The following is a 69,973-nucleotide window of genomic DNA, read 5'->3' as shown; positions in this document are numbered from 1 at the left end:
AAAGTAAGGACTTAAGGAAGGCGGGGTGAAATGTTAAATTGAAAACAGCAGGACTACGCGATTGTCTGCGACGAAATAATGAGGGGTGTGACCGCAGTTCAATGGTTAGGGTATCATCACGCAACCTCAAGGCCGCGGATTCGTTTTACTCGTTTGATGGCTGCGTGTCCGACTTCTCTATAAACAAAAGTTGAACATGTTATAAACATACTCGCTCTACAGCTAAAGGCCGTAACACCTTAAAAACTTAAGGGTATAACATGTCGTGTACGTAATTCATTGACCGAAATAGTGATTGTCAGCTTCAATTTCCAAAATTGATAGGAATTTTTTTTTAGTTTTGTTGTTTTTAATTTTGTTAATATAATTTTCCTCTAGAGACAGTAAATTGCTCTTCCTCCTCTTTTTTTTGTCAAGGTACATGAGTGGGTTACGTATTCAGAACAACCCGATTATGTAATATTTTCTAACTGCATCCTTGCCCGACTTCACCCCATCTCAACCAAACTAAAATTAATAAATCTTGTGAAGCTTAACATATTGGCGTAAGTATAGCTTTGCCGAACCATTGCTCCACAAGATGCTATCAAATAATAGTTTATACAGATAATGGGTCATAAAAAATTAAAGGCGATGCTGAAGACAAGCGTACTAAATATTAGTAATGCTAAAACCCTCATTTTTTGTTTAAGGCGTGTTAGTTTAATCATGACTGGCACTATTTTTAATCAAGCTTCCCAAGTGCGCTGTTTGCGGGAAGGTACAACTATTGGTTTTTTCTGGTGGAAAACGCGTTTGTTCGTATAGCACACCACTTAGATGTATTTTTTAACGATTCTGGTTGTACGATGCTATGATAAATTTTAAAAAGTGAAAAAGATTATATTACTAGTATCAACAATTTTATAAAAAAATCTGCAAACTGAAGAGTGGATGCTTTAATATTCGCCTTCAGAGAAAAAGAAGAATTATCTTTTTAAGTTAATTTTTAACTCAAAGGCCCCCTTTTTTATTTTTTAGGAACAATAAACATTCAAAACATTGTGGGTGTACCTTTACTTGCGGTAATCTATCCAACTTTGTCTGTGTACTTAGACAGCACGGTCTTTACTTGTCTAATTATATATTAGTAAAGCTGTAAAAAAACTGTTTTACTCTCGAAATAGCAAAGGCGTTGACTAGTTTTTTTTATTTAGCACTGGCACTAATAAATCAGCTACTAAAGCTAAATGATCTGAAGGAAAGACTTCATTCGGTAAACCCTGAATACCGTTCTGGGTGAAGTCTTCTACCGTTGGGAGTTGTAAAATCTGCGTTGTCTTCACATCCGTAGTCGTGAATATATAATCTATAGTGTCTGTAAAAGCGGGAGTAAACGTGGTAAATGTATCGCTTTCTGAGCCTGTAAAAGTAGAAGCTCCAAAAGGATATACTGAATTAAAAACGGAGGGAAGAGTGATCTTTTCAAAGAGATAAGAAAGCTCCGCCGTGGGTAGGCTTTTAAGAAAAACATCGTGAGGTTCGAAGCAACCTTTAGTCAGGAAATTGACTACGTCGCTATTAAACTTGGAGTTCGCGTCAATGCAAACTATTATCGGTATACCACCATGTTCTCGGCTAAGTTGTAGAAGATTTTTAAATAGGTACCAAGCCTGTTGCTCCAATTAAAATTATAAATATAGACACGTCCAGTAAAAATGTCGTACCTGCAAAAGTTTAATTTCGCTAAATAAAGGATCCCAGTATAAATGAGCTGAAGAAAACACAAACTTCATTTCTGGAATAGCTAAACTATTTATAACCTGGGTATACAATACTTTATAAAAACAGACGATCAAGAACAAACAATTTGTGCTTACTGCAACTGCGGCTACGCAATCTTTTAAAATAGTTTCTTTTTTAATTGATTTGTGTAAAAAATTCGTATATATATCTTCTAAGAGAAGGTCATTAAATTCTATATGTGCTTCTTGAAAGCATTCAAACTTGTGAGCGTTCCATGCTATTAAACTTCAAACTCTAACTTAAGATTCACAGGTTTAACATTTTGTTTTAAACCTTCCGTCAAGTTTTTTTTTCGTAACTTGAGTTCTTAGCTTAAAGCTAGTTTTAAAATTTCTATTTTCAAAAAACTTTGTAGATATGGGTAATCATCAACTTCCTAAGCAAATACGGGTAAGATAAAGTTACACGCAAAAAGTCGACTTACCGTAAACAGACCTGAAGCCCGAAAAGGTCGGCTTCGTAGCTTTCAAGTTCTTTAACCAAATTTAAAATTCGAAATTTATTTCTTAAAACCTTTTTTTCGCTTTTGGGAAAAAGGGAGCTTCTTACATAACACTGAGCGAGAATGTTGTAAGAAACGACCCTTACTAATCTAGTGTTTCTACCACCTGTATTGTTTACAGCTGAAATCTAAAGTGAAAAGTAGGGTAAACGAAACAACACCTAAATGTAAGAGAGGTCACTCACACTTACTTTTAAAAAGCTTCGCATGAAAATAGAATCACCAAACACCATGGACTGGCGAAAATCACAGCATTCTTAATGTTTAGCAAGGGGCACCTTACATACGCTGACGTAATTAAGCCTACCAATTGCGATAGGGGAATTAATATGGAGTAGAACTGTAATATTGTAAACAACACTATAGATACTTCAGTAACATAAAAAAATAATAACTTAATGGTATATATAGGGCTGCAGTATACAAAGTAGCTAATGCATTAAAGTATTTTTTCAATCTAGACAAGGACGTCTCTTAACAGAGGAGTATTAACTAATCTAGGACATCATAACCAATTATTTATCTTTTCTGTTTAAAACTGTTTGATCCGCTTAGACAATGGACAAAGGGTTAAGTACCGCACTCTAAGGCCTGTGTCTAGTTACTTGTGGGGAGGGTCTCGCTCCTAAATTATTTCTGTAAATTTAAATTTTGGTTTAAATGAAGACCTTTCTCGAAAAGGCGTAATATCGTAGGCAAAGTAATAAATTTCAATATCCTGACAAAGAACTTAACGACTTTGTAACCAGCGATAAGCTCGTTTATGTAGAATAACTGGTACGAATTTGCGCACAAACCCCCACCTTCCCCCAACCATTTTCAATTCTATTAAGGATATTTAAAGGAGGCCAGCATTTCCCTAGTAATTCGAGGTCACAGAAAGCCATGTATACGTTGGAATTAGGGGCTTAAAGAAGCATATTGCAGCTACGGAGTATATACAAAAGGCACTATTACATAAAACAATTAAGATGACCACCATTAAATGCCAAGGGAATATAAGGAAACGTGGTAAACGCCTTAAAAACTAATAAAACCTAATTTTCGCAAGGTTGACTATTAAGATTAAGGCTTATCACTGCACAACGACCTTTGCGTTCCGCTTGGTTCCATTGCTAAGTTATTTATGCCCAACCTTATGAGAGCAAGATATTAGTTAGAAAGCTCTTGAGCTTTTACTCACCCTCTTACCCTTTTAATTGACTCTTTCACCCATCATTTGCTTCCTTTAAGAAATAAATTATATTAACGAGGATAGCTGGATTGGAACCAAAGCAATAAAACTTTAAATCTGTTAAATTTTCCACCATTATAAAGAGTGACCTGATTATTAACTAATAATAGTACATCTTCGAACAAGGAAGTGGTTGATCGAAGTCGTTGTAAATTCCCTTATTGTTTTTTCTCTCACCTTATTTCAGGTTATCATCGGAAACAACTCTGGTAAATACGTGCTTACCACGTGGTACACTAGGTATGCGCCATCACACGTGTTATCGCGCCATGTTTCTCTCTAAAGCTTTAAATTACTCTTCGCGAAGGTATGAGTGTGCTTTTAAACGGAACACACCGCCAGTTAATAAAGCAATTCAAGCATAATTACCTTTGTCGAATGGACCTCTTTTAGAGGCATTGCAGAAGTGGCCATAAAAATCGCAAATAGCATTGGAAGCTCTCTTAAACATTTAAGTTGGCATATGCTAGTTTTCCCTAAAGAGCTAAGAGGCCAAAGTTCGTCAGCAGAAACGAAGGCCCTGCAGCCTCTTGGAGCAAAGACTGACCTTAAACGCTTTTCATGCAGCTCTTTTAAGCACATAGATTAAAGCTCAGCTTCTCTTGTTCTGTTTGTTATTTCATATTATAAAGCGCGCTTAGGCGAGGAGAGAGCTTGAAAACACACGTTTGAGTCATTTGGAGTGGGATAATTGCTATTGTGGCACTTGCTCTTTAAAGGGTCAGTTTTTCATACATACGAAGTTGGGTTCTCATAAGTTACACTAGAATGATGCTTTATTGGCTGCTATGCCCTTTACTAAATGTCTAGCTAATTATTACTATCATGCCCGGGAAGTCATGCTAGAAGGGGAAAAAATATGAGCGCAAAATTAGAAGCCAAAACTTTTTTGATAGATTAGTCCAACTAAACTTTGTCCACTGAAAATTAATGCTCCTTATGTGGGCCTAAACATCTACTGCTAAAAAAGTGGAAAAGGGGTGCTGATAGAACACGCTTAGTATATGGGTACAGTTCCTCATTTTTTCACTTTATTGGGTCAAACTAGAAACCTTTAACGAAATAAGTTGCAGTAGCACAGTGACCGAGGAGCGCAATCCCTTATGAGTCGACTTAACATATTTTTCAGCACACAACTTCCACTCGGTATATTCATTAGCCGATGCGCGCGGATCTGCGCATGAACAGTATTACTATATCTGCGCGCTCATTAAGAGAACTTGGGGAAGCGCATACCACGCTGAGACAAAATAACTAAGGCGAGACTGAAAGCATTTGATCGCATCTCGTCGCATTTGGTCCCCTTCACTATTTCCCAAATATATTTATCCAGGTTCATGCTATCGACTAGTATTGAATCTTGGGCAAAATAAATTGTCATTAGAAACTTTAGCTTGCTTAAAAGTAACGTAAGAAATACCATCGTATCGCGCAACGGCCTGTAAGGCAAGAAGAGCATCGTTTTTTAATACTTCAAATCTAGAATTCAACAACTCTATGACTAAAGCGACGGCTCCGTACTTTTTTAGCTCATTATAAGCTTAAAGAACAGTTTTAATTAATAATTAAATCGACACAAAGCTTTGATAATAACCGCTTTCCGATAAAGAGGTCCGCATGATAAAGGAAAAGATGCGTATGCTTTCAGACTTTATTTCTTCGTCGTCATGCTTAGCCCACTTTTCCAGTGTGGACAGTATTTGCGGTTTCTTAAGAACCTCTTTACATGTGGCTGGCATGGTAAAACTTTGTCTTAAACACCTCGCCACGCACTAAGGAACGCTTACGAGCATAGAGACATAGCGACTTAATGATTGATATGGACAATTGCAGGACAGCAGGAAACGCCGAGTCCGCTAAATACTTTCCAATTAATTCGAGCGTCCCCGCCTTCACTACGGCACTTTTGTTCTTTTCTGCCACGTGTGTGGGCAAAATGTTATTTAAATAGTAATGAGCTGCATATGAGAGTCACCGGGAATCGCCAGGTTTCTCAGTGCGCTTAAAATGGAGTGTTGCTCTTTAACGTAATTCGAAGTCAACATGGAAGTAAGCAGAGATATCACGCCGTCTTCCGCGAGGAGATAAGCGTTATGGTCTAAACAACTTAATATTGAGATAGCAGAAAAAATGTAGCCAACGGGTGCGCTATTAAAAGAAACACCTGAGCGGGCTAAGTTACCCAAGGCAAGAGCCCCAGCACATCTAACCTCCGAGTCCTCATCCCAGCACCAACCTTTCAGAAGTTGAACAACATTTCTATTCTCTTCTAAATAGGAGCTATTTATAAAGCAATCTATTCCAACGAAGTGCTTTAAAACCTCTTATTAAGATTATTAGGCAAAAGTACCCAAACTAAGCAGAGACGCTGCAAGCATAAATGTTCTACGCCTTTTGTCGCAAGCTGCATAGTCCTCGCCAAAAGAAATTAGTGCAGATATTCCGAACTCGTCGTTGATAATATTTAATAATGATTCGTTGTGGATAATTAAGTTCAACAGATGATTTAACTCAGTGTATAGGCTGCTTCCTTTACCAACTTCAAAGCAGTTCAATATCTTTTCCAAGTTTTCTTTCCGAGCAAATTCTCTAAGCATAAACTCTGAAAACGTTAACTAAAGTTAAAATTAGACAAGTGGTTATGCTTACCGTGATATGTAAGTATGTGCAAACATTTGGAAAAAGTCTCGTGGTCCGCCTTTGGATGAAATGGGAGTTTTAGGAGCTCTTTTAAAAAAGACTTGCGGAGCAACTCTTTAACTATTTTTTCTGAATAATATAATTTATTTTGAGCTTGTAAGTCCTGCTTATTAAATATTAACATTTTTAACAAAAAAAGTGCCGTACCGTTATCGGCGCATAAGTTGCATAATAATCCAGAGGCCACTGTGTGATAAAGAGATTCCAAGTTTGCCTTTTCGTTAACAAAAATTATGTAGTCAGTGACGACGTCTAACCCATTAAGAGATAATATGACCTCCCTATGCTTATCTTATAATTATATATAAAATTTAAAGTTACAATGATGGATATAACATATATAAACCGTTTTCGTAGCAAACATTAGCAATGGTCCGTAAAGCATTAAGAGCCACCTCAGAACAGAAGGTTTCTTTATTAATCACTTCAAACAAACTTTGAATGGTGCCTTTCCCCACAAGTAAACATCTTTTAAATTCTATTTAATGGATGGTTAACTTGTTTAAAACACCAGTACGGTATTAATTAATGAAAGACAAAGATTAACCATTTCTAGCTATGACTGCTAGTATGTCCGTAATAACCCTACATTCAACTTCAAGCCTAAGTTTCTCCAACAATATCTCTATGTGCTCCGATTGGATCAAAGAAGTAGTTTCTGCTATTTGTTTATATATATTATAAAAAGAAAATATAAGGATCATATAAGATACAATTTTCTTTTAGTAATTTTAAGAGAAGGTGAAAATCTCTAGCTTCAAAAACTTCATCCAAGATAGAGCACATTCGCTTCACAAGTGTTCCCGTGTAAATTACAAATCCAAAAATATGCAAGCGGAAAACCACACTTTTGAGCAGCTTTGCTACCTTTCTACGACGCCCTACCTAATCTTCGATTGACTGCTCTCCAGTGCTCGATCGAATCAACCACTTCGAAGTAGAGCTTTAGTCTCAATGCTCAAACGATAAGAACTACTAAAAGCCTATAGTATAAGGGCAGTGGTAGTGAGAGCCGCTTCATAGCTGGTAATTTAGTTGCTATAATGCGGTTATAGGCCAAGATAACTGTTCGTATGACACGCCGGCAAGCCAGAGGACGGCACATAACTGCTCTATCTAAAGATCTCAATGTAGTGTCGTTTCGAACAACCTATATGTTCCTGCTCGATCCCTAAAAAAAAGCCTTGAAAAAGTATTGCCTCTGCAGGGCGCGACGCGGTGTTTTCTGAAGTGTACCGACAGTCAGTGCCTGCTATTATTTGAAATAATCCTTTTTAACTACTAAACGACGCTTATGGTAAGCATCCAAAGAACCAAAGTTTTTGCTAATCGCAATGTTTTAAAATTATAAACAAAATTAACGATCTCCTTGCGGACAAAAACTATTTCCACTATTTGGCGACTACATATAAAAAAAAATTAATTATATATAAGCAAAATTCGGTTTGATTTTTTTTAGACTTTTTCAACTGGCGACGACTAAAACTTTTTTAGAAAACATTCAATTTCCTCAGCAAAACTTTTCTTTAATTGTATTATTTTAATTATTTATCTATTTTATTATTATTGCCATTGTTTTTACTAGCGTTATATTGTTTTATTTTTGGCACTCTTTTTTTATTCATTTATTAATTTTTTTTTTCTATTTATTTTTCTTCTCTCTTTTATTTCTTTCCTCCCATGGATCTCACTTCTACTTTTAGAGAACAATAAGAACTTAATGTCACTTTGTTGGCCGCAAAAAATGTTTTTTTTTTATTGTATTAATAATTGTGTATACTAAAACTTTCTCTTTTATTTTTGTTTATAGTGTATTATATTTAATAAATAACTTTATATATTATATTTATCGATCTGTAAATAATATATATATTATAATAAAAATATTTATATATTTATTATATTCGAAAAATAAATAGTTTGTATTTATACGTAAAACTAAAATATATATTATCAGTAAACTTTTTTTTAAGGAGCTGGAGGTTTTAAAAACAAAAGTATGGCAGTTTGAAAAAGAAAAAAAATAAAGAAAATTTTATTTAAAGACGAAAAGAACCTGTTGAGGTAAATAATTACATAGCTACTTCCAATTTTAACCCATATACCGCTCTTCAAACTTTGGAAAGCTCGGAAACGTATAAAGTAGATGTATTAAAGGATACCGAAAGGCGGGATATCGTCTTAGGCAATACTAATAATAATGCTAATTCTAACAAGATAAATAATCACATTTTTAGTAAAAAATTTTTGTACCAAATAGTAGTATTGGTAAAGAAACTAACATAAAATCTCATAACCACCGTAATTATAAAATTGCAATAATAGGGGAATAAGCAATAATCGTACTAATAATAATGATATAAATGAAACCGGTAATAGTAATACTATAAGCGATAACAATAGTAATAATAATTATGGTGATAATAGCATTACTTTTATTGGTACTGGTATTAAAAACTCAAATAATACTAGTAATACAAATAAAGTTGAGATTCCATGCTACCAGACGCAACTGGATCGACTGGAGCAAACTTTCTCATTTATTTAAGAATGATCCCTTCAAAATTTCTGAAAAAAAGCGAAGAACTGAGCATAGAATTAGAATTTATACGCTTAGTGAGCAAGGCTACAGGCGTTTAACCTCTCTTTTAGCTTCTGAAAAATAAGTATTACACTTATCGGCTCCCTTCCGATAGAGAACTTTAGGTTTTATTTGTGGTATATTTCTTGAAGTGAATGTAGAGGAAGTTTTAAAGAGAATTAGAAAAATCAAGGCTTCAATCCCACTAAAATTATCGGAATGAGAAAATATGATCAAAACAGAACCCCTGAGCCCCTCGTATTAGTAGAAGTAACTGCAAGTACTGTATTGGAAGTCAAAAAATTAGTTATATTTCCGTTTCAGTGGAAACTTTGAAACAAAATGGTAGAATTTTTTGGTTAATATATTCGATGCCAATTATATGGGGATACCTATAAATTCTGCACTTAATATAAAGGGGTTAAATGTGCAGAACACCACGGTTCCAGCTTCTGCCCTAAACCTATAGAAGACAAAACCAAGTGTGTAAACTGTTTAAGTGAGCACACTGCAAGCTATAGAGGTGGTTCGCATTACCCTAAAATGCGCAGTTTAGAAGGAACAATTATACTGAAAACCACTCTATTCTCAAACTCGGGAGAACATGGTACATATACGGAAAGCTACGCTAGTCTCGATGAACTTACTGTGAAACAAATAGTCAACTCTTTATCTGTAGCGATAAGTACTCATTTATCGAGATCAGTTAGTAATTTTTTTTTAAACTTATTAATCGCAGTGGACCCCCAAGTGATAAGCATTATCTTAAAATACTCTCCTGGACTGTTGATGGCATACGCCATCAAAAAAAGGAGCTCCGGAAGTTGTCTAATACTCCTATTAAGATCAAAATCCCATTTGAAAAACGACAACAAGTTTTATGTATCAAATGAATTATGATATATATTGGCAAGGTCGCGAAAACATGGGAGGTGGAGTCGTAGTTATACTCGTTACGAGAACATGTAAAGCTCTCCTTAAAAAATTTATTAAAATTTAAAAATCTAGAGGCTACAGGTGTACATATCACTTTAATAAAAAAAAAACTGGGTTCAACGAATATTATTTCTTGTTATAAATCGCCTGGAAAAGAATTACTAAAGGAGAACGTGGATAAGTTATTTAACAATACTAACCCAGCGTGCATTCTTCATGGAACAGTAGAAAGGGCAACCCAGATGACAAGACCCTAGAACATGGAGAAAATAATGGAATTTTTGTTTTAGCTCCTTTTGAACCCTAACATCGCTCAACTAGGGACACCGTAGTTGTGTTAGACATGGCTATATGAAAGAAAATTTCTTTTCCTGTGCACATTAGTAACCTTCATGAATTATTATCTGATCAAGACTCGACGCTTTTGCTTGGAAGTCGGACCCGTACAGAGGAGAGCTTAGAGGTAGCCAATCGGAATCTTTCAAAAACACAGTGCTTATTAACTTAGCACTCTATCTTATTCCTTCCTGTAATTCTGAAAAAATTGATGCTGCTATCTCTTCTTTTGAAAACACAATAAATTACTCGGTGACTCAATCAACAACTCAGAAAATTGTAAATGATTCTATATCCATTCCTCCACCTTTAAGAACTTATTCATTAAAGTAAATCAAAAAGGATATTTATGGAAAGACAAGCCCCATGTGATAAGTTAGCCTTTAAACAAAATAAGTAATTGGGTTAAACGCGAATTAAATGCTTTTTATAACCTTTGGGATATGAAGCTACGATCCTTAAATTCGTCCTTTGATTCTATATAAATATGACAAAATCTTTTAAAACTCAAAGAATGATTCATATACAACTTTTAAAAAAATAATATAGGAGAATTTGCTTATTTCAGTAAGAAAAACGCCAAAATATTCACAGAAAACTTGTCCTTTCAGCGCAAGCTACCCACTGTCTTTAATAATACAAATGGATATTTCGTGCATAACCGAATACTATCTTACTTCCGCTAAGACGCATCACCTATAGATTCTCAGGGGTTTGCGAATGAAAAGGAGGTCCAAACTGAAATTGATAAAATTAAAATTAATAAGAGTAGGGGCCCTAACGGTACATCAATCGAATGCTCTTCCCCCAGTGCCTGCTGTAAACCTTTCAAAACTAATTAATTCTATTTTTGTCCTACAAGATGGAAACAATCAAAAGCTATATTCATACCAAAAAGTAACCATACTAGCAATTATGCTAAGGATTATCGACCAGTTAGTTTACTTTCGTGTGTTGCAAAGTTGCTGAATCCATAGTACCCCAGATTAAAAAATTCTACAAATCTCGTCCCCCACACCAATTTGGCTTTCGAGGAGGACACTCCACAACACAGCAAATTTTAAGGATCGTAGAGAACAATAAAAAAGCCTTTAATTAAAAGAAATCAAATCAGTTATGGTATTCTTAGATATTGAAAAGGCTTTTGATCGAATTCTGGCATGAGGTACTTATTTATAAATTAATTATATAAAAAAAAAAATTGCCAAAATACCTTTTGTGCGTGCTATACTCATTTCTTCGCATTAGATCATTTGTCATACAAATAGGAGAACACTCTTCCGCCCCCAAACACCCTTTAAGCTGGAGTTCCTTAGGGTTCTCTACTCTCACCTTTATTAATCTCCCTATATACATGCGACATTCCTTAAGCTACCCACAAAGTTTTTCTAGCCCTGTACGCTGACGACACTGTCTTATATTATAGTCGAAATCAACTGCATTAGCTATTAAGTATGTGCAGGCTCTTCTTAGTACACTTGACGAATGGTTTGCACAATGTAAAATTACGATAAACCCCACCAAATGCTTTGCAAAGATCATTTCAAGAAAAAGAAAATAGAGAAAAATTCAAGTTCGAACTCTATCGCAAACATCTCTTCGTTGGTGCAATCAAGTAAAACTACCTTGGCGTTTTTGTTGACTCTAGACTTTACTGGAAGCCTCATATCAATTAGCTTGTTAAAAAATTAAGGAAATAACTTCTGCTTTATACCCTCTCATATCCAAAATAAGATATCATTTGAATCTTGAAAACAACCTCCTTATATATAAAGCTAATATCAGACCTATTACTAGTCACGCATCTTTCTCATGGCCTTACTGCTCGACTTTGCATATGCAGGCTTCAGATTCTTCAAAACAAATCTCCTTAGAATGTTTACAGGCGAACCTTGGTTTGTGTGAAATTCCCAATTAATTACATGATGAATGTGAAAGGGAACCTCTTTTGCTTTACCCTAAACGGTCGAAGATAAATTGTTTTACACAATGTGTAGAACACCCAACAATTTAATAACTAACGCCTTGAGCCATACTCCCGCAAATTTTTTAAAATATAAACGACCTAAATATTTTTTGGGTCTATCCTAGAAAACCGATTATTGAAACGTCTTTAGAACATTTTTTACATAAAATATTCTGAATTTTGGGGTTGGGGGGGGGGGGTGTGAGGGAATATGTTAAACGCTTAAATCGCAAAGACAGCGCTGTCGTAATGTTATGAGAGTTGACCCGAGAGGCCTTAATTTGTAAAGGAGGGTACCCCCTCAACCCTGTCCGTACAGAGGAGATTTAGATTAAGCAGTTTAAGTTATAACGGATATAACGACTAGTATGTCAAAACGATATGCAAATTTTTTTGCTGATGAAGTTAACCTGATAGAAACAAATTTTCCGATTATTTTACGAAAACTCTTTAAGGATTCTACTCTTAAAATCGGGAATTAGTCATGGTAGATTTCATGGCAGTCTTTATTCGCACTTCTTTTTTAAACCTACAATGTTTTATGCCGGACTTAGCTCCGATAGATCAAGTGCCCATGCCGCTTGTTTCACTACGCTCTGTGACGTTTCACCATATGACTTGACCTGTGCATATACCACGTAACTTAGGTCATGCGTTGTTTTCCCCACATTTCTGTTACGCTTTGACTCTCCCAAGGTATTAGTGATCTTCCTTTGGGACAATGAACTGAATACTTTTCCTCTTTTACTTCGTCAGTACATTAACCAAGGTAGCTATAATAAGAAAACTACAACGAATTAAGCAATTATCAACTATATATATTATTTTGTTTGAAATTTTATCATTTGATATAATATTAAAAAAATGAACATAAGGTTAACTTATGGAAAACTTATAAGTAATAAAAAAATTCGCAAAGCTTTAAAAATAATTTAGCTCCCAAAAAAACCCTAAAATGACATATATATTAAATAACTATTGCTCCTGTTTTGTTTTGTGACCATAAACCCCCCTGATCGGAACGCTAAAAACGTAAATTTAGCTACGAGGCCATAGTACTAAGCTTTACACAACGATGAATGTATACGTGTTTATAGTTTAAAAAACTACTATTGTCTTTTATTAAACAGTCAAAGTAATAAAACTATTAAGTAGAATGTACTAAAAGAAATAGCTCTTTGAAAATTTAGGAGGTTGTTGAAGTGTCCACTTTGAAGAGTTTAACAAATCCTAGGAAGATAGATATTGTACCTAAGATAGCGAGAGATTTATTATATTTCGGGTAGTGACGGAATCTTTGGATGTAAAAATAGGTGCCCACGCCAGTCATAGTCCAAAAAGCAACGAAACGGCATGTTAAACAGTCTTTTGTTATTTCCTTAACGTTTTCAGTCTCTTCATCTTCAGTATTCTTCTTATTAGTAAATTGGTGAAAAGACATTCCAAAACCAGGATTAAAAACTTTGAATTTTTCAGTGATATGAGAAATAAAAGAATTATAAAAAAATTCTCTGCAATTCTCAATTAAACTCATATTTAACAGAAAAGAATAGTTCAAAGCGAATTTTAGTTCCTTGCGCACTACAAAAACAAAATTTGAAAGTGAACAAGAAACTTTACTTAACCCTTACTGAGATTTTCTAATAAAATTTGTGGTGGCGAGGTTAAATACGCGACTATCAAATGCTGCTCACGGCCTTCAGTTTCTCGTCGTAGCTTTAAAACGCTGAGCTGCGGACAACAACCACAATGAGTAACTTATTTAACTTTTAAGATACAAGTTTTAATAATTAAAACATATTTTAGTATACCTTTTCATATGAATAAAAGGAAGTGAAAACAAATTAATAACTATGAGGTAAAGAAATCCTTTTTGGATGAATTTAAAAGAAGAAAATAACCAATAGAAATTACGTCTTTTGAAAAATGTGGTTTAACTTAAACCTTGGATCATTAAGGGATAGGTGAACTCATAGGTATAGGAGACAATGGAATGGCAATTAAAATTGTCAATAAAACTGAATAGTAGTAGTATATAAAACAATAATAAATACATTAAAGTAGAAATAATAATTATAGTTATAATAACAGAAAAAGTAAGAATATTATTAATAACAGTAATGCCATACCTATTAACAGAAGAACAACTGCAATAAAACTAACTACTCAATCCCACCTTCTTCGAGAACTACTGAAGACGGACTTGGACACAAATGGGATGAACTACGCTGCCAGTGCAAAAGCGAGCACCACCGAATTACCTTCCGCTACAGCAGCTAATCACTGTTAAAAAACGCTTTTTTGTAGAACCCATGCTAACAAATGGTGTGCAGGTTATGAAATTGGATAACACGTAGCAGTGGGTTAATATTGTATTAATATTTTGACGGGGAAAAAGAGGAGGAGACATCAATTTATTGTCCCGTAGAGGAACGGTATTTATACCTTCAGAGGAAAAAATACAAGGTTCAAAATGAGGGACAGACGCAGAAGCATGCGCTATTACGCGCGACACTGTCACGCGGTATGAAGCACATGATATAGCACGTGTGTACGTGGTACCTCATCAGGACGCGCGGTAGGGGCATATGGGATAAAAAACATGATATGATATATGTACCACGTATAAGAAGTGGTTTGTCAGAGTTAACACCAACATATTTCATAACCAAAATTGAAACAATTTACATAACTAATAATAGAGAAACAGCCCCTGAAATTTGTTATAAGTTTAATCTACTGTGTACTTGACGAGACCAACTTGCGTGCTCAAGATATTTAGGATGGAGCGCGCATTAAACGCCTTCTACCTTTCGTGTTGCTACATCTACCCAGAGATCGCCGACAAATTGAGGACAGTCTCTTAGTTGGGTAAATTTTAAATAACCTTAAATTTAACCTTTTTTTTCTGAGGGAAACAGCTTTCATAGAGATTTGCTCTTAACTGGAAATATATTTTATTTAGGGTTCGTGGCATCTAATACATCCAGCGTAGATCTTAGTGTCTCATTGCAGAACATCAATTTAAAAAAACAGTAAGCACCTGTTCTACTACTTAGTTTTCATCAAAAGGCTAGGTTTGTTAACATTTTTTACTAAATAACATTTAAAGTTTGCAAACTCAAAACGATCTTTTAAATATTCGTAACTAATACAGTAGAGGTTGCAGTGTAAATATACATGGAGTTCAAAGTATAAAATTTAGTGCATTATTCTTTAACTTAAACTTTTTTCTAGTAATCAAATTTTATCTTTATTATCTACTAACGTTTAGTTGATTTTATTCATAACAAAATCTTTTAACCACCAAATCAAATAATGTAGTTAGTTTCGTCTAGTTTTTTTAAAAGAACAAAGTTTTTTAAAAAGTAAGATAATATGGTCCCCTCCTTAAAAAAAATTAGTATAACCAGAAAAATAGAATAAAATCCTTTTATCCTTGTGTAATTATACATATTACTTATTAAATATTTTAAAAGAAATTTCGTATTATTAAAAGTAGGTAAGCTTTTGAGTCAGTCACCGATTTAGATTCTTCTGTAGTTTTAAAGTTAATTGTTTTATTATTACAAAAGTTTATTGTCTCGTAATTGAAAAGAGGAATTTAGACCTTAGAATACTACGCAAACTTAGCAAGATAAATTTGTTATTTTGTAATAGTGCTATACATAATTCTGAGTTTGTATTTGTAATTCTTTTAATATTATAGTTTTGTATATATAGCGATTAGAAGTTGAGTATTTACTTTAACTTTTGGTAGTAAAAGTGCATGTGGACCAGGCACCACAAATTTTTTCGATGCTGACCCCCTAATATTTAGCCTGGGAGCACTAGGGGCCACCATGTCCCGTACCGTCGAAAGATAGCGGCAGTGGAGTTGCCAATGCGTCAAGTGCTTTGCTCAGCGTGGCTAGATAGCACTACAACTGTCGGTGCAGAGGCGAACGACATGATGACAAATTTATAGCAGTATAATCTACACTTAATACTTTCGAAGTGACCTATGATGCGCTGCTGGTAAAGCAAGACTTGTGTCAAACTCGATCTTTTGTCACTGTCAAGCAATGCCACGATTGTAGCCTTCTTTAATTGAAAACCTGGTTCGTCCTTTCTGTTTAATGGAGATGCTGCTGCGGCGTAAAGTGTATTAATTTTATGGGGCAGGGTTAAGTAAGCTACCAACAGAGAGAGAAAAAGATAGTGAAATTGGTAAGTACGAAACTTAACTGCTTGACTACGACGACAACACTCAATCACGGTGTAATGGATTTGCATATTTAACCTAGTAGAGCGCCTTTGGCATAATATTAAGCGCACCTTTTTACTAGCATTTCTAGCACCGAAAAACATTTTCAAGTGGCGCTTAGAAGATTTTAGCTACCCTGCCGACCGCTTACAAGAGCCTGAAAAGACAATAGTTGTTCGGCGTAGAGGCTAAGTGCGGTCTCTTCTGCACAAATGAAACTGTTGCCTTCTTACATCGAGAAGTAAAGATGCCTATGGTTAGTGCTAAGTTTGAGGGTCAGCATTGACAATTAATTGCCAACAACGGCGTTTGCTCTAGCATCAAATTGGTAATGTTGTTGGGACCGGGTATCTTCCTTCTTGCAGAGATATAAAAGTCCCCTAATTTCTACCGCGGTAGCCAGCACAATCGGCTCACTGGTATTAACTGGGAAGCATTGCTCGAAGACCTTTAGCAACTTAAGGGACAAGTAACAGCCATGTAGTAAAACGATCCACTTAAAGTTTCGCCTACTCTATGTTGTCTTCCAACACTAGATCGCCATCGCATAGCTGAGGTTGAGGTCAACGCCTGCAAAATCTGTCTATTTTAATTAATTACTAAAGAGAAGTGCGGTCACCGTCAACTATCTCCGACGTGTCATACTAACTTGGCTTTCACCGGCCGGTTTTGGGAAGTAAGGTTGACTTAGCGCCACTCCTCAGTGCGCTGAGATACTATGTCACTCAAGTATGGCCTCGACACTGGCAGATTAGCGCCTGCTGGGAGTTTCTGCTAGTGTCGTGGTGATGTGGTAGGCCTAGAGTACAAAGCTTTAAATCCGGCAACGGTAGTGTCTGGCGAGGCGTATGTGGTTATAGTGCCATACTAGGGGGATTTGGTTCAAAACATAATTAGCTGAGTGAATAAACTTGGTCCTCTTTCCATCTTATAAAGCAATACTAGCAGGTGGTCCAAGGAGACCACAAGACAGTATGAACTGGTCATCTGGACGATATATCGTTGAACCTTTATCGACTTCTGATTTTTTTTTTTATTTTTAAGCCAAAAGAAAGTGGCGTAGCTTTATGCTCAACTTATTTTAATGTACATATTAAACGTATTTGTTGTATCAACTTGCTAATTTTAAATTTACGCGCAGGAAAGGAATTAAGAGCAAACTACCGCAACCTTTTCTCAATTTCTTGGCTGAGAATGGTGTTGACTGTTCTGTATACGAACTTGCTAAGGAGAATCCCCGTTATATAAGGTTAGTAAACTAGTCTTGAGAGTATTTCTCATTCAGAACTAAATTGAAATGCTTTTTAACACAGGTTGCGCGCTGGTGAAAATGTTTCACTAGATGATCTTGAAAAAGCTTTCAATGCTACCGTAATTCAAGTCCCTTGGTTACTTTCTTTTTATGAACTACCCAGCAATGTAAAAATAGCTAGCTCTCAACTATATAAGGAAGGCAAGATTTATGGAATCGATTTGAGTTCTGGTAAAAAACATATTTATAGCTTAGCACGCCCTTGTTATAAGCTTCTTATCTTAGAATTTGCGTACTTGCAAAGTAATTTTTTTTTAAAAAAGTAAAATAAAAATGTTTTTAAACGAAATTAATTCATAAGCACTATGCAAAGGTGCGGCTGTATACGCTTTAAATGTTCAGATTGGGCATCATTGTTTGGATCTTTGCTGTGCTCCCGGCGCTAAACTTTGCATGCTTTCGGACGCCGTTGGAAAACTAGGATCTGTCACTGGTGTAGATATCCATGCACAGCGTCTGTCAAGCTGTAGAGGAGGTTTCAACTATTTATAAACGAGCGCGCAGTTTCTTATATCGCATTCCCTTTAGTTCTAAATAAGTACAAACACTATAACGTAAGGCTTTACAACTGTGACGGGGCTAATTTTTCCATACCCGCTCCAAACCAACCCCCGAGATTCAGCTTCCCTCATGCTTTTCCCGAGAAAGCTCAACCGCTAACAATTTTTTATCTTCCCTCTGCTTGGGGCCCCACAGGCTTATCATCCGGCTTCTATGACAGAGTTTCTTTCTTTCCGGTTTTATTAATCAATTATCGACACTAACGGAAAAGGTTCTCGTTGATGCAGAGTGCACCCATGACGCGTCTATCAAGCACGTGATCAAGTACGAAAAGTGGGGGTGGGACTCCTTTGAACGGAGACTGTTTACCCCCGAAAGGCTTGCTTCTCTTTGCGCCCTTCAAAAGGTTCTTTAACTTCAAACCTGTTTTAAAAACTTGATGTTCAACGGTCCGCAGCGTCTTCTACAGCGCGGGTTTGACCTTTTGAAGACTGGCGGTTTTTTAGTGTACAGGTATGTCGGTTACTTCGTTGATCCTGAAGTTACTTAGATCTTTGCACAGTACCTGTAGTTTTTCAGTATGTCAAAATGAAGAGGTTGTCAAGGACCTACTCGTTAATAACAGGGACGCCTTCTTAGTAAAGATCGAAGTCCCTAACTTGCCGGTAGAACTTCTTAATCAAGGAAACACAAACGACGAAGAAATTAGAACTAAAACCATACGTTTTGACCCCGTGACCTCAAGAACCAGCGGGCTGTTTATAGCAAAAGTAAAGAAGCTACCAAGCCAAGTCAAACCTTAAAGCTGATGCTATGACGCTAATAACAAACACTATTTCTAGTTCTGTGCTAATTTTAACCGAGCCTTCATAACCATGTTTACGTTTTACGGGTCTGCAGATATAATTGGTGCCTTTTATTAAAAAACCCAAAAATCACTCAAAAAATACATGAAATTTAATTTATATTTATATTAAATTAACAATTTCAAGACGAAAGTAACTTGAATTAGAAATAATATAAGCTTACTTCGGGCGACTCAGATCCTCTTCTCCTATCTCTATCTGGTTTACTTGTAAGGCGAGGAGAGAACGGAGACGAGCTTGTTTCGGCTGCGTCGTCGGCGGAGAGCAGATGGAGTACTCTCAAGGAAAATTTAGATAACTGAGCGTTGTGGTGGACGGAAAGTTCAGTAAGAGTGGTCATTGCGCTTTCTTCGATGTCAATTCTAAGATTCTTTAAGCGTTCACATGAAGAACAGCCCTGGCAAAACTCACAGTCGCTGCAGAAATTGATAGAAACTCTAAGAGCTCTCTCCAATGCCGAAAGTGCAACTCTTAAGAAATCGATATCGAGCTCGCTCACCAGAACAGCGCACAGATCAGAGGTACAATTGAGGTTCAAAACTGCGACTGTTTGCTCCTGGGTGCCACCTAGACGCGTGCATATTGAGTCGTACTTCTGCGAAAGGAGAGGAATTGGTTACGTACAAGTAAGCAAGTTACACACAGCCCAGGCTGCTTCCTCTCTAATCCCCCTCGATTCGCTTTTCATAAGACAAGTCAACTGCTGAGGAATATTTGTTTTAATAACGAACTGGATTTGGTAACAACTTCCCTCGGAGAGAAGTGACACTACCCAGCAGGTATCCATCACCAGAGATTCGTTGTTATGCTTTAATAAATCTCTTATTGCGCTGAGAATTCCACAGTTTAAGACGATTTGTATATGCCATGGATTGTGGCAAATGAAGATACCCAGTGTCCTGAGAGCGGGCATTTTGATACTCATTTCTTCGGAGGACACCAAATCCACAAGGCGACCAAGGATCCCAGACTGGGAGAGCGAGTCGCTGCAACTACCACCACTAACGAAACACAAGTTTTGTAGAGACCAACATGTGTCGGTTAGAATTTCAATATCGTCACTGCTGTTTATGAGCCAGGAAAGGGCAGACCAGCAATGTTTTTCGGATTCACCTTCAAAAGAAGTGTCCCTCTGGCACAGGTTAGAAAGGGTCCAGACCGCTAGCTTCACAGTGCAGAGTCTCGATGCTCGGCGTATTAGTGAGTTAATAGCTGGAACGGCTCCCAGAGAAAGCACACGTTGGGCTAGCTCCAGGCAGTTACCAGCAAGATTTCCTAGGGTCCACACAGCTTGCTCACATATAAGTTCGTTGGACATATTCACCAGACCAACAAGATGCTTAACGACGTCTAAAAAAAGAGTAAGTCGACAAAATAAGCGAGCGCTGTATTTGCAGCAAAAAAAAAAAAACTAAAAAAGTCAAGTTTATATTTAAGATAGTAGCAACCTTTTGTAGCAAATTTTCGGAGGATATCACCAGAAAAACAAGAAAAAGTCGTCAAAAGACAAGCAGCTTCGTACTGTAAATCTTGGTAAGCGTCGTCAGCTAGCAGTAATAGCAGAGTCGGTACTAACTGGAGACCCTTTTCCTTTTTAACTTCTTCTATAAAGGGACTCGAAAATAATAACCTACAGTGATAAAAGTTTTTTAAACTAATGGAGGATAAAAGTATGCAGAAAAAACTACTAATACACAATCTAAAGTTTAAGGAGAAAAAAGTTCTGAAAAACTAAGATTTTTGCACGCGAGTAAGCTGCTGTTATTTCAGTTATTAATATGTAACGGTGCGCTATACTGTCAATATAAAGTTTTTATATACCAAAGAGTTAACTTTTACTAAAAATATATAGCTGCGATCGCTCCACCATAGACTTGGATGAATAAAACTTACTCGGTGCTATACATATCGGTAACTATTATCTTATATGATAGAAGCACTAGTTAAAAAAAACCATAAAACAAAGTTTAAAAGGTGACCGAAGATATCCACTGAATTTTTTGGAATAACGAAAACAAGGCTTCAAAGGTAAACACTTAAAATACAGGCTAATAGCGTTTTCTATAAACTATAATATTCTCTGGTAAGATTAGATAAAAATAACCTAAATTTTTCAAGAGCAATCTTCCGTGTACTAAGGTCAGAATCTTTTAAATCCTGGCTTAACTTATGGAATTCTTCGCAAAAAGAGCTTAGCAGGGTGTCCGAGGGAATTAACAACTGTTCTTCACCGAAAGATTTAACATTCCGCTTCTTCCATATATGTTCACTACGTTTAAATTTGCGTAACTCAACACTACGTAAGTAATGATGAGATTCCAAAGCTGAGTTTAATTAAACAAACTAATATATATCCATAACTTGTATAAACTTCTTCTCTTCTTTATTCCTGAAAAGGATATTTCATGTCTAGATGCAAACTTAGATATTCTCTCAAACGCTTTATTTTTAACCGCCATAGATTCGAAATGTTTTATAAAAATGTCTTATAACACAATTGTAATTTCACATGATATAGAAGGATTCATTGACGGGATAACATGCCAACGAGTTGGCTGTCAGTTAGTAAGTGCAAGCGTTAACGGGTCGTTATTACTATAAGGAAATCTTTACAAAAGTAGAAGTAATCGACCTTGTGCTACAGCTATGTTGCGTGGGGGACCCCGCTGCGCTGTAATTTAAAGAAGCAGCAGTTTTTCGGTCCAGCAAGATTGTCGAAAGATCTGCTGACGGCATCCATCCCACCTGTTTTTGTTAATACCTGATGCTGATAACATATTAGATGTACAGACCAAAATTTAAGACTATAAATAAAAGATAAATTTAAAAGGTTAACATTTATGCATTTTATTTTAACATAAAGCTGTGGTAGAAAAATATTAGTCAATTGTTTCTTTTTAAAATGTTCAATGATTTTTAATGGTGTGAGCGGCAAATATAAAAGTTTTGGATATTTTTGATAACATTTCTGTTTTATAGAAAACTTGAGTACTTTCAGAGGCAGAAAAAATAGGTTAACCTCGAGTTTAGCCTTAAGTAAAAGCCAAAAACGCTACAGAAGTTAACGCTCGTTTTTCTATTAGCAAATGCTGATTGAGGGCAAAGTTTCTAAAGTCTAAAGTTTAGTAGCGCTTCAAAAACGGTGCGGCCAAAATGAGCGGGCTCCAGTCGGAAGATGTCCTTGACCGTAAGAGCGCCATATGATAATTTTGAATAATTCTCTATCTCTCTATATGGTTGCTTTAAAAAATTCCTGTCTTTAGCTTTATAACAATTTTTTTAATTAAATGGCTAAAAATTTTTAAAATTTACTAGTATTGTACGAAATCTCCCAATTACTAAATACTGGCTTGGATAAAGAAACTCTTGCGATTTGTGTAAGCCTTTGCGAAAGCGGAGTCAACCCAGACGCTATCGCAGCAGTTATTAAACGCCTGAAGGAGACTATACCACCGGAAAATATAACTACTTAGTCAAACTGTAATTAGTGGATATGTGTGCAGTACTTAGTATACTGCTGTGGACACTAGATTTCAAGAATGTAGCAAATAAATATATAAACATCTTTGGGTTAAAGCGCGCTGATATATACTTCCCTGAGCTTAAGACTGTGAGCCAGTATGTTCTTTTACACAGATAAATAGCCCTAAATAAAGTTTTTATATATTTTTAATATCTATCTCGTATTTTATATAGCTAAAAGTGCGAGTCGCCTCTATTTTAAAGTTTTGTCTTTCTTTCTATTCGTACCTTGCACTTTTTCTCCTTAAAGTTTATAAATACGCTTTGCATAATTTGTGATAGGCAAGCTATGTATATAAATCTTTGTTGTTTTCATAGACAAGCAGCGGCATATAAACTGGTGTTATCTTCCTTAAAGATTTTCAGAAGAAAAGGTTTTCATTGCATTTAGAATACAAGGTGGTAAGTCTATGGTGGGCCCTACTCGTTAAGTGAATAGTGAAATTTGAATTTATAAAATTCCGTAGTAAGGCAGAAATAATTACGTAGTCTCGGTTGAAGTAAAAATAGTTGTTTTTATCTAATAACTTTTGCTAACAATAGACTACTAGTAAATATGTATGACTTTATTTTCTATAAGTTCACAATACTGTTATAGTTTTACTAACTATTAGGGTGCAAGTTTCAGCTTTATAAGCCTCTGAGGCACAAGTAAGGTTTTATTTGAAAACCACTGGAAGTGCTGTCTGCTTGTACATTATGTGAATATCTATCTAAAATATTTACTATATTTAAGGCGAGCGCTAGTGGTCAATTCGGGGTTATATATAAAGTTAGATACAAATAATTTGGTAGCACAAAGGGACAGCTAGACGTCTATGCTAGGTGAGCTATCTTTCTTTTGCTTCATGATGTAAAGCCGTTAACGTGCAATAAAAGGCAATTGCTTTATGATTTCACTCTGTTTGATATAACAGAATAACCACGTAGGGGCCATCTGATTAACATATTTCTCTAATTTTGCACATATTTAATAAAAAATAAAGCAGATTTAAGTTTTAAGTTATTGCAATAGTTACCCAAGGATGTTTTCCAGAGTCGTTTTAATAAGTCATAGCATGACCTTAATGAAGATAAAAAGAACTAAACGTTTTACATCTAATGCATTCCACTTAGGTCAATTCTCTGTATAAACTTTCTTTCCTTTCCAGCTTAAAGTACTCCTTTATCTATATACAGGCCTTGATAAACTGGGAATTGAAAATAAAAGCGCCCCTTGTTTTCAAAATTTATCTTATGATGAAATTGCTAGCCATGAAAGGAGTAACGGCGAGGGACTTTTTATTAAAAATGGCGCATTTGCAGTAGATACTGGTTTTACTCTTTAGTATTTTATTTTTCCTGTAGCTATGTAACTAAATTATAGGAAAGTTTACCGGGAGAAGTCCAATGGATAAGTATATTGTGGAACAGTCTCCTTCAAAAAATAATATCTGGTGGGGCCAAGTTAACCGGCCTATGAAACCTGAAACTTTTGATAAGCTTTATAAAAAGGTAGTTTCGAGTCGTAAATTTACCTTTTCTTTGTTTAGTTTTGTTTTTATAGCATTTTACCGTTATTTTTTTAGGTGACTACTCACTTTACTGCTGCGGGTGTTATCTATGTTTTTGACGGGTACTGCGGAGCCCATAAATCAACTCAAAAGAAAGTGCGCTTTATCACTGAATTGGCGTGGCAACACCACTTCGTAACAAACATGTTCATTCGCCCTACTAGAGATGAACTTCAAAATTTTCAGCCAGATTTCACCGTTATAAATGCTTGCAAAGGTACAAGTTAACTAAATATTTTCAATAATAGTACCTCTAGTTATTGTAAAATAATTAATGGGAAAACTAACTTATTTTAACTTTATGAAGTTACGAATCCAAGTTATAGAAATGAAAGATTAAACTCTGAAGTTTTCATCACATTTAACATTGAGAAAAATGTCGCACTTATTGGAGGAACTTATTATGGGGGAGAAATGAAAAAAGGGATCTTTAGTATGATGAATTACTGGTTGCCTTTAGAAGGTCAGCGTTCTAATTTTGAGTTTACTAGGCTGTCTAAATACTGCTTTTGTTCTTAGGCATCATGTCCATGCACTGTTCTGCTAACGTCGGACCACAAGGCGACTCAGCCTTATTTTTTGGCCTTTCTGGGACGGGCAAAACTACCTTATCCGCCGATCCCAAGCGCCTTCTTATAGGAGACGACGAGCATGGCTGGGATGACGAGGGCATCTTTAACTTTGAGGGTACTTACTATTCCTGTATTTTTTAATTACTACTAGACTTGCTTCACACCTTTAAGGGGGTTGTTACGCGAAAACCATTAATTTGACAGAAGAACACGAACCTGAGATTTTTCGAGCCATCCAGAGAGATGCTTTACTCGAAAACTGCTACATCGTGCCTGGATCTCACGAGCCTGACTACACCAATGTAACTGCTTGACTACTTTTCTATTCTGCTTGTAATGTTTTTATATTTGTAAGATAACAAAAACCGAGAACGGCCGAGTTTCTTATCCAATTTACCACATTAAAAATCACAAGAAGGACTCGAAAGCCGGCCATCCCACCAACTGTATATTTCTAACGTGTGACGCTTATGGTGTACTGCCGCCTGTCTCCAGGCTGTCTTCTGGTTTTCATCCGTACTAAGATTTTATCCGCAGCAGTAATCTTTTCGGGTAAACGAATTACAGGACAAGCGCAGTACCATTTCCTATCGGGCTACACTGCTAAAGTGGCCGGAACCGAGCGCGGTGTTACCGAGCCGCAGGCTACTTTTAGCGCTTGCTTTGGAGCTGCCTTTCTCCCGCTTCATCCAACTAAATATGCAGATCTGTTGCAAAAAAAACTTCAAAAATACGGTATTGACCATTGCCTTGAGCACGCGTTCTGCTATATAAAAATTTTTGCGTCAGGCACGAAAGTGTTTTTGGTTAACACCGGCTGGAGTGGCGGCTCTTATGGTTCTGGGAAAAGACTTAGCCTTAAAGTCACGCGGCAGTGCATTGACGCCATTCTTGATGGGAGTATCAATAAGGCTCACTTTTACAAGGATCCCGTGTTTGGCTTTGACGTGCCTAAAAAGCTGGGCTCCCTCTCAGCTGAAGTACTTTGCCCGCGTGCTGGTTGGCAAGACAAGACCAAGTACGACGAAACCGCTAGAAAACTTGCAGATAGTTTCAAGGAAAACTTTAAACAATTTGTTCGATCCGGCTTTACTGACTACTCATCTTACGGCCCCAATTGATTTAAATAAAAACTCTTTTAGGCTTTTAGCTAATTTATTCGGTTAAATATAGGGTGGGGGCAAGTTAAGGGACTAGAAAACTTTTTTTTGTCTATTAACTTTACTTATAAAATAATTAAGACTTTCCACAGTTTTTATATCAAAAAGATGAAATCCGCTACGTGCCTTCGCTAAATTTTTATTGTAAATAATAACTGAGACTTTTGTCTCTGGAATGTGAAGTGTCCAGCCGTTAACATGGGTGCTTTGCGTTACGCACTCGTTTTTAGTTTCTCCTATAATTTAATTATTTCATATTAATAATTTCAATGTGGCCACGAATTTTTCATACTAAAAACTTTTTAAGATTTCTAGTAAAGAGGAAAGCTTTATATAACTCTTCCCCCTCCCCTTATTACTTACTTCTTTGAGGTTACTAAGACGATTTGCTTAATATCCTAGTAGTTAAGTGCTTTGTTTGGACAACTCTGTAAGATGAATCGGTTTAAAAGAATACTTATTTTACTTTTTCATCTTTTCCAAAAGCTTTTTAATAAAATTTAAAAAAAAAAGACGGACAAATATTTCTCTGATTTAAACTTTTGCGTGTGCTCAGAAATTTTAATTTGATAATTTTGTTCGTTAACTGGGCCCTCTAGTGTTCTGAGGGGACGCCAAGAAGCTTACCTCCACCCATTTAAAAAGTGAAGGCCCATTTTTGTTAAACATCAATTTTATTTTAAAAAATACCATCTATTTTCAAAAAAATTTTAAAGTAAACAAAACGATGCTCAAAGCAATCCTTTTGGGGTCATCAAAGAACACCAAAAAATGTTACTGCTCCTAAAAATTGCATGTAAAGTATAACATAAATGGTGCATAAAATAATTTTATAAATAATTAAGAAAAGTTTATGAGACTACCAGTAATTAAACAATCACGTTTAGTAAAAAAAAGCCGACTCTTTCGGACAGAGAAATAATTATCTTTTTAGCACCGGCCAGCTACGGTCAATTTATTTTTTAATTGATTTTTACCTGATGCTTGATCGAAGCAGTAAGTTCGAATACTCGCGCTCTCAATCAGGAGTAGTGCAGATAAACTACATTCTGGTCATAGATAGAGAAGGTTCCTTTATATATTTATTTATTTCACCTGCACACAGAAACTAGAGACCCATGGTCTTTAATGAGTTGGTTCACCAGATTGCGATTAGTATGCCTGGCTAGCTGGTCATAAAAGGCAATGTCATCCGAAGGCGGTGTTTAATACGCCTAGCAGCGGTTCCGATGGGAAACTCTATTCCGCCCACAAGTTAACTTGAGTCGCTTGGAGTGCGAACGCTATTGCTATGGGGTCATAGTCCGAGTAGAAGACGCGTGTGTCACTATAGGGTGAATGCAAGAAACATACAGTGGTCTCGTTGTATAGTGAAGGGTAAAGCGCCCCACTCCCTAGTCAACGTGCGTCTGCAAAGGACTTGTTAATGCTTAAGAATACCACGGGGCCGATCAAGCCATCGAAGTTAAGGCGAGAGTGCTTTGCACTTCGTCGGGCTCGCCGCACTCATTATAGTATATACACTGGTTAGAAGCACTCATCTCATACAGTACCGCTAACCCATATAGGGCGAGTCTATATAGGAACTAGCACTACCGAAAATGACTCAAAGCGAACCCGAACCGAAGCGAAACCGTACAAGACAGTACGCCCAGCCCAAAGCTGGCCAAGCCATCTCAACAGTACTAGTAGTACACCCGAACCTAGAGTCAGTATGGAAATCCAACTCTATAGATTCAGGTACATAGCAGTACCATTCTACGACGCGGCCGCCTGCTGCCACCGCAGTCCCATGGAAGAGGGATAGTGCTAATGTGTTGCTCAATTCCTAAGCCTTTAGCTCAAAAGCCTTCGCACGCAGTTAGTGACTTGCAAGAACCAAGTACCTAGGAATCTTATATATGTGTATCCAAAGGCTTAAAGTGAACCTAAAGAGTTAACACATAACTTCCTTTGCATTTCACAGAGGATTGTCTCCGGAAGGCAACGCTAGTGTACATCACGGGTAACCTTAAGGTTTTTTTGTTACACAGGTCATCAGTCAAGCTATATTATGCTAAACTCTTTCCGTCGATGGAAGTAACTTGGACGAGCACAAGTCAGAGATAATAGTAATACTCCCACTGATCCTAGGAAGATTACACTAGTCTAGTGAACCTGTTTGATTACGTTGTTTTTACCATTTTTAAGAGCGTACCTTTCGATACGTAACAATAAGCCTTCGTCTCTCCACGGCACCGTACATACCTCGATTCGTCTCTACAAAGCAGGACAACCATAATCACAACGATTGTTTGGTGAAAAATCTATTAAGGTGCGGGTACTATTGTCTTCGCGTAAGCTTAACAGACTCAATCGTCATAGAGGGTTACTAAACACCACGATGCCTCCACTCTTATACACATGTACTGCAATCCATCCGTGGATGGCTCCCGATCGTCTAAATTTTGTGGTAAACACGTACCAAAAGACTCAAGGAATAACGAACGTAACAACCGTGTACTATAAGAGTCGATCTTTTTCGACCGCTAGATACGATAACTTTTATTTAGACCGCTGATTGGCGATATTTTATTAAGTTAAAGAATGTACTCAAACTAAACGAAGGATCAAAAGGTACGACCCAACAGTCAAAGGCACAGACCGCGCCGAGCATGCCCATTAAGCATCCAACCTATGTAGTTGCCAAGGGCTCTAACTTTACAAACACAATGGTCTAACGTCTGCAGTTACAGTTTAGTTGAGGCTACGATACAAGACCGTGCGCCGATGAGTTAGATTAACGCATGATAGAAAGCACGTAGCAGCGATGAAGTTAATGAGCTTCATGCTCGTATTCTATATACGGAGTTTTTAGCTCCTTAAATATATATATTAAAGATAATATTTTGTGTAAGTAAGGATTTGATGTTAAAAAATTTAAATAATGTGTTTAATATATAAATAATAGATGATGCAAAGTATTTTACTATAAAAATTTAGTGCTAAATCTACGACTATATGTTCACTATGAGCGAGCCCTGTAAATAGCTTAGATCTATATTACACTATTCATTACGTATAATTTATTTCTAACGTTGTCGTTTGCAACTGTTCGCTACAAATAAATCGTAGCTACGCAACTTGTTTAATTCTATTAAAGTTAAATTATATTCTATTATTGTTTTATTGTACTATATTTTATTTATTTATATTTATAAATCTATAGTAGTTTTTATTTATTTTTATTATATTTTAATTATATTTTTTTTTATTTTTGCTAATGACATTTTTTTGCTAATTTGACAAATGTAAAATTGTATAAATGATAATAAGGTTTAATTCTTTAGTTTTTGTATTTACTTACTTAACAAAGGTATAACCAAATAAATTTTTGTTTTATTGTAAGGATTTTTATTTTTGTATAAGGTTTATCCTTACCTTAGAAGTTATTAAGTTTTTCGTTAGGATAGTTTAAGAGAATAAATGATATTACTCAATTTAGTTTATAAATAAAATGTTAGAATTAAGTTAAATAAAGTGTGACAGCTCAAAGTATTATCGTTATAATTTCAAAAACCGCTATCTACCTTGCTGTAGAGCAAAGATCAAGCTAATGCTTCCTAAGTTGTTATTTCACAATCTTAATGGGAATGGTAAAATACTTCCCAAGAAGAATAGCAGGAAGCTTCGACCAAATAAAGGTACTACCATCGACGGTACGCCTAAGCATCAAGTTGTATGTTCTATTTCACTCCAATAAGGTTCTCTTGCAAACTTTTCTTCACAGTACTTGACAATAACAATTCTCTGATGAGCCAGCTCAGCGTTAACGCATATGACACGTGTCTAAATTTGTATAACGATTAAGCAATAAAATTGCTAGCTATAGACTGTTCTTTAGTCAATACTGAGTCTCTCTCTTTTGATTTATCTATCGCCTTTTACTAGGACACGAGGTTAAAAAATGTTGTACCCTTTCAAAGCTCTATTATTCATAATCAAGAAAAATAGTTAGCTAATTTACTTAATGCTATATAATTCATTATTAATATGCATATAAATCTGTTAGAGGTAGCTGTATATATACAAATAGAAAGCTAAATAATCAACCTCAATGAACTTGAATTAAGCTAGAGATCACTGTCCAGATCTATAGACCAATTCGTCAATGCTAAAGCACTAGATACTACAACACGAATAGAAACAGGTAGCAGAGTCTAGATTTTGACTATGGTAAATGATAAATACTTTGGTAGAACAAAACTAACTACCACTCCAGAAATGATAATAAGATCATTCTACCAAAGTAGAAAAATTAAGATTAAAAATTTTCTCTTTGTTTACTAGGAGACCTGTCGGTGCACTCAGTAAACTGAGTCGGCAGGCGATTTGTTTAACCAAATCGTCCCAGAGGCATAGCCTGAACTGGGATCCCTAGAGATAGAAAAGAGAAAATTTTTAATCTTAGTTTTTCTCTTGGTAGAATGATCTAATTATCATTTATAGAGTGGTAATTAGTTTTGTTCTACTAAAGTAGCACTTTATTCGTTACTAACAAAACTAACAAACAAGTAACGAGCTTATTGAATGAAATTGAATGTCATTATATAGGTAATAACACTGTCAAAATTTCAATAACTTAAAAACGACTTTTGTCAAAATAGTGTTATTACAAGGAATAATTAAGACTTTGGTTCATGCGTTATAAGAGAGCGAGCTAATTAACTTGCTCTTTGTTGCGCACTTTCTCTCATGCGAAAGAGCTTGTGACGCAACCTAAACTTAACTGTGACTGCAGCAATAGGCCCACTCGGTTAAAATAGTTAAAACCATTGGCAACTGCATAGGTCGGCTACTCGATGGGTAATCACGCGGTGGCAGCAGGCGACTGCGTCGTGTCTACGATTGTTAGCAACATCTTTGTGCTTTCGTTAAGTTTTGTACATCCTTCGTGCATGCAAGGTTGGCGACTTTTAGACTCAATTTTGACCCTAGATGCATGTCGTATCGTGACCAAAAAAGACTGGTTCATATAGTACGTGGTTTATACGTTTGTTATTCACGATGTCTTTCGGTACGTGTTTGCCACGGAATTTAGACTACGATGGCCATCCACAGATGGTTTAGCATTTATGTGTAAAGGATCGGAACCTCGGTAGTGTCTAGTAACCCTCTATGACGATTGTGTCCTTTGAGCTTAAGCGAATTAATAGTACCCGAACCTCTCTGGATTCTTCACTAAACAATCGTTGTGATTATGGTTACCCTGCTCTGGGGAGGTGAATTGAGGTATACTTGCTACTGTGGAGAGACGAAGGCTTATTGCTACGAGTGGAAACACATGCTCTTAAAAATGGTAAAAATTACGTATAAAAAAGGTTCATTTAGGCAGGTTTTATCTTACCTGTAGTCAAAGGAGTAGTACTATTATCTCGAGTCTTATTGAATTCTATTCAGTTTGACACTACCACCGTCGGTAGGAGTTTAGCATACTATAGCTGGTTGACTGACCTTTGTAACAAAATCACCTAACGTTACCCACCATGTATACTAGGTTGCCTTCCTGACGCTAATCCTCTGTGAAAGGCAAGGGAAGTTATGTGACTAGTTTAGAGGTTTACTTATAGTCTCTAGATTATAACATATAAGAGTCATACGTACTTGTGGCTTGCAAGTCACTAATTGCGTGCGAAGGCTCTTGTCATAAAGGCGTATGATTTTAGCAACATTGAAGCACTTTGCCCTGGTCCTAGGGACTGCGGTCTAGTCCAGGCTTCGGCTATCGACTATTGATTCTCGCGTTTAATGATACTAATTCTATACTAGCGAATTTCATGGTATAGTACAGGGTACTGTTGGTGAATCATGACCGGGTTTGGGTTAAGCGTACTGTTTTATGCGGTTGCGCTTGGCTTCGGCTCGGTTTGGCCTCAGAATCATTGGTGCTAGTTCCTATATAGGCTCGCCCTATGTAGGCTACTGGTACTATTGGTGAAGAGTGCTGCTTACTAGTATATATACTATATAGAGTGCGGTGAGCCCCATTTATAGCTACTTTCCTTGTCAGACAGCAGTGGGCTAGCGTCTCAAGATAGCGCTGCGGGTTCTAGCACAGCGAAGCGGGCGACACGCACGTGAAGATGGTTGACAAAAAAGGGCGCGTCGCGCATGTATATTGCGAACAATAGGGGCGACAGAAGAGATATCTGAGGGCCCCTGCTTTCGGGGATCGCTAAGGCGGCTGTCACGCACGCTGAAAAATATGCACCGTTTTAATATGACTTCAGCACGTTGTAAAGGCCACGAGGTATGGTAAAGGTTCGCAGCTTTTGCAGCAGATCTTCCTCATGTCAAACTCGGTTAAGTCCTTCTCAACGTCAAGGAAAACGACGCCTTTCCTTTTTAAAGTTAAAAAGGCGGATAGTCCTTTCGGTTATGGAGGAGCTGCTGGGTCGTTTGAGCGCTATCGCCAAAATTTATACTTAGAACTCTGCCAAGTCGTCACGGGCGTCGACAACCACCTTAATGAGGCTAAGTAAAATGGGCGAGGCTCACTTTGCCGAATCTGACAGGAGGTTAAAAAGTCGCTATTTACCGATCGTAGTTCCTGCCTCTGTGCCTTCGGCAACTAGTGCAAACGTATAAATATAATTTGTAAACTGTACGCTTTGGAATGACTTTTTTTAAAAGTTTTTTTTGTATAATTCAATTTTTTTTTTGGGTATAATAGATTTTTAAAGGTCTATAAAAAGACCCACACCACACTTTGCACAAAAATTTAAGGACGTTCATACTTCTTCAAGCTCACAATTTTACGTTTATACCAGGTAAAGCATCAAAAGAACTCAAATTGCTGAGTCTATATTCCTCTCTTTAGGGGGAATTAAGGCATGACCCGCAATGTCTTCTAGGGAATTATACTAATTGCATCGAAGGAATGAGAAAAAGGGTATATATATCCCGTCATTCGACCAAGCATGTCTGAAAAACCGCTAGAAACTACCACTTGGGTAGTAGAGCGGACACGACTAGCATTTCTGCTAGCTAGCCCTCCCCAACTATCGGTTTTCCATTCAAATTATAGTAAATAATGCCTAACCTACCTGACCATACCTAACCAGCTCAATTAGTAACATGCACCACATGTTCAATATGAACTCTAATGCATAGTGAGCACTAGATTTTTATCTTGTTTAAATACAATTACTATATTAAGAAAAGTTATTAAGGATAAAATATTTCTTTATTTACCCTCATGCTTTTTTGCTTTATTAATAACTTATCTCTCGTCTTCCTTACACTTCATTATATTTATTTTTAATTCGTATTTTAAATTTTATACTCAGTTATCATATATTTATTTAACTTCTATATCTTTTATACAGAACAAATCTATTTAGGGGGGGTAGATTTAAGATTACATATGTATTACTATGATCTAGCATGCGTCCCTATCATTATTTTTATTAAATACTATGTCTAATGCGCCAAGGCGTTAACTAGACTGAAAAATTTCAAGGTTTGCATTTTTAGCGCGTCAACAGAATTTTAAGCTGCCAACCTTGGAGTGAGGAAGCTGATTCTGTAACTTTCTTTATGTAAGGTGCCTTTCTCGATTTTTCCCTTTAAGTTACTTTTGATCCTACTTTTAATTTCTATCGGTTTTTTCTTACTTTCCCTAGTGCAAAGCTTTGACATAGTTATGCATGGGCTCCACTCTTGCTCTAAGATTTTAGTTCTATTAAATTTTTGATTAAAGTTAATTATTTCATTATTTTATTCTTATATAGTATAACTCATGAGTTGATTGTTGGGCACTTGCCAGAAAACCTCACGATCTCTAGGTCTTAACAAGTATTGCTTTAATTGCGCCTAGTTGATAGATAATACTTTAAACACGTAACACATATTTTTAATAGAATCTCGGAAGTATGACGGGTAGATAAATATAATTAATTTCTGTTGTAAAATAAGGCGGTTATTCAATAAAACATTTTGAATTTAGCTTCCTATTGGATATAATAGCTCACAAGAATGATTCAATATAATTTTTTTAATGCCTAACTGAGCCGAGCATTAGCTTAAAGGAAAGCAGTGCGGAGCGGAGTGTTATTTGGTTATAGTGAAATGGATGATGTTGCGTCAATTTTCATGGCGTGGCACTGGAGACCAAAGAATCTGAAAGCTGTAGATGGAGAGCTGAGCTTTGTTGCTCCGGAAATAATAAAATTAGGTAATACATAATTTCGACAAGTAGTCTTAGTAAATAGCGTTATAAGCTCAAGCGCATAACGGATAAAATAATTAATATTATCCCGTTTTTTCTTAGTAAAACTATAATATCAAGAATAGGATAAAGGTAAAAGCTATCGCGGAAAAAATTCTAAAAACTTTATCGAGTCAGAAATTAAAAGAAAAAACTTTTAACTTTGAAGTCATTTTAATAGAAATGCCCAGCTTTTAGATGGTACACCAGTATTAACTTCCTAGAACCAGAGGACTTTATGAGTGTGCTGCCACACAAGATCTAAAGAAAAAAAAGTGTGTAGTGCAATGATATAGGGCTCCAGCTAAGAGGATTAAGTTTATAATAACAGGCAAGGAAGTATTAGACGTCTTGGATAATGTTAATAATTTTTATAAAAGAGAATTATCTATGGCGGATTAGAAGACTATCTCGCCTTTGGTTACGTCGATGCAATTGTTTACCACAACAGAGATATATATCTACCGTTCTTTTATATACATACCGTTAAACGTTAACAAAGGTTTTTTAACCTTGTATAGTAGGTTTAAAGCTTTTAATTTAACATTAAAATTATTTAATAAGAGGATTATTTTTTTAAAAAAAATCGATTTTTCTTTCTGCTAAATTTACAGAAATTATATTAAGCCAATTTTTGTTTGTAACCACCACTACGTTTTCTGACCGATTGAGTCAGTCGACTTGCTTATTTTTTATCACCTCAGAAGTAATTCTGCTCTCATTTTTCAGCTCTTGGTAAAGACATACAACGTTTAAAAAAACAAAGTTGTTACGTACTTCAACTCGTCATACTCCTTTTTTTTTTTCAAAAAGTCTTATTAGCTTTTACTGACCAATTCCTCGGATGTCACTATTATGCACACCTAACAATAGCCGTACTATAGTTTCCTTAAAATTTGTTTAATTATTAAATTTAACCGTTTATTATACTCCGCACCCTTTAATATTTTTAAAAAGAAACTCTTATCATTTGGCTTTAATAAACTCTCACTGAGATAAATTAAAAGCATTACCTAAGTTGTTGAAATAACTTATGTTCTCTTTTAGATTAAAAGGGGTAGCAAATTGCTTGACAACAAATATCTTAGCCTTAGATCAAATTTTCTTCCAGAAATTGATTCAAACTGCACATTTTCCTTTAAAAGTCCTCGACAATTCAGCTATACAAACGGCTAATAGTCTAGGTCTAACTCCTAACGTTCGGCAACCTTACTAACCTTACGTCTAAGTTTTTAAGTACGCGTTGGATCACTCTGCACTTTAACTTATTTTTTTAATATATCAATCGGACAGGCCAATAATATGTCTAATAAAAAATTGGTTGTTATAAGACAGATTTATAATTAAAAATTAACAAAAATTTTCTAGTTCTACGCCTAAGCAGATTCTTTTACTTTTACTAATAACTTGGAGATTAAACCATTCACCTTAACTCTTCCAGTTGAAAAGATACAGATAAGCTTTTTAATTTTGAATTTTATAATTGTTGGTTTTAGTATTCGCTTCCATTTTCCCAAAACTTATATATTTTCTGGCTGTTTCTACAATAATTATTACCTAAAACTTCTTTTAGTTGATACTATTTCTACACGGTTTGCAGCGTGTATATCGTTGTTCTGTTTTTTGTACTATGTTTAGATAGAGAGAACTTTCAATTATTAGAATAGCGTTCCTATTTTGAAATGGAAATACTTCAAAATTTATAAAATTCGCCAATTGTAGTTAAATTAGAATGAACTTGGGACTTGAAAGAGCGTGCTCGCATATGTGTATTGCATTCTCCATCGTAGAAAGTGTCAGTGAAAAGAAGTTCAATAAATTATATTTCTTTCCTATCCCATACCTTTTATATTATTCAAACTCAAGACATTATTAAAGCCTTTTCTTTTTAACGGGTGAGAAATCGGATATATTCGTGAGCTGAAATTATCTACTTTAAAGACTGAAGTATGATAAATATTATTTAGTACGGAAACTATATTATTATACTTTACTGGTTTACACTAGCACAGCAACGCTATTATACGTAAGAAGCAGACCACCGCATACCGCTCTATAGAAGAAAAAAAATTGTTCAGGGTTTTTTTTTCTCATAGACAGACTACGGTTAGTCCCAAGCCTAAACAGCTTAATCTTTCCCTCCTCCACGAGGCGTCGGTTCACGAATGCGTTCCCGTGCGTTCACTCGAAGGCATATCAAGACTGCCCCAAAGAACTGGGTAGAAAAAGAGGTATCATTGACTCCGACCCGCTAAAAGCCACCACCAGAAGAGTCAACTTTCATGTACTAGACCTGAGGACATCTGAAAACTAGCCAGCTTCTATAAACACAATTTTATTTTAGCCCTCACTCTAATAGCCGCTCACTAACTTCAAATCCAACCGATATACGCGTTAAACTTATTCAGAGAATCACACGGAGGGAGGGCTGGTAACTAAGCCAACCTAATTTTCATGTAGGGTCGTTGAAGGAGAGGCCACGGCAGGGGAGAGCTTCCCGCAAGTTTTATTTTTACTATGGGGATTTTTATTTACTCATGTCCGAGTTTGATGTTATCTTTGAAGAAACTGTTATTGATATATACTCCCTTAAGAATATCGAAAAAGCATTTGAAGATATAGAAACCATTGATGACTTAATTTCTTATAATGAAAACAGTTATTTAATTTTTGGCGAGGTAGGTTCGTAAATCGTTTAAATTTTTATTACCGTTCGAGGAAATCGAGGTTTAATTGTATAAATATCTTTTATCGTTAGTTAGAAAATCGTGGTGCACTTTGAATATTAATAATATGTTTATAAAAATAATTTACTTATATTAAGTTTTTTCACTTAAAATCTTGTTAATAATTAACTTGAACTGCCTTATAGGATTTATTGGTTTGCTTGGTTGCTAAAAATCCTTTTCAAAATGGGAAATTAAATACGGAAAAATTTACAAATGAGCAGTGGCTTTCAAATTTTGAAAGGTTAACGTTTGACTTTGTTGTCAACGATCCCGAAAATTTTGAAAATACTTATAATGAAGTTTTAGGAAAATCATCTATTATTATACCTTCGGTAGGTATATTAGTAATATATAATTTTAATGATCTTTAACCTTTTTTTAGGAAAAACCTCAATTTTTGGGAACCCAGACTGCATTTTCTCAAGATTTCATGAAGCCTATAATTTCCACTCCTAATAAACAACACTTCCGTTCTTCCTCTTTTACTTACAAAAAGGAAAATCTTAACTATGTTACTTCTTCAAATGTTTCGGGCGGGTCCCCTATTAATATGTCTGACACCACAGATTTAGCTTTTACAACATATCAAATTTCCGTTAGTACTTTTTCAAGCTGTTTACGAATAATTACAAATGTTTAAAGTCATTGTAACGTGAATTTTTTATATCAGGATTGTTTCAAAAAAACTACTTTATTTCCTTGCTCAGTCTCAGTTGTGAACTGCGCTGACAAAGATTTCAACGTAACTTTAATAACTGAAGACACTACGAAACCGCCTGCGAAGGGGAAAATTAAAAACTACGAAGGGATTACCGTGCGAACTTTGGTGAACAATTTTCTAGTATCCAAATTCTCATTTACCTTCTTTAGCTGTTCTTATACGACTTTCTCTACACTCTAATAAATATTACTTTTTTTTAATTTATTTTAATTTTATAGTTTTATAAATATTTTTTAATTTCTTTTAGAAAAGTGGCGATGTGTGTTACCTTGTGCAAGTACCCTGGAAATTTTTAACTAACAATCCCCTCAAGTTTAGACGCTGGGAATTATCCGTGACCTTTTCGGTGCTGTTGAAAGATAGAAACGAAATAGACCATAAATTAAAGTTTCTGCTTTCTCACGTGTCGGATTTCAGCGAGATTGTAGATTTTATTGAAGATGAACACCTCGTCAAGCAGCCCAAAGTTTCTAGAAAACCTAGTAAACTGACGTCTTCATGGAAGCAGCATAAAAGAACGGTGTCTGCCTCCCTTTCTCGCATTGACATTTCTCAGGATCTTGACAAAAAAGTCCTTTTTTATTTTAACAAACCTTAAAACTTTCAACTTTTATAATTATGCCAAACTGCTACTACTTAATCGTATTTACAAATACATAAGAAAAAATCTTCAAATTTTTAGCTTTAATTGTAAGTATATAAATTTTATTCTACGTTAAGTTTTAAGAGTTTTCCAAATCTTGATAATTTCCTGTAAATTTTTATCATTTATAATTAATTTTTTAATTTTAGAATATTTATAGATTCTATAACTTTATAGGTTTCAATAAAACTTCAAGTCTTACCTTTACCTTCTTTAGAGATAATTCAGTTCACTAAAAATAATTTAAGAGTATACAATCTTCTCTTTACTAACATTGAAGAATTTCCACTCTCTTTTGGCCCTCTATACGTTTGGACAACTCTAATTGTAGACCATACTAACAACGTTGGCAACCCTAAAATTTTTCAAAAGTTTTTCGAAGATTATTTTTCGGAGTTTTGGGAGATTTCTGTTCCGTCTTTGGAACCTGATTTAATCCTTCAGCCTGGTGAAACTTACTCCACTGTACTAACTTTTGAGCCGAAACTTCCGCTCAATAGAAAATTAGAAAAAAAATTATATTTTAATTTCTCTTGTCACTTATCCACATCTTTCAATTATACACTCGACACTAAAACCCTTAAGAAGGTCAATACACAGTATAATCTTCCATCCTTGAGTTTATCTTGTGCAGATTTTGCTCTCACTTATAATGCGCCTGAACACATTCATGCTCAAGAAGAGTTTTACTTGACTATTTCTATAGAAAACTGTTCTGGCCAAGATAAAAAACTTTTATTAGTGATTTCGGATCAACCAAAATTATTACATCCAGTCGCCATAGACCAAGATTTATGTATAGAAAAAAGTCAAACTTCCTTGGAAGAAGCTGAAGGTTTTTAAAAATTTGTTATTTTTGCTGGCTTACTTTTAAGTAACTTTATAGTTGTGCTGTAGTGTTTTTGTTTGTGTAGATTTAACTGTAGTTATATTATTGGAAACACTAATCATAATTTATTAACTTTGGTTGGTAAATATTATTTATTAGTACTTAAGTTTTTTTTTATTGAAGGTTATACAATATTCCAAGAGCTGGAGAATTTGGAAGTTGGTTGTATATGCGTCGACGAGTGTATTCCTCTTGGGTAGATTATTTATTTAATATATCGACTTAATATTATTAAAATAGAAAGTTAATTATCATTCCCTATTAAAAATTTTGCTTGTAACTAACAAATTCTACGTTGTTGAATTTATAATAGTGTTCTTAATAATTTTATATTTCAGTTGCGTCAAATCTGCAACTTCAAAAACCGTTTCTGTAAAATTTTACGCTTTTACTTCTGGAGTGTACGAACTTCCTCCCGTTCGCTTGTGTGATCAAGTTAATAATAAATTTTTAAAGTTGGACGTTGCCCCTTTTTTATTTCATGTACTGGAAGAACAATAGCTGAAAAGCTTAAATAGTGATAATAAAAATGCTTATAAGTCTAACTTTAAAAATTAAAGCGTAATATTTGCGATATCATATTGTTAGAAGTTAACATAAGCCTTAATTTTACGTGTTGCCGAGGAAAATTCTTTTCAAAGGGTGTAAGGTGTAGTCTATTATAAAAGAACTGCCTTACGTCTTATTGTAAAAAATAATGCATTTTGTGAAGTAAACAGTTCATACTAAGCCTTTTTCGTTTAGATAAAACTGTAATTAAGCTTTCTTAGAATCTTAAAAAAATTATTAAAATTCTTCGAAACGGAGAAAGTATTTTAGGTTATTTCCGGTAAACTTTCTTGCTTCCTTTTTCAATGAATATATTAGGGTACGACTAGTTGAGAATCTGAGTTCTTAAACACAAGAAGGTATAAAGCCAAATTCAAACAAACGTTGCGTTACTAATTTAACCTTCAAAAGTGTAGACAATTTTTTTTCTTAGAGCGTAAATTTATGAGATGTACCTACTAACTAAATTTGTTTATTGGTTATCTTGAGCCGTACTCGGTAGCTTAAAGGAAGGCTACTAAGTTATAGTTGTGGGACTAAAAAGTGTAAAAATATGTTTATTAAAATAATTTTGCTTTATAAAATACTAGAAATGTTAAATTAGGCTTAAAGTTAAGTGTCTAAGAAATTTTTAAAAATATATGTTTAAGTGTTTTAGAAAGTGAATCGTTTATTATACCTTAAATCAACCTGTCTGCCTACTTAATAAACAATTATTTGAGATCGAGCAGGCTAAATAGTACAGTATCCAAGTATAACTCTTATGGAGACAAAAAGAATATAACTTAGGCCGTTTCAATTCATATCAATACCGAAGAAACTATATTTAAAAGATTGACGGAACTCTTCTAAACAGGTGAAGATTTCGCACAGCGGTCTGTAGAAACCAGCAGGGGGCTAAACTTTGTTACTGACAAAATTCAGCGACCGAAAAAAAATTACGCCGGCTTCAATCTTTATAGCTTTAAGTAGATGTTCATACACTCCTTTTAAATAAAAACTTAAAATTTTGCTTATATATAAATTATATTTAGTTTTTATAAATTCTCGGAAAGAATTAAATGTAAACAGCTCTAACCTTTTTTTTTTAACTTTATATATTTAGAAGTTAAATACTTATTATGTCTCCTATTGACTACTCTAAGTGGGGCCATATCGATATATCTGACGATGAAGATCTACAGCATCCGAATATTGATAAGGCTAGTTTATGGAAATGGGAGAAGGAAGCTCGATACGCTCGTTATGAAGAACAAGAAAAGGTCTTCGTTAATTATACTATCTTTTTACAATTTAGTAACGATAGTACCTTTTTACATATATATTTAGAAAAAAAATGAGGTTACCGAAAAAAAAAATTGTTTGCAAAACAAACTGAAGGAGCATGAAGCTTCAGACCCTTCGAATTTCTCACAATTGGAAGCGTTAAAAACAGAGTTAGAAGCTTACGAAAAAGAGGAGGCTAAACTTTTAAGAAAAGTCTCTTTACGTGAGCATATTAACTCTTATTTCCAAAAGACTTTTATAGATAGTTGAAAATCGCTTAACCTTTTATTCAATAATCAGGTATAGTTAACTGCAGTGTTAATATTTGTTTAGTAATTTACCAGTAAAACAGGCGAGTGGATTAAGAAATAAGTAAAAAAATTTCAAATTTTAAAACGGTTTTACGAAAATATATTCTATTATCAACTTTATAGTTCACTTTTAATCTACTTGAAGATTTAATTTCATTAAGAAAAACGCTTAAATAAAAAAAGATTTTTCTGCTATTATTTTATTTTTTAATGGAATATATTATTATTTTTTGCAATATTTTATTCATTTTTTTAATTAAAAACAAAATTGCGTAGGAAAAGTTGTATCCCAACTGGAATTCAAGTAACATGTGTAAAGATGTCTTTAATACTACAAGATTGAATTCTGCCGCCTTTAAGAAAAATCATGAAAAAACTGAAGAAGAAATTCAGGCCGAACAGGTATTAAAAATTTATAAATTTTTTTTGAATAAAAACAATTTTTTTTAATTTTGAAATTATAAATACTGTTTTTTTTTTGCATTATTTTACATTATCTTCTAGTTTTTTAGTTTTAGTAGATTTTTATGGCTATAAATGGAAAAATATATTTTTTTCTTTTATTACAAAAGTTAGTTTAATTTTTTACGTAATCGAAATTTTATAAAATAATTTTTTTAATTAAAATTTTCTATTTTTGTTTTTAATTCGATGAACTTTTCTACGTTAAAATTCTCTTGCACTAGTTAATTATTTCCCATTCTTGCGGGGGGATGCCTCTTTCCTGTAGCTCTTTGCTTCTCCTGTAAGCCTCGAGTTTTTAAAAAAGTTTCAAGCCGCTTTTTCAGTAGATATAAGCTTGCACTGTTTGTACATTTTATAATGAAGAAAAATAGATTTTTAAAAAGTTTTGAAGTTAATTATATAAAATTTCAGCTTTTTACTGGATTCAAGCGTGTACTGATGTACATTTTTAATAACGAAGATTATTATATATTTATTAATAATATTGAACTCAAACTTTTAAAATTTTTTGAGTTGGCCAATTTCATTGCTATAAAGTAAATCTATAATAGTATGGATTATTTTTAAATATTATTTTAATTTAAATTTATTTATAAACAATAAGTAATGTTATCGGTTGCTTAAATAAATTATTAAATTTATTAATTTTTGTTATATTTTTAATATTTTATTTTGAATTTTGTATTTAATTTATATGTACTACCGCTTTTTTATCGCTAATAGCTTTTTTTCTTTAAAGGTAATTAAATGTTTATTAAAATTATTTTTGTCAGGCTGAATTTTTTAAACGTTTTCGACATGAAATAAAAAAATTTGGGAAACTGACAAATATGGAAGATTCGCGGGACTATCTTTTAGAGGTTTGCGGTTGTGATTATTGTTTATTGTTTAGAATGTTACTGTATTTACTTTTAAACAAATTCATGTTTGGATTACTTTGAGTACTTTGAGTTAATTTTATAAATTTTTTTTTAATTTTCAGATGGTAATTTTTTTTTAACTTACATAAAAATTGTTAGTTAGCCTAAAATGTTATTTATAATAATATTTTTGAAACCCATATATGAAATATTAAGAAAAAGTATTTATATGTATTACTGGGATTTTTTTACTAATAATTTTCAAAGTATCTAAATTATATTTAAATTAATAAAAACGTAATACAGTTTTCAGCTTTCCATATTTTTTATACTATAAATTGATATTGAAATATTTTTTTTATTTTTAAATTGCTCAAAGCATCCTCATCTTGTGAATGAGTACACGGCAAACTTTTTAGTGGTCTGGTGTGTGGATTTGCAGATTGACGAAGACGAATCTTCCGTTGAAACGGTAGCAAAGCAGACCATCCTGATGCAGGTTCTATATTTATATAGTGTTAATTTAGATGGTAAAGAAAAATCATTGCAATTGCTATAAAAAATATTTTTTTTGTAGAAACCGGTTTTATTATGGAAAACTTAACAATGTTAATACATATTCTTATGGACCTCACTTATTATACAACTATCTTATTGGTAGCTATAAAAGTTCAAGAGCTCTATTTTAAGTATTTTGGTGCAGTTTAGTGCGTTTTACAAGCTTATTCTAAGGGTCACGGAAAGCACGTGTTAACCACACTTATTTGATCGGATGTTACAAAACCATGAGAACTCTAGTAAAAAGGCAGCCTTGCATGTTGTATTTTCATTAGCAATAGTGGCAACTAAAAAGCTAAAATACAACCTTTTTCGCTTTTTTGGTATTTTTTCCTAGTAATACCTACCATTACATTTATATATTTTATTCTTTTTTATTCTATTTTTGTTGATAAAAGAAATAAGTCTCATTATATTTTTAGCATCTTTTAGAGGTTCACAAAACGAGCAAACACACCGTAATGGACTTGATTCGCAACTTCTTTAAAAGAATAAAGTTAGCAGGCAGTCAGTACTTTGTGGCCTTCAAGGATGAATATGAAGCGCTGGTAAGCCGCATAAAACAACGAGCAGAAGAGCGCGAGAAGGAAGCTATCGAAGAGGTCTAGAGATTATATATAAAAGGATGAAAAATATAAAAAAAGTTAAATAGAAAATATGAATTAGTAACTGTTATAGTAGAAAAGAAAAGTTAGCGGTAATATATATATTGTTTATATATTTTTGTAAACTAGCCTGGTTTTATAGGTCTCCTTTACTCTAGTAATAAACACGTGTAGGACCGTAATGCACCAATCAAACTTTTCCTTTTTCTCTTATTTAAGTTTATATAATGAAATTTTATGCTTTTGCCTGTTTTTTTATTATTATTAAATTTCACTTTCTGACTTACAAATTCTATAACATTGTACACTATAGTAAATAAAATTATTATGTTCAGCGCCTACTACTATAACTTACTAATTATTAAAAATATTATAATTTCTGCGGTTTATAAAGAAATACTCCTATAGAAATATATTATGTTTTATACAACATTTAGTGTATTACAATTTTAATACTAGTTATAAATATATGAAAATGTTACCAAAAACTATTTTATGTACTATGAAGCCTAAATTTTAAAGTTTTTAACTGGTAAGCTGAAATTATTTAACTTTGAAAATTTTTATATATTTGGTAAAATATGCAGAAATCTGAGACATGATTTTTTATTTATAATAAAACTATTTTATTAATTTAAAAATAATAAAACTATTATTATTTAACTCTTTTAAAAAAAGTTAATGAAATGCTGCGTAGCAAAGATATATTATTTTTTTATTATAAATCAAAGTACGAGCGAAAGGAGAAGGAGCGGCGCATAGCAGAGTCACCCGGCGGCCTGGATCCGTGCGAAGTGATGGAATCTCTTCCAGAGCCCATGCGCACCGCTTTCGAGTCACGTGACATCCCCGCTCTTCAGGAGGCGGTGAAGCATATGGAGGAACACGAGTTTAAATATCATTTGGATCGTTGCATTAAGTCCGGTTGAAAATTCTATATAAAACGTTTATAATAAATATATACTTTTATTGTATATTTTTTTGCAGGTCTTTGGGTTCCCGGCCCTGAAGACAGTAAAGACCAGAGGCCCGCAGAAACTTTAGCGAGTGTTAATCAAGAACCTTAAGATAATTAAATAAACATTTTATTATTATTTGCACTTTACCTAGAGTTTTTGTATGTACTGAGAGCATTTTTTAAGCATTGGAGGCGCTTATTGTATTTCTTGATGTTGACGCAAAGTAAATTTTAGTAAACTTTATTTTTTTTTTCTTGGCTCAAAGTTTTATAATTGTTGTGCACCCGCCGCTAGAGTCCTGCCTACTTTACCACGTCGTTGCACGATAAAAAATAATGTAAAAAGTTTTTTATATACAAATAAAAAAAGAGTTTTAACCATCTTTAAATGCGGTCTTTATTATATTATTATCTACTTGTACTCTTTAAAAATTAATAAAAAGAAGAAATTTATATATGTATTATCCGTTCAGTTTAGTTTAGTTTCGTTGAGGTCAGCAAGGAAGGTAAGAAAGTCGTTGTAGTCGATCGATCCGTTTCCATCAAGATCGGCTGCGAGCATCATTTCTTCCACGTCTTCCTCCGTCACGAAATGACCAACAGCGTCCATTACCTTGAAAAAAAAAATTTTTATTATATAAAGGGATGATCAAAGGGAACGAGTTACTATTCCTATAAAAATAAAGTTACAAACATGTCTAAGTTCGTGCTTGTCAATAACACCATTTCCATCAATATCAAAAATCTGGATAAGAAGTAAATATAACCATAAATTCAGTACGTTGTTCAAATAAAATTGCTTATCATGTTATGATTCTTATATATAACGCACAAATAAACTACTAAATAATATTTTTTAAGTTTTAAGTGAAATAAGTTTTCAATTGTTATGAATATTCATAATAAAATTTAAAAAAATATTATTTATTGTAATCCTTAATGCTATAGAAAAGCGTAATATAAAAAAGTTTATTAGTATACACAAGAAATAACTTTTCCATGAACTATATTTAGTTGTTAAAGTATAGTAACACTAAAAAAAGAATATCGCAAATACTTTAAATAAGCGAAGAAGGTCGTCCGTCCCGCTCTCCCACGCGCTCCGCATGCGCCGCTTCATCAAGCCTACAAACTCTTGTATAGAAATTTTTCCGTCGCCGTTTAAGTCTCCTTCGGCTACTATTAAGCGCAAGTCCTGAAACAGTCAATCAATGTTAAGATTTGTTGCTACTAGTGTACATAATCACTTTATCGGATAAATACTGGCCGAAGGACCGGAAAAGCTGGCGTAATTCATGCTTTCCTATGAATCCTTTTTCATCTTTATCAAAAAGTTGGAAACTTTTAATATAAGTATTGCTGTCCATGTTCTTATTTCCAAAGAGGAATGTAAAAAATAGTTATTTTTTAGCTTTATTATTGTTATAAAAACTTATTTAGTATTTTTTTATGAGTATATATAGTATAAAATAACGTTTAAATATATATGTTGAACGATTAACAATTACCACATTTACAAAAATGAATTTACGTACTATAAAAATATATCAACTACAGTAAAAAGGACAGTACCCATCGATTATAACTTCCCAGGCGTTCAGAGGCTGAAACGACGGGCGGCGCATTCGCATAAAACTGGCGAGCATTTTCGACATGTGTAGGTAAGGAAGCGCCAAGTGCCACGATGCTTGCGCGGAGTAAGCTCAGGTTTTGGAACCCTTTTAGTTGCTTTAAGTATTATAAAGAAGTCACTACAATAAGGTCATTATAGTTTTTCAAATTCAACGATATTCGGTGGAACTACCACTTAGTGACGAATATAAAGGTTACTTCCGCAGACTTTTCCAATAGAATCTTGGGAGGCGCCCTGCCACCAAACCAGGGATGATTCAAGGCCTCATCAGCGCTGAAGAAAAGAAGGAAATAATTAAGGGCCCCACGTGCAGTGCTACGCAAACAAGAGCAAATGGCGTTCAAAATTAAGGTGTTACTTTTTTAAATTTTGCATTTTTTTTATAGTTTTGCTATCTAAATGTAAAAATATTGTTATTTTCCTTCTTTTTCAGGATGTTATAAAAAAATATAACAATAAGCCATGAAAAAGGCAAATACGTGTAGCGAGTGTCCGGATTGGGGTCTAATAAGTGCTCAATTAAATTTCTAGCGTCGCTGGAAAGTTGGTTCCATGCGTCGTTCCTAGCAAATTCGCCGTTGCATACACGCAAGACAATTTTTGCATTCGAAAAATTTCCTTGAGATTTTTATTTAATTTATTAAGGAGCTTTTTACACCGAATTTGCATAATAAAGAAAGGCTTAAGTTCATAAAAACTACTCGATATTAGTTTTTATGATAAATAATAAGGAACAATTCCAGTAAAAATTCCTTATAAAATAATTACTTTTTCAAAGAATTTCATAGTTAATTATAAATATTATGTACGCAATATAGCATTACTTTGAAAATTTCTTTAGTTACCTATATGATTTTATTATTGCGTAAGTACTAATAAATAAGAATATTGATAACTTTTAGAAGTATAATCGTAGTAATTTAATAAATATACGAAATGTTTTAAAAGCATTGATAAAATAAGGAGACATAAATATTGTCGCCCCTAGCATTTTTATTGAAAGTTATAAAGACTTTTTATATGCGTTAGAAGTCTACTGATACGATTGGTATTGTGATTACTTTTAATAATAATAGTAATAACAACAACAATAATACTAAGAATAATAATAAATAAATATATAATAGAAAACCTGAAGGGTCGAAGGGATGAACACCGCAAAGCATTATATAAATTACTACACCAAAAGACCACATGTCGATATTTTTGTCACATGGCTGGTGCAGAATAATTTCGGGAGCGTGATAAGCAGACTAATAGAAAAGCTCTTAAAATAAAGAAACACAAAAAATAAAATAATATATAAATTAATAATTGTTATTAAAAAAAAAATTAATTTATAAATAATTGGAATAAAATAAAATTATAGTAACAAAAGATGTATAAGGTGAAAAGCTTATTATACTAAAAGTATTAATGTTAAAAAAAACAGAATTAAAAAATTAATAATAATAGCAGATTAAAAAAATAGTAATATAAATTAATTTATAAACTAAAAAATTAAATTAATGTAACCCCAAAGAAAAAAGAAAGAGTTGTGTGAAACATAACTTCTTATAATATAATAACATATTTAAAATGGGAACCGTTCCAGTGGGCTTATCAAAAATAATTTTTTCTGACAAAAAAAAAGAATTGCCAAAATCAGTTATTTTTAAAACAGCATCTTCAAATTTTGAGGTTAAAAGAAGATTTTCACTATTAAAAATAATATAATAACTATCCTTATAAATAAATAAAATTTTACTAAAAATGAGTACAGGAATTTTATAACCGTAAAATAGTCGTGCTATCAAAGAAATAATAAAATAAAAAAAAAACAATAAAATTCAACACATATAAGCGACATACAAAAAAAACCCAGAAAACTTACGGCTTTATATCGTTATGGCAAATGTTTCTATCGTGCAAGTGTTTTAAAGCAGAACATACTTTTTTCATTAACACGCTGACCTCCTTTTCACTAAATCTTAAGTGGTAAATTATATATTATTATTAACTAAAAAATTTTAAAAGCAGAAAATGAACCGGCCCCTTTCAAGAAGATACTCAAAAAGTTCTCCACCGAAAATTAAATCCATTATAATTATTAGCTTGTCCGGGGTTATAAACTTTTCATGAAGAGAGACAATATTTTCATGCCGTCCACAAGCCTCCATTACATCTACCTATAAATAGTTAAAAAAGGACAATTTTACCTTGGCATTACTTTAAAATTTAACTTGAATTAAGGTTTAGTAAATTTATTAATCCAAAAACTACAAAGGAGCAACCTCATTGCGTAAAGCTAAATTAGAAACGAGATCTTTGTTTCTAAAAATAACTTTTAAGGCCACTTTCTCTCCTGTTTTCTGGAGACAAAGGAAAATAGTAAGAGCAGTATAAGCCAAGCATACTGCCGACTGGAAATGTGGAGGAGCTTATCTTTAGCTTATAAAATAAAGGGAAAACCTTTACAGTAGCCTCGTAAACTGAACCAAAAGAGCCTGTGCCGAGGAGTCTTCCAACTTTGTATTTTTCTAAAACTTCTCCAGGAAAGAGGGGATGGCTTTTATCTTTACTCTCCGTTCGTTGGGTTAACTTAGAAATAAACAAACAGATGCTCACTATTAAGGCAAATCCTAAAACGACTGCACTATTCGTAATGTGTGTTATATGCCGAGAACTTCTCCGAAACCAAGATCTCTGGTAAGTTATAAAATCTTTTATAGACGAAATTTTTATAAATCTCCTGGGTAAAAAAGATGGGTCTTTATATAAAGGTAATTTAGAGTGTATTAATAGCTGAAAAGCTGGTTTATATCTAAAATTATTCTCAATATGGAGCGTAGAATGGAAACGAACATATCTTTTTAAAGGTTTACTCCTAACTAGCTTGCTAAACATAGCTCTGCATGCACGAGTTGAGCATTCTATGTGAAAATCCCAGAAAGTACTAATTGGCTTTTTTTTTGACAACTTAACGATGTTTTAGCCCACAAAAAAAATCAAATGATGATTGGACAATTTTTTACCTTTAAGGTAGCCTCCTCGCACTTTATCTTAGGGAGGTTTCCACGCCTTCAATATATTTTTAAAAAAAGAATACTAAAGCACACAAAAACATTCATTAAAAATTCTATGCTGTGCGATAAGGTAATGGCAATTATTAATTAAATTATATGTACTTGGAACGAACAATTCCTTGCCTGTCAAAAGTGCTTTGTCCCTTCAGAAAAGATGCGTGCGGTTGCTTTTGTATACGAACTATTAGTTAGCTACTAATTCTTTCAGTTTGTACATTTTCCGAATAAGATAGTACTTCTTTTAGTGTTAATCATAGGGACCATCAGATAGTTTCCTTTAGATTATAACAGTTGTACTTGTAAAAATTTTAACATTTGTAAATACAATTCTTTAAAAACAATACTTTCATGTGTAAAATTAAAAGCGCGTAAATACAAATTTTTATTTTTGGGCAAATTTTTTCTTGAAAAAAAGCGTGTACATACCAATTTTTGTTATGAGGCCCCTATTGACATTATATGAGTGTTCTTTTATTATAAACAGCTTACCATCCTCATAATAAAAATATAATTTTTTTTTAATCACAATACTAATGTAAAAAAATTATTTTTAAATTAATTTTCATAACGTTCGTTTGTCACTCTCTTTAGGTCCGACATAGTCAATACTTAAAATTTGCGTAAGGAATTATATACTGGGCTGATTTTTAAAAGTTAGATTCTTATAAAAACAATATTTGTAAGAGAATAGTAAACTTTTTAATGCGAACTTACAATTTAATACCAGTTTAAGTACAACATTAAAATAACATTATTGCTGAGTTTAATGTTCCGCTCTTTAACTGTTTTTAAATTTTAAATTTTTGAGAAAAACTTCAAAATTCAAAATGTCAAATCTAATAAAATTCACGTATAGTAAAGGTTTTAGTCTCAAGTTTTTAAAACGTGTATTAGAAAAAATCAATATCTTACATATTAATCTAAATAACAGAATGCAGTTATCTTTGAGCGTCTTTACTTCTTCAGTCGTATGCTATTTAAATTAACATATTGTTTTCCGCCTCGTCTATACTCGGTTCTGCAACTATTAATATAGTTAAAAACGACCTTGCCAAGAAATTTTTATTTTTAATACAATCGTCTTTCTTACGTACCGAAATAAATTTTTTTTTTTGGTTAGTTATTATGCTGCTTTAATTAATAGGAATTTAGGTTTTTTTCTGGATATTTAAATTGTTATACAAGAAGTTTAACATAATTGCTTTATAAAAACAATTTCCACTTATACTTTATACTAATGTGCCAACTGTTAGGGTATTTAAACCTTTGCTGACCGGTATCTAAACCTTTAAGCCCTTTAAAACTAATTGAAAAAAATGTATATATATATAGAGAGAGAGAAAGAGAGAGATGTACAGATGTGACTAAAACAAACAAAGAACTAAAAACATATCCCCACTGCCAGTTTATTTCTCGTGAACCTTCATTTTGTATACTAACCACTAAGCAATGAAATAATAATTGATAATCATAAAATTGCCTAAAATGGTAATTTCGTAAAAACTTATAAACTGGGATCTTTCCTCAACACCAACTCATCTAGAATAGTTTTGATTTTAACATAATTTAGCAGTTTGCTTCTACAAACATCATTATTACATTCCCTTTCTACCTTCCGTTCCTCTTCCCCTTTTATGAATAGTTTTTAATCCGAATGCAAAACTTTATTAAAAATGTTTTAAATGCATTATAGACGCCACATGCTTTTTTTAATTTTTTACGTGTGCCGTGACTTATAGTTTATATGATAGTGTCACCTAAAAAAATATATATTTAATTTTCATAAAATGTATTGTTTACCTTAATCTTAGAAGGCACGGATAATGCGTTATAATAAAAAGGTGGGAACATAATTACTCTACAGGCTTAAAAATCAACTATTTTGTGCTTTTTACTTAACTAAATTATTACGGCATTTTAATTAAAAACTTCTTATTATGAAAACATTTAAAAAATAAATATTGCTTATTTGGTGTTTCTAAATCAAAATTATATAAAGAAGTATTGCATAGAAGAAATGTATAGTTTATTAATTTACTTAAAAGTCTTCTTATGGGCTGGTAATTAATAATTTTAATTAGTTCTAGGTTTGCCTTAGAACTGCACTGGCATAGTATAACAAGTTTGTTTTCTTATTCTTTTCTTTTTTTTCATTTAATTAGAGTTTTTTGCAAAAAGCTGTGTTTCTGATATACCCATCATCTTTACTTAATATAGTAAACTCACTGTTTATACCCACACGCTCCTAACGATCTCCACTGTTTCTCTATACCTGCATTGCGTAAGAGAACACTTTTAACAAGTATTTAATGCTTTAGGAAAAGTAACACTGCCATCTGCCAACATTTAACATGGTTTCCTGTGCCGCAACGGTTTTAAAGGCTGAAATAAAAATTTCTGGATCTTTTCTTTTTCTTACAAACTAACACGGCAATGAATAGTTTAGTGTTTATAACCACGTTCCTGCATAATAATGCCTGTACTACTAAGTTCTATGTATCCTTAACTTTTACTATAAATCTTTTAGTTACTCAGAGCTTGCACATAAATACCTGCAGAGCTACTTTCAACTTAGCTATTCATTTTCCTCTAGCATCCCGTGGAATTGGTTAAAAAATTCCAGTTCCTAATTTTTAACGCAAACTACCCTATCTAGTTGCATTTTTCAAATTATTAGAAAGATTTTTCTGGTACTTTATTTTTAGTATATGAAGAATTTCTCAGTGGGAGCCTAGCTAGTAGCAATGCTGGTGGATACTTCTGGGAAACCGAAAGCCCGTACTCAAGGTTACCTCTCCCCTTGGTGGTTTTTAGCGGATTTGGCAGGTACACTGTCGCTACCCCTCATTCCTTCAAGTTAGTCACGAACTCCATCGGAAAAATGCGCTGGTGGGCATGCTAACAAGGGAATAACCATAAAATAACAAGGGAATAACCATAAAATTATTTTTAAACAAAATTAATAAACGAAAAAAGGATTCATATTGGGGTCATATTAATTTTGATTGGTTCTTCCAATCTGTCTAAAAGTAATTTTTTAAAACTAATTTTAGTAATGTTAGACTTCCGCACCACGGCAAAAAGTGGATGCCCACCTTAAGGGGTAGGAAGATAGAGTTTTAACAAACAAAAAAGAATTAAAAGTTGATTGGCGGTGAAATTTATTTTTTATTGACTTTTCAATTCCGCTTTTTATAGTATGAAATACCACTAAGCTTTTACTATAAATCCTGCCGGCGTGATGCACACTCAGGGCGTCACACCCCTTCAAGGTGCCCGAACGCACAAGGAGGACGTTACCACTAGTTCTAGTTCATATATCCAGAAATGAGAGACAAAGGTGTTAGAACTAAAGACTATCTCCCATCTCCAAGTTCGGTGGAAGAACCTCGGAAGAGTAAGTGCGTTGCCAGTACCATTGATCTCAGACCTTTGGCATACCGCAAAATTTTGCACGGGGGGCCCCGATGCGTTAAATTTGGGAGGGCCACCTGAGAGCACTACGCACGAAAGTAGGAGATAGCCCTGCTACTTGTGCAAATTGCGGTGAAGCGCGCACCACTAATTATCAAGACTGCAAATACTATTCTCGAAAGGCAGCCAGCCAATCCGCAAAGTTCACTCCGTCGGTGCTCACTACAAACAATATTGTTACTGCGGGGTCTCTTACGCGTCCTATTTGAAGCCAAAACCGCATTAAGATTCTCTTCCACTATTCCGTTAATATCTGAAGCTCTTGGTCACGCTTTTACTGTAAAATCCGATCAGTATCAGCAACGACCACAGTCGCCATTACGGCAGTTGTTAGTATTTCAACGACAAATTTATCCAGGCATGCTTGAAACTGTGAAAGGACTAGAATCTGTTCGCAACGGTTTCTAAACCGAAGGCGCGCCGCTACATTCGACTATTATTCTGGAATGCGAATGGTGTTCAAAGTAGAAAGCATGAGCCCAGGAGCTGTTACAATTTGAAAGAATTGATGTGTGCGCCATCAAGGAGACGCACTTCCTTCCTAGCATCGCATTTAACCTGTGCAACTTTGTTACGTATCACCAAAACCTGATCGATGCACGCGGCGGGGACGGGACTATCTTGGTAAAACGGAGCATTCAACATCGTTCGATATCTCCGCCAGCCCTACAAAGTCTCGGGGCAGAGGGAATTTCCCTATGTATGGTCTACCGGGGCCCGCATCTGTTGTCGTCGTTACAAACCCCTTGGAAGCTACAACCGCCTCTTCGTGAAGGTAGTATAGCGGCCGAGAGTAACGAAGACAAAGCTACACATTTTGCTAATCTCCTTGCTACCCAAAAAGTGCCAGCTGCTCATTTAACTGCCAATGATGCGTTCCAACTGCTGGGCTTCCTTCTTCCCGAAGTCTACGGAACACTTAAGCTAGTTAATGCTGGTGAGGTTCAAGCAATTGTCAGAACGCTACTCAAACGAAACGTGCCTGGCCCCGATGGCATCACTAATGTGCTGCTGAAGAAAATGCCGTTAACAGGAAGCGTTATCAGAAAAGCGTTATCTGTACCAATTAGTAAAATCTGCGGTGAGCCTTAACGCCTTTTCGAACCGATGGAAGGCGGCAATCGTTGCGATGCTGCAAAAAACACTTAAACCGGTTCAGTAACTAGCAAGTACCGGCCCATCAGTTTCCTCTCAGAGGTCGGCAAAGTGGTTGAGATTGTCGACGCTCAGGATGCCTGGGCCTACAACTCCACTGCAATAGCGTTGGCACTTCAATTATGACAGAAAAAATTGCTGCGCGTGATGACATGCGAAATGAAGCTCTTTACCAGGACCTGTCGCTGGCCACTTTGTGCGTCGTCTTCCAACGTAATGTCAATGCCCTTTACGACAGGCTAGCCAGGCACACTAATCGCCTGTGGGTGAGTGAACTTACTTACGAGCCATGAGGCGGGGCACGTTGTCACTGCCACGTGACGCGCGTTAGCGCTAGTTTTTTTTTATCAATGTCGTAAATAATGTCACCATTCGATTGAAAGCTACTTTGTAACATGTCTGCCTCGCTCTTCATTGAGAGCTCGAGTATACAAAGTTTTTGACTCGATCGAGCACCAGGAACTGGCATTTATAAATAAAAAATTAACCCCTTATAGGTTACTGGTTACTATGCTTACCACTTGTCGCTCAGGTTCAACTTGCAAGAGTAGGTTTATGGAAATTGACCCTAAACGACAGGCTCTCTCTCTTAAGCAATCTCTGGAAGTTTGAATACCGTGTCCTAACGGATTAGGCACCAACCAACAAAACATAAAGTGGTAAATTTAGTTACCAGTGAAAAAGCTGAGCATGTGTTGCGCTATCTTTTTATTGGACAAAAAAGTGTTCATTCTGAATATAAGAATTTATTTTTGGTTAGATAGGTAAGTAAACATTTGTTTTATCGTTTTATTTTGAAATATTAATTTGGGATATAGAAATTTTGAAAGTTATCCTTTTTATTGAAATTTGGCAAAAGTGTTAGAATATACATTTTTGCTTGCCTAAAGTTTTGATTCTTTTTCTTTTTGCCTGAAAGCTTATGAGAATTTAAGTATATTATTTGATTCTTTGTGTTTTTGGGTTGATTCTTCTAATGTTGAATTAGGAATATATTATTCGGCAAAGATGTTATATTTGTATATTTATACAATTACATCGTCATCTCTAAATATAATGCTAAGCTTTGATATTTGTTTGTTGTTTTTCAACAAGAATTTTCTTTAAAAAATGGACAAAAAGTAACAATAAAATTTGAAAAACTCGGAAGATGTAGAGAGTAATTTAGAGTATCTCCTAAACTATAAAGACATTTTGCCTATCCCTGAAAACACGTTACAAGCGTCTTCTTCTAAAAATTATCTAGTTAATATGGAGGAAGCTAATTCCTTACCTGAAGCATCGTCCCGACCAGCATCCTCAAATAATTTTCATAGATGTTATAGATACCGCAAGAGAGGTATCGTACTAATCAAAGAGCTTGAATAGAGGGCCTATCAGAGAAGCAATGATCCTAGTGGAAATTCCAGCGAAGAATCTGACTGAAAAAAAACCCGATAGGGGCCATGATAAGAAAAGACACCATCGTCCACCACAATCTTTTGCAAACACAAATTTTGATGAGCCATGTAGCATAACGAACAAAAAGGAACTAGACTTATTTTCACTAATTTTGGGTACTATACTAACGGTGCTTATTTTAGAATATATTGTTGACGAATCGAAAATATATATGCTCAGCATAAAAACGCCGTTTCGAAGTTATCGATACCAGAACTTCGTGTAATTAAGATACAGAGAATTATGGGTTTTATGCACAAAGTATGCGGATGTACTGGAACAATAACAGTAACTTTCAAGTTGATCCAATCAAACTGGTAATGACTGGAACGATTCCTGAAAATTCTTCATTATGTATACTCAACAACAATGAAAATATGCCAAAAAAGAGAGATCCAAATTATGATTAATGCTACAAAGTAAAGGCTTCTATAGAGTTCCTAAATAAAAGAATCAATTTATTATTTCTTCTTTTAAGATACTCCAACTGACGAGTCTATGGTCAAATTAAAAGGGCGGAGTTCCCTCACCAGTGAAGCCAACTAAAAAGGTTTCAAAATAGGGATTAATGACTGTGCGGTGACAGGTTATTGCTTGGGGATATCTATCTATGAATGAGTTGAAGCGAAAGATAATAAAGGCATACCACTAGGAGAAGAGTTGTAACAAAATTGTCTTCATATTCAGGGCATGGACATTACCTGTTTTTTGATAATTTTTTTACATCAACACCCATGATTGGTAGATTTCTATACAAATTTTTTTTGTATGAGCCACTATTTGCCAAACAAGAAACGGTTTTCTCAAAATCGTTCTGAAAGCAGATTCGAAAACTACGATTGTCAGAAAGCGACGGTGTCATAAAAGACGAAGTGGGTATTTCCAAGTAGAAAGATCGAGGCAGAAATCTGTTTGTATTGCAAAAACCATGTACAACCCTCTAGACAAAAGGCAGGTTTTGAGAACCCAAAAAGATAGAAGTAGAATTATGGTTCCATACCCCTTGACTGTGGCGGAATTTAATAAGAATATGGGTGGAGTGGACCACTTCGATCAGCACCGCTCTGTCCACAGTATATCATGGAAAAGTCGTCGTTGGTGGCTGAAATTTTTATTATTATTGTTTAGATGCAGCGATAGTAAACAGTGTAACTTATACCAAAATTGTTGGAAAAACAGCAACCAAACATTTAAGCATCTAAGTCATATACGTTTCCGATCTGTTCTGGAAGATGAACCGATTGGAAATATTGCTCAAGAACAAAGAGGGAAGAGGTAGAAAAAGGAATAACCCCAATGGATGCGTGATTGTGCAATGTTGGTGATCATCTGCTTATGAGGCACGTGGAGAAGGTACGCTTATATTACAGCACTGCAAAAAATTAAAAACGAAGTAATATAGTTCATACCAGTGCGAAGTGATTCTATGTTTAGAATGTTTCGTGCCCTTCCACAAAAATTTATGAAAGGATTTTCGTTTATTTTGAAGAGAATTATAGTATCGTCTCTTTAGAAGACTGAAATGAGACTGATATTTTTGAAGAGAATGTATTATTTTGCGTTAGGCATTAGTATCTGCATCATAGATATAAGAAATAAAGCTTTATTTTGTTATTTCTTTTTATTAAATGGAATATATACCTATATTTTTGAAAAAATAACACTTCTTATTTTTTGCAATTGCATCTTTTATTTATAGAAAACAAATTAAGACTTTTTTGTGATATGCTCAACAATAAGTGTGTCAAATATTCTTACCAGTAAACATTAAAGATGTATTATCAGCTAAACGTTCACTGGTAAACATAGTAACCACCCTTTTTCAAAATATAGAATCAACTTTGAAAGCAAATATTAGACTTTAAAGTATAGTTTCAATATAGAAAGTGATTTCGCAGTAAAAAGCAAATCTGTTTTAAGTACCAGTTTTATCCGTTAAAGGGTTAATAAATCCAGCTCGCCAGCTTTATTCTATTACTTCTTTTTCATATTTTTTTCAATCTAATCTATTTTCTTTTTTATATATTTATTTTTCATTTTGTTATTATAACTTGCATAAAATTTATTAATACGTTGCTTAAATACACATAAATTATTATTGAATAGCTTTGTAACTTAAAAACACGAAATGACAATACTCTACGGAGACGGTTACTAATCTGCTAGCTATAATTAAGGGCACAATTAGAGCGAGAAAACAAGATTATAGATTCTTTATCAACTTCCTTTGGAGTACTAAAAAGACTAAATATTCTTAGTGATCTTAGAGGAAAGTCATCTGGGGGTAGGCCTAATTTTAAAAGGAACCCAAGCACTCAGACTCCACTGTTCGTAATAGTGGAATTAGAGAATACAGCAATTAAACCCGGCATTAAAAACGAGGGTAGCACTATAGATAGTCATAATTGTAATGCTGCTAACGTTAAAAATTCTTGCACTAATAGGAATTGAACCGAGTCCTCTGATATTAAAAATTGCAGCAATAAAAGTAGTAATATAGATAACCTAAATAAAAGAAGAATTAAAGAATAAAACGAAAAAAAACGGTATGTTACGATTAGAAATCAAGATTGGAATATGATCGCATAGTTATTAGAACAACGACATGAGGGCTTTGACTGCTAAAGATGTAACTCGTGTCATCCTTATATTCTGAAAATTGTTTTCACCTCTTTAAGACTTTATTGTACTTTAATATCTTTATCAGCTACCCTTAGAAAAAGACTTAAGGGTTGTCATTTAAGAAGTGTGCACTACAGTGAGTGTGGAAATGGTTAAAAAAGAAATAGAAACGCAGGGTTCCAGTCTATTAGCGGCTATTTGTGTGGAGAAACACAATAAAGACCGAACTCTTATTAGTAAAATAATCCAAACAAACTTACATCTTCAGTCTAAAAACTATAGGGTATATTTTAGTACCTATAGAACCTTAAAAAAAGAAAAGCGAAAGACTCTACTAATGCTTAGACGTCAGATGACGAGCACACTGAATAACATTGCGCCTAAAGGCAGAGACGTTACAGTGTGCTAAGGGTCATAGCTTCTGACTTTATCCTAAGTGTTATCTTGCCCCTCAGTAAGCGTATTTAAAGTATATAACTTTAGCGCCTACGTCACTGATGAAGAAGTAAGAAAGAAGCAGAAACAAGTTTATTGAGTTGCTTTACTCCTAACCCGTATGCATAAAAGTGAGGTAGAAGGCGCTGTTATACAAGAGAATAATATGCTAATGACATAAACATAACCATCTTCTGTGCACGAACTCTCCTTGGTGACAACTACCATGTCAAACCAGGGGAGAGGGAGATCACTCATTTAACTTTTAAAAGTTACCAAATACTAATTAATTATACGCATATTTACAAGAAGGAAGTAGTATGAACCAGTATATCTCAAGTTATAAATTAAAATTATCGTTTTATTTGATCACAACAGTAAAATACCAAAACCCTGTAAACTTCCTTTATCTTTTATCATATCAAACCTTGTCCTCATCTACAATATTTTTGAAACTTAACTGCACACATATGTGTTTATATGCATCTGAACTTATAAGTCAACAAACTAATGTTAAATTAAGCCCTTTCTCGCCTTATAGTAGTCATATTACTACTTGTTATATTGTAAGGTATATAAAAAAATCAGGATAAATATAGGTGTATGGCACCTCTTTTACAACTATACAAAACTATGGTATGGCTACTTAAATTGCTAGGGGCCGCGGTCAAAAGAAGGGAAATATAGAGCTTCTTTACGACACGGCGCTTAATATTTGGCATATAAGCACTATGAATTAATAAGTTTACAAACTTTACTCTCATTTCACTCTTTGTTTAGCTTTTTCTTTTTTTGTTTATTGTTTAATTGTAGCCATTGTTATATATGTACACGTGGGCTGTCCGGCGGAAAGTAGACCTCGCAAAATGTGAAAAGCTGGTTTGTCATATTGATGTAACAGTTATTGAGAAAACGTCATACAGAGGACATTTTCTGCGAAACCTAGTCATTTTAGTACTATGAATAATGGGTTGTGATAAAGTTCCTTGTAAAAAAAAGGTAAATGTTTTAAAGAAATCATGCAACGGTCAAAAGGTGTACTCGACTGCTTAAAGAGGGATGAGAGTGAATTAAAGACGATGAGCACCAAGGAGGGTCTTGCACGGTGATTACGGAAGAAAATATAAATTAAATTTAGTTCTTAAAGACCGTCGGATTGGGGATCGTTAGGTAGCAGAGGAACTAGAGATTAGCAAGGATATTGATGGCAAATCCTTCTTAGTCATTTATTAAGTGACAATAGTTTAGGTGCGATTTGTCATCATCTTTGTAACCTGTGATGAAACATGGTTTCTTGGTACGATTCAGAATTTAAACAAGAGTTCAAGAAATGGATAAATAAAGGAGTAAAGCCATTGCGCAAATTAAAGGTTCAAAGAGTGACTGCCAAACTTATAGCAACGAAACTCTGGGAAGGCGCAGGAATACTTTTGGTGGTTGACCTCTAAAGGAAGAATGATATACGGGTAATATAACGCTTGCTAAGCCATCAAATTGCAACGAGTCATTAGAAATGCAAGGGTAAACTTCCCAAAGGGATTCTCCAATTACAAGACATCGCGCCGGTTCATACAGCTCAAGTTGCAAAGTGTGCTAACGATATGGGCTTCGAGGAAATTAACCATTCACCCCACAATCCAGACCTGACTCCAAGCGATTATTACTTGTTTAAAGATTAGAAAAGATTTAAGTGGTAGAAGACTTTTCTATCAAAACGAAATGAGATCTACTGTAGTTGAGCATTTTGTAGATGAGAGTTCAGAATATTTTTTTCGCGGAACAACTGCACGGTATATTTGAAAGGTGTATTGAAATAGATATAGATTAATTTGAAAAATAAAAAATCTAATAGTTTATAAAAATTAGTTTTACTACCTAGGCGTATTTTCCGCCGAACAGCCTAATTTACATAAGTAATTTTCTTTTAACACCGCCAATAGGTAAGTGAATATATTTGCCTGTGAAGGCGAAATTATTGTAAAAAATATTTATGCGTAGAAAATTATTTTTTAGTCATACAATTCTTAAATAAAATTTATCAATTTGCTAAACGAAACCTTTAATTTACCTTTTCTATATACTAGTTATTCATATAATTTTTCATTTTTGACGGCTAAAATAGAGTTAAATATAAAATTTTACGTAATACACATTTTTTTAAAAAAATTTCATATAATTTTATCATTACTTCTCTCATACACAAGAGAATAAAACCTAAGCTTTAAAGGGCTAAAAAGTTGTATGCATAAAAGTAAGCAGTTAAATTACAAAAATTTTCACTATATTATAGAAGAGAAGAAAAATAGTACAATAAAGACCTGGCCACCGTGAGAATGATTTTGCTTTTTTCCTTAAAAAAACTTAATCCATATTTGCTGTTATCCTGAGCTATTAGTTGCCAAATACTTATTACTTCGGTATGTTAACTCAAACAGATATAACTAAAAATTCTGGCATGAAAAATAAAAACAAATTAGCACTCTTAGCTGAGTTTAATATATACATTTTTTCCAGCGTATAAATTATAGCGCTTTTGTCAACTGTGGCACGAGCGGGAAGAAAGCGTGAAGCGAAGGGTCGTTTGGTCCAGGCCATCTCACCTCGTCCCCAGGGTGTAGCGCACTGAGCAACAAAATGTATCGACCTAAAATGTCGCTTTCAGTCATTACCACGTTGTTATGCTATGGCGGAAAGGCCTGCTACAATTTTCACCACGTCAAAAAGTGGATGCTCATTTTGAAGGGCCTTACTAAATGAATACAGTTCCTTATTCAGATGTTTTTCATTCTTCTTTGGGGAACGGTTCGATTTTGACTGTATCAAAATAAATTTGACAGCGAGAGAACCGCTGGCATGCGGTGACGTTTCTTAATACAGTTGACAAAACGCTAAAAAGGTGGTCATACACAACCAACGCCTGACGAATGTCGCTGAATAAGCCTGCAGTGATTGGATAGTATTACAATTAAGAAGGGTATTTGGTAGGTAACAAAAAAGATTTGATAAAATTAAACTTAATTGGCCTTAATTCTGAAAGCATGGTGTTATGGGGCACGTCAACCCTACAGAGAGTAGTGGAATTGCACTACACTCGACCCAGTCTCTTATCTTTACTTTGGAAAAATGGTGGAGTCCTTGGCTGTTGTTTTACCGCCACCTAAAACCAAAAGTTTATTTTTGCTTTTTTTTTTATATTACTTTTTTTTTGTTTAACTTTAAATTTTACTGTATGTAGTACTGGTGCAATTTACTAGTTACTTTATTTTTAGACCTTGCCATTATAAAGCAAGAACGTGTGAAAGTAAAGTCAAAGTGTACGGCCCCGCCTTACGGCGAACGTAAAAATTGGATACCTCATTCACAATCTGTATTAGAGAAAATTTTGATATAAAGTATACTTAAGTTATTTCGGTTTCTCCTTTAGGATTTTGGAGATGGCGGTGCATATCCTGAAGTTATTCTTGCTCAATACCCTCAGGGTATGGGAAAGGAGAAGACAGGGAAAACTTTAGCCTTGCAAGTTGATCAAAATGGAAAAATAAGATTTGATGCTATCGTTCGTCAAGGCCACGGTTTGAATACGGTATTAAGACTTATTAACTTAAAAAACTATTAAAATGTTTTATTTTATTTTTGAGTTTTTAAATTGTTTATTTCTACTATAAAGGTCCTCCACACCGATTTTAACCAGCTTGTTCGTAAGGATGTCATTGAAGATGACCCCACTTTACAAAAACCAGGCCAGGAAGAAATCGATAAAACTGCTGAGGAAACTCGACTAGCTCTTGAGAAAATAATTGAACATAAAGTATCTGCTGCGCAGCCCGTAAGAGCTCCAGAGAAATCATCTCCTGATAAGTATATTCGGTTTACTCCGGCACAACAAGGCCCTGGTTATAATTCTGGTAATTCTTTTTTTGAAATGCTACATCTGCCTAATAATTTTTTTTAGATACTAAATTTAGTATAAAAAATTGTTTTAGGTTTTATTATATTTATAGGTTTTTATTTTTTAGAATGCTAGTAATAAGGTAAGAAACCAAAAGTAGATATAAGTATTTTTTAGAATAGTAGAAATTAAGTCAATTAAAATTTAAAAGTCATATTGCCTTGAGTTTTTTATTATTATTAGGAAATTTATTATATTTTTTTGGGTTTTTTTATAGTACTAGGTATTAGGTAATAAAAATAAATTTAGAATTTATTTTATTTTTTATATACTAGTATTTTACATAAAAATTATTTAAAAATTTATTTTTTATTGGGTTTTGTAAACAATAGTAATGGAAACACATAATATTTAGTAAAGTTTAATTAAAAATAATAATAAAAAATGTTTAAAAAAAGTACTCAATAAAGATAAATATTCTCCTGCCCTTTAAAAAAATATATGAAGATTCTTTGGGCATGCTAAGTTGTATATGTAAAGTGATATTAAGAAGAAAGTTCAAAGTTTACTTGAAAATTATTTTATACTTTAAGTTATTTTATGAATCTCATGTCGCATAAATTTTTATAAGCTTTATAAGTATTACTGTTCCTTCTTTGATTTATTTCAGTGGCATTATCGATTTTTAGTAGTATATACATGCTTGTAATTTAACTTGGTAAATAGTTTATATTTTTCTTTTAGTTATTTAATTAAATTTGTTGATTGTTATTGGCATTTAATTTTTTTTTAGGATTTTATTTTTTATTTTAATTTCAATTTTTTCATTTTAATATATTAGAGGTGCACAACAAAGGGTGATATATTGTTAATTATTATTGCAATTTAGTTTACTTTTTTTAATTGGTAAAATAAAATTTGTTTTTATTTTCCATTATTCAATCTTTCTTAATTTCAATTTATTATGATCCTTTGCAATTTTTTTATTTTTTTTAAATGAGGGATTTTATTTTGTGAATATTGTTATTGATTTCTGTTTTTAGATTAATGAAATGGAAATTAATTGTATTTATCTTTATTATTATTTTTTTTAATTTAAAATATTTTAAATGTATACAACTATTTTTTAAGGCTATTTTTTAGGTGCGTAGCAAAAAGTTTTTATTTTATTAGTTATTGCAGTTTATTTTTAACTTTTTATTATGCACTTTTTTTCATTTTGATTTAAGATTATTTTAAATTTCTTCAGGTGCGCAGCAGAGGATTATTCGCATGGTGGACGCGCCTGTCGATCCCATGGAGCCGCCGAAATTCAGACACAAGAAAATCCCTGCTGGTCCACCTTCTCCTCCCCCTCCCATACTCCATTCGCCTCCTAGAAAAGTTTTCATTTCAATTGATTTTTAATTTTTTTTTAATGTTTAGATTAAATTTTTTAAAGTATAAATTTGTTATTTATTGTTTACTTTTTATTTCTTTTTATTATACATAAATGTATATTTCTGTTTCTATTCCATTTATTAATTTGTTATATTCATCTCAATATAGATTTATTATTTATTGATTACTTTTTATATCTACTTATTATGTATAATTACATATTTCCATTTCTATTTTTTATTATTTAATATATTTTCTAAACTAAAGTATAAATTTATTATTTACTGATTACCTCCTACTTAACTTTTTATTTTTTATTAATTCTTTTCATTTAATTTTTTTTTAAATCTAAATATTATATTAAAATTGTTATCTGTCTATTATTTTTTTTGAAGTTTTCCTTTTTTGTGGCGTTAGTGCGTTACACGTTATAAAAATTATTATATTTTATACGGAAATGCCGAATGTGAATTTGAAATTTTCTTAAAATTTTTTTAAGGTTACGAAAGAGGAGCAGGCTGCTTTTAATATTCCTCCTTGTGTTTCAAATTGGAAGAATGCTAAAGGTCGATATTGTTATTTCAATTTTTACTATAGAAGAAAACATTGAGATTTTGCTTTTACTTTTTTCTTCCCATTCTTTATTACTAATATATATAATTTCTTTTTTTTTAAAAAATATTTAGTTTTAATTGGGTTTTCTTTTATGCCTATATATATATATTAATGCAATTTTTAGTTGTATTATTTTTTTTACGTCTTTTATATTAATGAACTTAAGTTGTTATTATTTATGGATTAAGTTTGAAATTTTATTCCTGCAAGCGCTTTATTAAGAAAATTTCATAGTAACTTTCTTTTTGTAGAACAAAAAGAAGTAAATTCATTAATAAACTTTTATGTATTTTTTATATTTCTATTTCCTTTTACAATTATGTGGAATAACTAATAAAAACGTTTAAGAAGTTTACCACTTTTTAATTTCAATTTTTTAACGATTTTTTATTGTTTTAATTTTTTGGCTGAATTTTTATAAATTTATAATATGTTTTATGCAGTACCACTTGAAAAAGAGAAAGTTGCTTGAGTATTTCTAATTTAGTTTATTTGTATAAAATTTTAAAATAAATAAAAAATAATCCTAAGTGCCCTTCTTTATTTCGTTATAAACTCAATTATGACTTATACTAAAATTTTTAGGATACACGATCCCACTTGAGAAGCGTCTCGTGGATGGGCGGGGATTGCAGGAAAAAGAAATCAGTTCCCGATTCGGCGAGTTCACAACAATAATGAATCGTACCGTCAAGCAAGTTCCATTTTTTTTATATTTTTAATTACGTGTAAAAAAAACTTTTTTTATGTCTTAGTAACTTTTGATTAGTAATTTATATGTTTTTATTTACTTAAGTTGCTTAGTTTATAAGCTTGGTGTCTATGAAACAGTTTTTTTTAAAAATTTTAAATATATATATATGTGATTATATTTATATTATGAAAACTTTTTTATTTTTCATGTAAACCTTCTATTTTTATATTATTTTAATAGGTTGCTGAAGGAATGAGAGTTCGGCGCGAATTAGAAAATGAGCTGCAGCGTAAAGAAAAAGAGCAGCGAGAAAGAGATCTTCTTCGACGCGCTACACAAGCCCGGAATGAACGTGCAGGTTTCTATTGATATAATTTTTTTATTCGTTAATTTTTATTTGCTTTTATTTTTGTGAAGGGATTGTCCCAACCGAGCCGGATGACAAGCCCGCTGAAATGAAGGATGCGGAGGGCGAAGCTGAGCGGGAAGCGCTTCGAAAAGAGCGGCATTACGAGAGACAAAGAGAGCGAAGACTGAAGCGTGCGAGGCTCGTTTCTTTTTTCAATATAAATTTTTTTTACTGTTCTTTTGAGTATAAAAAGTTTAATGTATGAATAACAGATTTTTATTTTTATAAATTTAATAACTAAATAGTTAATATTAAATTCTATTAAAGTTTTTAATAATCCACAAAAATTAAATTACTATTTGCAGTTTGGAAAAACAAAAAACAGTTCGTGAGCGCGATCTTGATAGAGACATCAGCGAGCAAATTGCTCTTGGGAAGCCCATTAAGACAAATACAAGTAAATTTATTAATTATTATTATTATTATTATTATTATTATTATTATTATTATTATTATTATTATTATTATTATTATTATTATTATTATTATTATTATTATTATTATTATTATTTACAGCCGGAGAAAACATGTTTGACGCACGTTTGTTCAACCAGTCGAAGGGGCTCACTAGCGGTTTTGGGAGTGAAGATGCCTATAGCATCTACGATAAGCCACTGTTTAACTCCACCAGTACAAGTATATACAAGTAAATTTTTATTATCTATTATATTTTTTATATTATTTATTATTAATATTATTCCTGCTTATCTGGTTTATGAAGACCGAAATCGGTCGATTCTGATATGTACGGAGATGAGGATATTGCTAAACTTAAAAAGCACAAGTTTGTGGCTGATAAAAAGTTTCTGGGAGCTGACGAATCTGCTCCTCCCCGTGAAGGTATTTATTAGTAACTTAATAAATTTATTTATAATCATTATATTATACAAGTTAATTATTATTTTATTAAATTATAATAAAAATATTTTTTGTAGGACCTGTTCAGTTTGAAAAAGAAGATGACGACGTTTTTGGTTTGGATGCTCTTTTAAACGACGCCATGACCTCCAAGAAAGATTCGGGAAAAAAAGAATCACTAGGAAGAGCCACTTCCATGATCGCCACCACCGAGTTTCTTTTTATTTTTATTATTATTACTATTTTATGAAAATTTGCTGTTGGTTTTTTTTTCAAAATTTTTTTTAATGATAATTTTTTTGGAATTTAGAGTTTTTTTTTTATTAGGGTAACTCGGCATCATTCCTCGTTGAGGGGTTCATATCATAAACGTAGAGAACTTGTGGAATTTGAAAGTGAAAGGAAGAGGCATAGACACTAATTTGTTTAAATTTTGCATTATAATTTTTATTGTTCTGCACTCGTAAGATTAATAACACTCAACGATTATATATATTTTTTATAATAAAGTTAATGAGGAAAGCTGACTCGCTTGTAATTTTTAGTTGGAAGTGTTAGCATTGACGCTGATTGTATAAGACTATTGAATTATAATCTTTACACACTTTAACACTAGTAATAAAGAGTTGGTAGGCAGTTTTTTACCCGAATTTATAGCTGAGCTCGCATTTTATTTAAGAGGTTTACTTAATTTAGTGGCAAACTAAAACAATTCCTTGATTAAAAGAATTTTTCCTTTATTTGCTGTTAGACTAAAGAGATTGTTGATTCCATTTTAGAAGCCCTTGAAAATTATATAAAATTTAATTGTTTATTAGTATGTAGTGCATATTTTTATTGCCTTTAGGTATTTTTTTTTAAAAGAGAAAAGCAAATTCAATATGTAGCGCCGTTCCAGTAGCGAGCTTGTCGTCTATTATTGTCAATTTAATTATTTAGAAGATCTTGAAATTCTATAAAATCTTTTTGAGTTTTGATTAGTGCATAAATTTATTGCCATTTAGTAAATTTCTTGGAAACACAAAATTTTTGTGCAGCGCCATGCCATTATCACACAAGTCATCTTTTACTGTTGTCTTAATTATATAAAAGGTATGAGATAGTGCATAACATTGCCATTTAGTAACGTTTGGAAATATGAAGTTAATGTGTAGCGTCATTCAATAGCGAAATTGTCATCTGTTAATGTTGATTTGGTTTTTTAAAAGGTCTTTAAAATTATATAAAATCTTGTGAGTTTTTATTAGTAGGTAGGGGACAAATTACTGCCATTTAGTAACTTTTTGGGAAAAACAAAATTGTGTAGCGCCATTCCATTGGCGATCACTTCTGTTATTGTAATTATATGAAATCTCAAAATGAGTTCTTAGTAGATAGCGTAAATTAATTACTATTTTGTAACTTTTTGGAAAAATTAAATTATTGTGTAGCGCTATTTTAGTAACTATTAGGAAAAGAGTTTGCGTATAAGTCGACTCTCTTTTTTTTAACTAAAAAAAAATTTATTGTTAACAATTTTTTTTGTTGCTGAGCTTACCATATTTATAATTATTTTTTGTCTCTAAAAATCCTTATTATATATTAAATAACTCGTAACCACTTGCTAAATATTTATTTTTTCTATGACTTTTATTACTTTAAATGTTGTTCTGATTCTATTTTATATATATTTATAAGTTTTTTATTAATTATTATATTATTTTATAAATCCTTAAATAAGCTTTAATTATTTGCTTTTTTTAAATTATTTTTATTACTTTATTATAAATATGTGGCCAGCTTTTTCAGACGCTTTACCTTTACTAACTCTTCTATAAAACTCGAGTCTCTTATTTACTTCTGTTTCTTCTATTAAGTTTGGTATAAAACTTTTATCTCCTACTGTTGTAACTTAAAGTTTTTTCCAGTTATTTTCTTTTTCTTTTACTACTCTGTCTGACTTTCGGCGTTCATGTTAATCAATAATTTTTTTTTGCGGATTTAGGTAGTATAGTTCCATATTTACTTATCAGCCTCCATTATGCGTATTTCTTATTACTAAAATGTGGTAATTAATTAATGACAAAGGTTAAAATTAACTTTCACTTCTATTCCCTTAACATATTATCAATTACTTTTGTATACGCTTATATAACAAGCTCACAAATACTTAAAATTTTACCTTTGTACTGCGTGTTTACTTTAGCCAGTTAAATGCTTTTCAATTTTAGACGCACTTGGCTGATAAATTTACAAACACCTTGAATAAGTACTTTTATATATTTATAACTCATTTGCCACCAATGGCACAGAAACTGAAGGCTCTAACTTGATATTTAGCAAGTCTACACCTTTGTATTTATCTAAATATAGTAACTAATTGGAAGCTAATTAATCGAGTTTTCCAGGCGCGCTTACTAGAAAGAGTTATAATTTAATTTTAAAGCAGCAAATTAAAGTGAAATAAAAACTATGCAAACCGACTGGTCTTTGACGACATTTATTATTCAAAAAAAGAATTATATTATTTTTAGACTGTAATAATATTATCCTTGTTAAATTTGTTTGTTTATTTGTTAATTTATTACAAGGTATAAAAAATAGTCTTTTGGTTTTTCTTGATACTGAGACTATTGTAATTTTTACACCAGAGAGACCAAGACACAGAACTGCTTTTTAATCTTCTAACTATCAAATAAAATTAAGTAGTTGAGCAAAAATGGTTTGTGATGCTTTATTTTTTTTTCAGTTTTTTAGCTGATAGTTTTTTTGTTTATAAACATTGTAACCAGGTAACAACACTCTGCTTACCACACGGATCTCGCGAGTAAAGAAATATAAAAAGAAATAGAGGTATTGCTAAATTTCTGAAGCGAATTGCGCTTTATTGATAACTTTAGCCGTACAATATTTGCTGTATAGCTTTTTTTCGTTTACCTACTCAGTCTAAATTTTATATACTACTAAATTATTTTTAGACTGAATCTTTCTCCGGGAAATAATTTATGTTTTAATTAACCCCTTAATAGGGTTTATTATAAATTAAGACCATCTTAGCAAAATAGCGTCGTATTACCACTGATTACAGATTTTTATTTCATTAACTTTGTACCTCCATTGATTATTTCCTTACCTGTATGTGTATGCAGAATTTTATTATGAGGTGTACTTCCTTTTCGGAGAATTTCTATTGAAATTTTTTTTGTTACTCTATATTCTCTAGCCTGAAAAGTAGCTTTTCTGTGCGCTACAAAAATAGAGCATAGAGTAAATATAAATCGAGGGTTACTTGTTAAAAAAGCGTAGTCAGCTTCTTATCTTTACAAAATAAAATTTATGGTTGAAAGCAAAGATTTTTAGTAAGGCTACGAATTTTTTTTACTTGCAAAAGTAATATAACTATTAATATATAATTAAACTTAACTTTTAAAATAAGCATTTAGCTATAAACTCACATTTTCGTAAATAAGATATCATACGCATCAACTAAATTCGTATAGAGGGCCAAACTATGTCTATATTACCGAACTAAAATCAATAATAGGAATAAATTGTTACATCCTTAAGTTTCTGATTAATCTAATCAACAAATGCGTTAAAAAAGATATTTATGGCCTTTACAGCTGTATTATTAAAGAAAATTAACGCATATCTAGTATTAATATAACTTAATTTTTATATATTATTTAACCATTTACTTTCATTGGTAATTGCTTCGATTAATAGTAAATTTTAAAACTTCTATTTATCT

General features: G+C 33.3%; 7 protein-coding genes and 2 long non-coding RNA genes across 9 annotated transcripts; 5 read left to right on the top strand and 4 right to left on the bottom strand.

The window, feature by feature from the left end:
• Positions 1-1,979: 1,979 nt before the first annotated feature.
• On the bottom strand, positions 1,980-2,540 carry LOC135145391 (uncharacterized). The gene is made up of 3 exons (XR_010283437.1): positions 2,479-2,540; positions 2,221-2,415; positions 1,980-2,161 (listed from the first exon to the last, which is right to left on the bottom strand). It is a non-coding gene; the product is annotated as an uncharacterized LOC135145391 (long non-coding RNA).
• A 2,012-nt stretch (positions 2,541-4,552) lies between these two features.
• Positions 4,553-7,007, bottom strand: LOC135145397 (rap1 GTPase-GDP dissociation stimulator 1-like). The gene is made up of 13 exons (XM_064077498.1): positions 6,935-7,007; positions 6,769-6,882; positions 6,568-6,699; positions 6,369-6,435; positions 6,171-6,290; positions 5,872-6,123; positions 5,686-5,817; positions 5,497-5,619; positions 5,309-5,437; positions 5,116-5,253; positions 4,942-5,061; positions 4,758-4,880; positions 4,553-4,695 (listed from the first exon to the last, which is right to left on the bottom strand). Exons 3-13 carry the CDS (start codon positions 6,604-6,606, stop codon positions 4,553-4,555), a joined length of 1,386 nt encoding a protein of 461 aa, XP_063933568.1. The 5' UTR covers positions 6,607-6,699; positions 6,769-6,882; positions 6,935-7,007.
• A 10,294-nt stretch (positions 7,008-17,301) lies between these two features.
• LOC135145396 (probable 28S rRNA (cytosine(4447)-C(5))-methyltransferase) lies at positions 17,302-18,902 on the top strand. Its single transcript, XM_064077496.1, has 8 exons — positions 17,302-17,372; positions 17,428-17,535; positions 17,600-17,769; positions 17,912-18,073; positions 18,127-18,320; positions 18,371-18,505; positions 18,557-18,612; positions 18,662-18,902. Coding segments are annotated over exons 1-8 (1,068 nt in total). The 5' UTR covers positions 17,302-17,370.
• A 205-nt stretch (positions 18,903-19,107) lies between these two features.
• On the bottom strand, positions 19,108-21,537 carry LOC135145395 (importin subunit alpha-7-like). Its single transcript, XM_064077495.1, has 5 exons — positions 21,327-21,537; positions 21,070-21,261; positions 20,414-20,595; positions 19,590-20,315; positions 19,108-19,532 (listed from the first exon to the last, which is right to left on the bottom strand). The coding sequence occupies exons 1-5, from the start codon at positions 21,422-21,424 to the stop codon at positions 19,108-19,110; spliced, it is 1,623 nt and encodes a 540-aa protein (XP_063933565.1). The 5' UTR covers positions 21,425-21,537.
• Positions 21,538-23,300: 1,763 nt separating this feature from the next.
• LOC135145394 (phosphoenolpyruvate carboxykinase (ATP)-like) lies at positions 23,301-25,733 on the top strand. Its single transcript, XM_064077494.1, has 11 exons — positions 23,301-23,312; positions 23,503-23,603; positions 23,667-23,801; positions 23,854-23,981; positions 24,056-24,257; positions 24,348-24,503; positions 24,560-24,727; positions 24,784-24,914; positions 24,968-25,118; positions 25,180-25,347; positions 25,402-25,733. The coding sequence occupies exons 2-11, from the start codon at positions 23,513-23,515 to the stop codon at positions 25,731-25,733; spliced, it is 1,662 nt and encodes a 553-aa protein (XP_063933564.1). The 5' UTR covers positions 23,301-23,312; positions 23,503-23,512.
• Positions 25,734-38,763: 13,030 nt separating this feature from the next.
• Positions 38,764-39,449, top strand: LOC135145382 (uncharacterized). The gene is made up of 3 exons (XR_010283432.1): positions 38,764-38,948; positions 39,126-39,198; positions 39,341-39,449. It is a non-coding gene; the product is annotated as an uncharacterized LOC135145382 (long non-coding RNA).
• Positions 39,450-40,440: 991 nt separating this feature from the next.
• LOC135145392 (hsp90 co-chaperone Cdc37-like) lies at positions 40,441-44,683 on the top strand. Its single transcript, XM_064077493.1, has 9 exons — positions 40,441-40,519; positions 40,657-40,813; positions 40,881-41,030; positions 41,405-41,530; positions 42,367-42,453; positions 42,833-42,952; positions 43,434-43,613; positions 44,348-44,540; positions 44,604-44,683. Exons 2-9 carry the CDS (start codon positions 40,673-40,675, stop codon positions 44,681-44,683), a joined length of 1,077 nt encoding a protein of 358 aa, XP_063933563.1. The 5' UTR covers positions 40,441-40,519; positions 40,657-40,672.
• On the bottom strand, positions 42,882-49,037 carry LOC135145384 (calcium/calmodulin-dependent protein kinase type 1-like). Its single transcript, XM_064077487.1, has 18 exons — positions 48,659-49,037; positions 48,481-48,558; positions 48,236-48,375; positions 48,081-48,176; positions 47,794-47,905; positions 47,340-47,460; positions 46,687-46,825; positions 46,405-46,480; positions 46,147-46,302; positions 45,822-45,944; positions 45,632-45,769; positions 45,269-45,319; positions 44,954-45,187; positions 44,723-44,877; positions 44,581-44,654; positions 44,351-44,470; positions 43,469-43,615; positions 42,882-42,955 (listed from the first exon to the last, which is right to left on the bottom strand). The coding sequence occupies exons 3-13, from the start codon at positions 48,364-48,366 to the stop codon at positions 45,044-45,046; spliced, it is 1,287 nt and encodes a 428-aa protein (XP_063933557.1). The 5' UTR covers positions 48,367-48,375; positions 48,481-48,558; positions 48,659-49,037; the 3' UTR covers positions 42,882-42,955; positions 43,469-43,615; positions 44,351-44,470; positions 44,581-44,654; positions 44,723-44,877; positions 44,954-45,043.
• Positions 49,038-61,507: 12,470 nt separating this feature from the next.
• On the top strand, positions 61,508-66,698 carry LOC135145388 (puff-specific protein Bx42-like). The gene is made up of 14 exons (XM_064077492.1): positions 61,508-61,567; positions 61,668-61,765; positions 61,823-61,981; positions 62,066-62,303; positions 63,537-63,670; positions 64,167-64,233; positions 64,868-64,980; positions 65,217-65,334; positions 65,394-65,523; positions 65,691-65,782; positions 65,902-66,031; positions 66,107-66,225; positions 66,321-66,456; positions 66,571-66,698. Exons 1-14 carry the CDS (start codon positions 61,522-61,524, stop codon positions 66,662-66,664), a joined length of 1,674 nt encoding a protein of 557 aa, XP_063933562.1. The 5' UTR covers positions 61,508-61,521; the 3' UTR covers positions 66,665-66,698.
• The last annotated feature ends 3,275 nt before the right edge of the window (positions 66,699-69,973 follow it).

Source organism: Zophobas morio, unplaced genomic scaffold, assembly GCF_036711695.1.
Source record: "Zophobas morio isolate AGI-343-1 ecotype UQ-CSIRO unplaced genomic scaffold, CSIRO_AGI_Zmor_V1 ptg000147l, whole genome shotgun sequence".
In the NCBI taxonomy this organism is placed as follows: Eukaryota; Metazoa; Arthropoda; class Insecta; order Coleoptera; family Tenebrionidae; genus Zophobas; species Zophobas morio.
This window is presented reverse-complemented; position numbering and strand designations above follow the sequence as displayed.

Bases quoted from the DNA above. Each gene is read 5' to 3' on its own strand.
- LOC135145397 (XM_064077498.1), bottom strand. From the start codon at position 6,606: ATGCTTTACGGACCATTGCTAATGTTTGCTACGAAAACG. The intron at 6,124-6,170 runs GTAAGCATAACC...TAACGTTTTCAG, and splicing joins GCACATACTTACATATCACG to AGTTTATGCTTAGAGAATTT. The intron at 5,062-5,115 runs GTTATTATCAAA...CTGTTCTTTAAG, and splicing joins GACCTCTTTATCGGAAAGCG to CTTATAATGAGCTAAAAAAG.
- LOC135145396 (XM_064077496.1), top strand. The intron at 18,074-18,126 runs GTTTCAACTATT...CATTCCCTTTAG, and splicing joins TCTGTCAAGCTGTAGAGGAG to TTCTAAATAAGTACAAACAC. The intron at 18,321-18,370 runs GTTTCTTTCTTT...CTAACGGAAAAG, and splicing joins CATCCGGCTTCTATGACAGA to GTTCTCGTTGATGCAGAGTG.
- LOC135145395 (XM_064077495.1), bottom strand. From the start codon at position 21,424: ATGGCGGTTAAAAATAAAGCGTTTGAGAGAATATCTAAGTTTGCATCT. The intron at 20,596-21,069 runs GTTATTTTTATC...TTATCACTGTAG, and splicing joins ATTGCTCTTGAAAAATTTAG to GTTATTATTTTCGAGTCCCT. The intron at 20,316-20,413 runs GTTGCTACTATC...CTCTTTTTTTAG, and splicing joins CCGAAAATTTGCTACAAAAG to ACGTCGTTAAGCATCTTGTT.
- LOC135145394 (XM_064077494.1), top strand. From the start codon at position 23,513: ATGTTTTCCAGAGTCGTTTTAATAAGTCATAGCATGACCTTAATGAAG. The intron at 23,802-23,853 runs GTTTTACTCTTT...ACTAAATTATAG, and splicing joins CGCATTTGCAGTAGATACTG to GAAAGTTTACCGGGAGAAGT. The intron at 24,258-24,347 runs GTACAAGTTAAC...AACTTTATGAAG, and splicing joins CGTTATAAATGCTTGCAAAG to TTACGAATCCAAGTTATAGA.
- LOC135145392 (XM_064077493.1), top strand. From the start codon at position 40,673: ATGTCTCCTATTGACTACTCTAAGTGGGGCCATATCGATATATCTGAC. The intron at 41,531-42,366 runs GTATTAAAAATT...TATTTTTGTCAG, and splicing joins AAGAAATTCAGGCCGAACAG to GCTGAATTTTTTAAACGTTT. The intron at 42,953-43,433 runs GTTCTATATTTA...TTATATTTTTAG, and splicing joins AGCAGACCATCCTGATGCAG to CATCTTTTAGAGGTTCACAA.
- LOC135145384 (XM_064077487.1), bottom strand. From the start codon at position 48,366: ATGGAGGCTTGTGGACGGCATGAAAATATTGTCTCTCTTCATGAAAAG. The intron at 47,461-47,793 runs GTTCCCATTTTA...CTTTTCTATTAG, and splicing joins TTGATAAGCCCACTGGAACG to TCTGCTTATCACGCTCCCGA. The intron at 45,770-45,821 runs GTGATTATGTAC...TGACTGTTTCAG, and splicing joins GCCAGTATTTATCCGATAAA to GACTTGCGCTTAATAGTAGC.
- LOC135145388 (XM_064077492.1), top strand. From the start codon at position 61,522: ATGGTGGAGTCCTTGGCTGTTGTTTTACCGCCACCTAAAACCAAAA. The intron at 63,671-64,166 runs GTTTTCATTTCA...AATTTTTTTAAG, and splicing joins TCCATTCGCCTCCTAGAAAA to GTTACGAAAGAGGAGCAGGC. The intron at 64,981-65,216 runs GTTCCATTTTTT...TTATTTTAATAG, and splicing joins TGAATCGTACCGTCAAGCAA to GTTGCTGAAGGAATGAGAGT.